Here is a 60,948-nt window from a genome sequence, read left to right on the forward strand (position 1 = left end):
CAAGAGGAAAAATTGTTTTTGTATAAAACTGGATGTATCACTAAAGTTAGCTTAATCTAGCTTAAAATGGATTAAACTGACTTTGTTTAATGTTTTCCTTATTTACACCATGAACATGATCCTAATTTTCCATCGCATAGATTAAATCACTAAACAAGTTAAGTGTGATAGAAAGCAAATTAGGAGTGCATCATGTGCATGGCATCATGGCATATTTTACTTGATTGCTTGTATGTTTTGTGTGGTTGTTTATTGTTGCTATACGTTTGTTTGTTAGATTTTTCGGAGTGCGAACTCTGTCTTTGTGAACAGTGTGAGAACAACAACACGTTGGAAAAGGCAAGTTTCACCTTGATCATGAATTACCTACTATCGCACTTATTTTAATCCTTTATGCATTAGTGTTGTTTGTAGAATTGCATTAGGACTAAATTATCACATTTATGCTAGCTATATTGTCCTAGTAGAATAGACTTTCCTCGCCATCATATCCCCACCAATAGCCATCATTAGTAGTTACGCTTAGCTGTGCTATGTAAATATGCATGGGATGGAACCACTTTCATTCTAGAAATATTGTTGATGTAAAAGTTATGTTTGAAGTATGGCTAAAATCAACTACTAATGAACCATCCTGGGTGGGCGGCTTTTGAGTATTATGGTTGTATGCGACGTCAGGTCCATTTCTATGGGGCCCGCTGAGTCGTCTCTCCGTGGATTCGGGAGCGTCCATGGTCGTCTCTCCCGTGGATTCGGGGAGCGCCTACGTCGCAAATGTGGAATGCCACCCGGGGTAACCAGAGGCTGAATTAGGTTCCTGTTTAATTGCTTCCAGTACAACCACATGCTATATGGGTTCTGGCGAGAATAGAGTATGTTGTATGAACCTAGACCCAAAGAACTGTAATGATGTAGCAGTGTAGGTGGAGCGTGATTTTCGCGTGGTCTAGGGAATTACTTCTGAAAATCTCGTCATCGACACCGTTGCTACTCTACCCTAAAGACAGCAAGGGATTAACCCGTCGGTTTCTTGTGGGGAATGTGCACAACCTCTCGAGAGTCGTGTCCCCGTTTATGGACGAATTATGAGCAACTAGATATGGAAACTAAGTAAGGTCTCACTCATTCTAATTTCTGAATAAAATGAATGGTTTAAACTTGGGTTAGGAGCATTGATGTGTCTACTCAATTTCCTTAGTTTTAATCGGAGCATCGGTGTGTCTACCCGATGTCCAATAGACTTATCTTACAGTAAAATTCAATTGTAGTAGAATAAAATTATGTTATTGCTTCCACGCCAAAAAGCCTAAACTCCACCTAGCCAATATTGCATATATTTAATAGGAATCTGTTATAATTCACGGTGAGCTTGCCAATACATTCAATGTATTGATCCTAGTGGCTGTAACTTTTAAATTGTTGCAGGGAATTCCGACGATGAGTAAGGTTACGTTGTGTTGGGTCACGAGCCTACATTCCAACATGCGCTCTCTGTGGTGTTGCAATGGCTCAATTTTCCCTTTGTTTTCCGCTGTTGAAAAATTTATGTTTTTTTTCAATGCTAACCCGCATGGTTATGTAAAGTTGTAAGTACTTTAAAGTTCAAGATAAAGACGATGTAATAAATTACTTGATCTTTGTTTCTCGATATTACATCTTGAACTGTGTGTGCGAGTGAGTCGATCCATGGACTAGCACTATAAGCACAGAGATCGAACCCTGTACGGGGGCAGTCGCTTCGTCACCTGAGGCCACAGAGCTAGCAAAGGAAAACAGCTAGTTCAGTATTCAGATTACACCATTCAGAGAGCTGATGTATGAAGAGTCACCTACCTGGCCTGGGTGACTCGGCCAAGAAGGCCAAATCGGCGAATTGGCGCTGGGCCGCCTATCTTGGTCTTTTTGGTTGCAGGAGGAGGAGACGAGGTCGCAGCAGGTGGACCCTCGACACCCGTCGACTGATCATTAGACTTGGTGTTTGACTTCCTGCTACGCTTCCTCCTCGTCTCCAGGGAAACCTCTTCAGTCTCGGAGTCGCTAGCCTGCTCTGGGGACTCTGAGGACTCGTCGGCCAGCTCCCCCACTGCAGGAGGAGGTTGACTCAAGGGATCTTCAAGTCTCTACAACCAGCAAGCGGATCAGTAGCTTACAAATATAAGCTCACAATGGCAGAAATACAAGTTACCTCTTCCCTTGGCCTGTCAGGGCCATAAGGGACCACTGGCGAGTCGATCTTGCCTGGAGTCACGTCGATCAGGGTCGTTAACCTTCGCACCCGCGATTCCAGTTGGCTCAGTGATAGTTCTTCCGCGTTCGCCCGAGTGGGATCCCCGGGTCCTTCGAAGGACCACATCGGGTGAACACGAGCCTGCAGTGGTTGGATCCTCATCTTGAGGAACAGAGCTATCAGGTGAACACTTGTGAACCCCTGTTCCATAAGGGATTGCATCTTAGTCATCAGGGGAGTCGCCTCAGACTCCTCCACAGGCGTCAGTTCATGGCTCCATGCCACCGTCTTCTTTACCTTCTTCTTTATTGAGACGGCAGGAAGACTCGGATCGGCACCCGGGGCATCAAAGCGGACGTAGAACCACTTCGACCTCCAGCCTTGCACAGATTTGCGCTGCTGGAGGGAGAAGTATTTGTCATCGGGCCGTACCTGGAAGTTGACGCTCCCAACAGCGTCCGCCTTCTGGCCCTTGATCATAAAGATCCTCTTCCAGAGCTCCCAATGAGGGCTTACCCCCAAGAAGCATTCACACAGTATGATGAAGCACACAACGTGCAAATAAGAATTGGGTGGCAGATCGTGAAGCTGCAGCCCATAGGCTAGCAGCATAGCACGGAAAAAGGTATGAAGGGGAAAAGAGAGTCCTCGCCGCACAAAATCGAGGAAGACAACCCGCTCACCTAGCAACGGTCACGGGTATTCCTACTTTGCCGGGAAGCGAACCCCGTTAGGGGCCCTGGAAACAATCCCTCGTCTTGGAGTTCTAGGATCTTGATGTGGTTGTTGGCCACCACGGGCCAGGGAACAACTCCCTTGCCGGCATCTCCTTTGCCGGCATCGGTCTTAGAACCGACGGTCTTGGTCTTGCCCATCTCTGGATGGTGTGAGATTCTTGGTCACTGAAGGAACTCGCAAGAGTTTCTGGGCTATGGAAGCAGGGAGCTCTAGCGCCTGGGCTGATTTTTCGAGGAAGAAGAAGGGTAAAAGGCATTTCCCTTTCACCTTACTCCTTTTATAGGCTGAATCGATCGGGAAGTGAAGCGGTGAAAATAGAAACAACCACCCATCTTTCGGGCGCATGAATCCATGAAATCATTATGCCTTATTTACTGCGCGAAGTGTGACCGTTTTCTGAAGCGATCCTCCCCCTTACTAGAGTTCGATCTCTGTGCTTACTGTGCTAGTCCCTGGATCGACTCGCTAGCACACACAGTTTCAAGATATAATATCAAGATACAAAGGTCAAAAGTATATTACATCGCATTGATCCAGAATTTAATAGTAACTTACATATTGCATAACCTCATGGGTTATCTCAAAAGAAAATAAAATCTTGCAGTGGAAGGCAGAAGATACAGGAGTCCCATAACAACTGCACAGTCGAAACATGTTGGAATGTAAACTCGGCTGAAAAGTTGCTCGCCGGAAAAGACACGGAGTTCGCCAGAGTTGAAGGAGGACGGCGATGATGTCGACGTAGGGTTCGACGGGGCCGTGGAAGACGTCGAGGCGGACACCGTGACGCGCTTTTCGGGGTCGAGGGCGTCTCCGGACGGCGACGGGCGGAGCTCCGGGCGCGGCTTTGGCATGGGGTCGGGGACGGCACGGCCAACGCATCAAGAGGTCACGAAACCTTTTCACAAAGGTAGGATCACATGAGTCTACCGGTGAAAGGAATCGAAGAACGGAGGTTCGAGGTGGTCTCACCGGCAACAATGGTGGCGGTGACCGGCGGAGGAAGACGTTGACGTAGCCGGCTGTACCGAGGTTTTGAGGGCAAACTTTCTACATGGGAATGGGAGAGGAGAGGCAAAGGCTCAAAGTGACGTGCGTGGAATCCTTTTATAGTGGCCGAGGAGGGAGATCGGGCGCGGGATGTCGACGGTCGGCATTCGGGGCACCTCTTTTGGAAACTGCGATTATGAGAGGAAACTTCAAATTGATTTCCTGAATGGGTTCCCGGGATGGTGAGGATTGATGGGGTGGTTTCCTGTCGGAGAGAGACGCGCGGGAAGGAAAGTAATCGAAGGAAGAAAATATGGAAGGAGAGAGTTTCCTTACGTGCAGAGGAGGAGAACGAGCACGAGCTCGTGCTCGTGGCTGGGGCGCTCGGTGAAGATGGGCCGGCCCAGTTTGGGTCGGTCCATTCTCTTTTTTTCTTTTTTTCTTTTTTTTTCCATTTCTGTTTTTATTAATAACTTTTGATTCCTAAGTCCAAATAAGTCCAAATAAACTCCAGTAAATTTGTAAATTCAAATCCTCCAAAATGTGAGCTTTTGGGACTTGAATCCTTTCAAAATAAAATAAGTAAAAATACTTTTGCTTATATAAATGTCATTAGAGCTTTATAAGTAATACATAAAATAGGTTTTGAAATCATTATGAAACCTTTGTTTCATAAATTAGTTTAAACTCCAACAAAATATTGGGTTGGCATACTTTGCACTAAAACCCTTTCTTAGATAAATACCCCATTGGGTTGAACTCCAAATAAAATCTCATAATAATTATACGGTTCAATAAAATTCTCAAATGGCTTTATAACACCAAATCACAAACCATGTAAACATCGCAGATGTTTCCAACTATATATGTTTGGGAAGTCACGTTATCCCACTCTCAACGACGGAATAAATGTTGGAATAACATTTGCACATGAGGATGTCACGTTATCCTCTTCTCGAATATTTGATAGTTTCCTCTCGAAAACAAAATGAACACGACAAAGAAAATATCGAGAGAAACATAGGTCAATCATTATATATGTTTTCCAACCATATACTTGGGAAGTCATATTATTCCCTTTCTTTAACATTTAAATAAATGTTGGAGAACATTTCTAATCGATTTAAGTATTCCAACGATGCTCTCAAATGGTCGTGGCATCCAAATTGGAAACTTAGTGTGCTAGTAAATCCTTCAAAAAGAACGTAGGATTTATTTAGATGCAAAGAATAATTCAGTGGAAATCATAAGATGCATATGGGTCCAAAATAGAATAACTTTGAACTTACATAAATGTTCCCAACCATGTTGTATAATTTGGATAGTCATATTAATCCACTCTTTTGTTGAATATTCAAACATGGTGTGGAAAACTTTAAATAAGTCCTAAAAATTTCAAATCCTTCAGAAATTCACAACCCAAAACATTTCAAAAGCAAATATTTCTATTTAAAATAATTATTTTATTTAACATTCCAAAATGGGAAAATTCTGGGATGTTACATTTTCTCACTGACACACGCCAACAGGACGCCTAGCTGTTAGGCTAGACTGTGTACCCGGTCACATCTATTGACCCAACGGCTCTTCACCTTCAACAGGTACGTCATCAGTGACGGAGTCTGACTCAAATATCATGACTCAAAAGCTATCTCTCGTATAGGGAGGTGGAGTTGTATCATAAGAATGGGACTCGTCTTGAGTCTCAACTATGAATACTAAAAGACTCATTCGAGTCGCGATTTTATCAGTTGTTTACTTTATATTAAAGACTTCATACAGTCGTCTATTGTTTATTCTTTATTCACAACAGTAAAAACAGGGTAATGACACTGCTACAAGGCAGTCGGTTTCATATAATTGACTCAAATTGAGTCACACCAGCTGTGACATCTCAGTTGTTTATGCTCATTCGCATAACAGTAAGCCTCTTGTGTTTCATCCAAAGAGCTAGGAGCCGTACCAGCTGCGCTGCTCTGGTAAACCCCATGCTCATTGCATGAAGATAAGCCTCATGGATCATTCCATCGAGCCTGAAATCGTATCAGCCGCGTGTTTCAGTAAATCCATGCTCATTGCATGAAGATAAGACCCGAAAGTTCTCTTACGGGCCTGGAATCGTACCAGCTACGTTATTTTCAGTAAATCCGTACTCGTGTCTAAAGGTAAGTCCTAAAAATTAGAGCTGGATATGCATCGGCTGCATCCCTCCAGTAACAATCCTCATTTAAGGGTCGCTACCTATAACCATGTTCAGTACATGAAGATAAGACCGGTAGGCTTCCTATAGGGCCTGGAAACGTACCAGCAGCGTATTTCTAGTACAAGTAATCTTGACAAACGAGTCGAGTACTTAAAAACTGGAATTTGACTCTATAAGACCCCGGCAGCCTAAGTCAAAATTCACCAGTCGCCAGGTTCGAGCCCGGGGACTCGAATGCTGATGAAAGCTAGTGTTGTTTTCACCCTAGAGCGATTAACCGAACTCGACTTCTTGAGTATCTGGGCACATTAAGTATATATCCCTATGATTTCTACTCACCGCATTGATTCACTATCAGCTCACATTGTGGAACTGTTACTTAACAGTTAAAGCAGTAGAGCATTAGCTCAGACACTCTCTGAGTCGAAAATACTTCTCATTCGAAGTACAAGTCGATGAAACTCCAAGTCTGCAGCATTATGCAACTGGCTCAACAGTAGAATAAGCCCATTCTTTTCGGGAAAAGTCGCTAGTCGAGTCTTCGACTCAACCAGGCACTTGGGGGCTACTGACGTGGTTATGACTAACCACGTACTCGACTCGAGTATACCCTGTACAGCCCAACTGGGGCCCCACAAGGAAGCCTACTTCGACTTTAGGAGTCTACATGCCAAATCTTGCGACTCAAGGCAAGGAAGGTTAATTAAAGTATATCTCCTCATTGTAACCGACTTGGACTCTACCTGAGACCTGAGTTCCTGCATATATAAAGGACCAGGAGGGGGAGCCAAGAGGACACCCCCAACTTAGATACAAGTCGCCTAGACGCACTCGACGACTCGGTGCCTCTAGATTCTGCGGCACCCCATTGTAATCGACTGATCAATACAGATCCAACAAGCAGGACGTAGGGGTATTACCTCATCGAGGGCCCTGAACCTGGGTAAATCGTGTCCCATGTGTCCTTGTTAGCCGACGAGTTCGTCAACACACACTCATCTTTCCTTGATACAAGTCTATCAATATGGACATTGTCGAAGTTACATCTTCGTCATTGACGCCGTCTGTGGGAAAGAAGTGTGTTGGAAACACGACCTCAACGGTTTCAGACTCTTCAAACCCATCGTCGACTCAGGCGGCGTCGATGACCTTCGGGTCCTTTCGCTTTACCGTTCACCCTCTCGCCAGCCGCGCGGTATTCGACGCGCTCGATACTGGCGTAGATCTCGTATTCGGGGACTTCTATCTCCGAGACGACCGAACTGGCATCCTTCGACTACCAGATCTAACTACTCCAACTTGGGAGAAGACGCTTCTTCCTTCACCTTCAGGTAAGATCCCGCTGACGGATCTGGCGGAACCACTCAGAGGGCAGGACTCCCTCGAGACTCCCTCCGGGGTCAAAGCCAATTCGCCTTGTTGCGCAGAAAGCCTCGTCCCAAGCGATGCTGGCGACTGCCTGGAACAAGAATTACCACTAGATAATGGACGCTTCATCTTTGGTTGCGGGAGAGGTTTTTTCAATGGATCAGCAACATTGAGATCTGTGTATACCTTGCATATCTTAACGTTATCTCTCTCCACGAATTCCCGTATGAGATAATAACGCCTGAGTATGTGTTTGGATTTTTGTGATGTCGTGGTTCTTTGGCTTGTGCGATAGCACCACTGTTGTCACAGTAGAGGTCCATGTGATTGGACGCGCCCTGAATCACTCCAAGCTCAGAAATAAACATTCTGATCCAAACGCCTTCTTTCACAGCTTCCGAGGCCGCGATATACTCAGCTTCTGTTGTAGAGTCAACCATCGTGTCTTGCTTAGAGCTTTTCCAGCTCACCGCACCTCCGTTCAAGATGAACATGTATCCAGATTGAGACCAATAATCGTCCTTGTCGGTTTGGAAACTAGCATCGGTGTAACCCTTTACAATGAGCTCATCTTCAACACCATAAACCAGAAACATGTCCTTAGTCCTTCTCAAGTACTTAAGGATATTTTTCACCGTTGTCCAGTGATTCTCACCCTGATCAGTTTGATACCTGCTCGTAACACTTAGAGCATAGGAAACATCCGGTCGAGTACATAACATGGCGTACATGATGGATCCGATTGCCGAAGCATACGGAATCGCACTCATTCAACTTCGCTCATCAGAAGTCGAAGGACTCTGAGTCTTGCTAGACTTATACCATGCGACATGGGCAAGAACCCTTTCTTTGCCTCACCCATGTTGAATCTTTTCAACACTTTGTCAACATATGTACTCTGGCTTAAACCAATAAGCCTCCTTGATCTATCTCTATAGATCCTGATTCCCAAAATACAAGCTGCTTCTCCCAAGTCCTTCATTGAAAAACTTTTCTTCAATGAGTCCTTGGCGGCTTCTAGCATCGGAATGTCATTTCCAATCAATAATATGTCATCCACATATAAGATTAGAAATACGACTGAGTTTGCACTAAACTTCTTGTATACACAAGGTTCTTCTTCATTTTTGATGAAGCCAAACCCTTTGACTACTTCATCAAAACAAATGTTCCAGCTCTGAGATGCTTGCTTCAATCCATAGATGGATTTCTGAAGTTTGCATATTTTTCCAGGATTCTTTGGATCGACCAAACCCTCAGGCTGTATCATATACACGTCCTCGGTTAAATTTCCGTTAAGGAAAGCCGTTTTGACATCCATTTGCCATATCTCGTAATCGAAATATGCAGCAATAGCTACAATGATCCGGACTGATTTAAGCATCACTACCGGCGAGAAAGTCTCGTCGTAGTCAACTCCTTGAACTTGTCGAAAACACTTTGCGACAAGTCGAGCTTTATGGATTTGAACATTTCCATCCATATCAGTTTTCCTTTTAAATATCCATTTGCACTCGATGGTTTTTACACCCTCTGGCGGATCTACCAAGTTCCAAACTTGATTTTCATCCATGGACTTTAATTCATATCTCTGGCCTCAAGCCACAACTCAGACTCTGGACCCACCATCTCTTCTGCATAAGTAGTCGGCTCGTTATTGTCCAACAACAACACGTTGCGTACGTTGTTGTTACATAGCCTTTCCGACCTTCATGGAATCGGCACTACATTAGCCGTGGGTATGCCGACCGGCTCAGTCACTCGGACATTGCCTGCCGAGCTATCCCCAACTGGCCCATCTCGAACTTCTTCGAGTTGGACCGACCTCCCACTTGCCTCCCGACTGAGAAACTCTTTCTCAAGGAAGACACCGTTCCGAGTGACAAACACTTTGCCCTCTTCTCGGTTGTAGAAGTAATATCCTAAGGTTTCCCTTGGATATCCCACAAATATGCACTTGTCCGACTTGGACGTGAGCTTGTCCGACTGAAGTCGTTTGACAAATGCATCACAACCCCAAATCTTTAGAAAAGACAATCTGGGACGCTTTCGAGTCCATATCTCATATGGTGTCTTATCTACGAACTTCGATGGTACTCTGTTTAGTGTGAACGCTGCGGTTTCTAGAGCATAACCCCAAAATTACAAGGGAAGATCTGACTGACTAATCATCGACCTAACCATGTCCAACAAGGTTCGGTTCTGCCATTCTGATACACCGTTTCTCTGTGGTGTACCCGGTGGTGTGAGCTGTGGAACAATTCCACAACTCTTCAGATGTTCGTCGAACTCGCGGCTCAAGTATCCGCCTCCACGATTAGATTGTAGAAGCTTTATTTTCTTGCCACGTTGGTTCTCTACTTCATTCTGGAACTCTTTGAACTTTTCAAAGGTTTCCGGCTTATGTTTCATCAAGTAGACATATTCATATCTACTCAAATCATCAGTGAATGTTATGAAGTATTGATAACCTCCTCTAACTGTCGTGCTCATTGGTCCACACACATCAGTATGTATGAGTTCCAACAAGTCGGTCACCCTCTCGCAACTCTTTGCAAAAGGTGACTTGGTCATCTTGCTTAGTAGACAAGACTCACATGTCTCTAATGATTCATAATCAAACGAAGTTAAAAGTCCATCTCCATGGAGCTTCTTCATGCGTTTTTCACTTATGTGACCCAAACGACAATGCCGGAAATAGGTTTGATTCAGATCATTAGGCTTGCGCCTCTTGACATTAATATTATAGACAGATTCTCTTTTAAGATTAAGGATGAACAACCCGTTCACAACGGGTGCAAAGCCGTAAAACATATCTTTCAAATAAAAAGACCAACCATTGCCCTTAATATTGAATTCATAACCTTGACTCAACAAGTTTGAGACAGATATAATGTTTTGACTTAAAGCAGGAACATAATAACAATTATTTAATTCCATAACAAAAGGAGAAGGTAAATGAAGTTGCATAGTCCCGACGGCCAACGCTGCGACTCTTGCTTTATTGCCAACCCTTATGTCAACCTCTCCACTTGCGACGCTCCTAGTCCTTACCAGCCCCTGCATCGAGTTGCAAATGTGAACAACCGATCCGGGCTCAAGGGTTCGCCTTCCTTTAGGAAGGACCTCCAGACATTAAATCTTTCAGTCCTAGCCTGAGTCTGAAACATGCCTTTGAGAATCTCGATCATATCGAAAGCCTCAACATTCTCAAACTGCTGCTGCAGTTCGGGCTCCATATAGGCAAGTATCAGACAGTTGATCTCAATCGACTCATCACATGAGCGTTGATAGGCGTTTCTAACAGTAGCAGTGGCATTATCAGCCGGCGCAGCCGGAAGTGGGTTCTCTATGACATGTTCTTTCTTATCATGCCTGAGAACGATTCGCAGGTTCCGATACTAGTCGGTGAAGTTAGTTCCATTTAGTTTATCTTTCTTAAGAATAGATCTCAATGCAAAACTAGACAACTGAGGTGGTGCCATTGATCTACAACAGAAAATGCAAAAATACTAAGACAAGCATTCATGAAGAGTAATTCATATTAAACATTTTAATACAAATATACTCCCACTAAAACCAACATCCCTCCGTTGATCATTAGTGATTCAAGATCCAAGATCAACCAATCGACTAGTGAGCTTTAGCATCACTGCTAGCCAATTTAATCACTCGGTAGGCAACTCTTGCCAATCGTATCTCTATATGACTCTTGTTAGTCGGTAGGCAACACTTGCCCTGGCTCCGACTTCTTTTACCTCGAGGCTCAAAACTGTTTTGATAGCCTCTTCAAGTTAACCAAAGCTTTGCATGTAAGTGTCCGACACGAACATCACCAACGACAAGGAAAAATGGTGATACCCCAATTTCATGAGCCCATCACCAAGTGTACTTGACTAGTGGTGTTGCAGCTATTGGGGAGGTAAATAAACTTGACATTCTTTGAGGGATCATTCTACTCTAATACAATAAAATGCATAGGTGCTAAATTAACCATCACAGATAACTAAATTAACATGTGAAATAGTATGGCTCTGTTTCTTCATGGTGATCTCCATCTCCATGAACCTATTCATCAAGCCGCCAGGTGCTCGTCTCCTCCAAATCCACACTAGGGTACTACACCTAGTAACTAGTAATAATGAAATTACAAGGAGGAAGATGTCGACACGCAGGTCGCTATACACTTATAAAGAAAGCACCTTGGCTCCAGCCTGGCTGACAAACTCATGACACGCAGGTCATGAAAATATTACACACATGCATCACATACATATGAGCCATACTATTTACATCAATCCTGTAAAAACAAGTTAAGCATAGAATCCTATTCTATCTAACAGATTTGAACTCGCAACGACAACTAAGGCGCTACGATTAGATAGCACGGCGGTTCCGCTAGGAGTATCTGGGTTTACGTTTCAGATCCAATCCGAAATTTCCTTCATGGATTTCTATCCCGATTTGATCAATCACATTGATCTCGTGAATCGTATCCGGGTTTACGTTTCACTGTTTACCCCGATGGCGGAAATCCGACCGATAGGAGTATGTTGTGTCGTGACCTTCAACATCACAATTATGAGAATCAAAAATCCATTATCTCCGAGTACAATCGATCCAATCGATTAAGTACAAAACCGATATACCACTTAGATCGACCACCAAGATAGCAATGGATCACATATACTACTAACCGCATAACACTTATGCACGTACTCCGAATCGAAAACCGACAGCATCAGCTCTGATACCACTATTGGGAACACGGTAGGTGTAACAGCCCGAGAGCAACCATTTTCCTTTTAAGCCCTTCTGGTCTTTTTTGTAATTTAATTATCATCATCATGTTGTTATGCTCATGTCATCATAATTATTTTGCAATGTCATTAGCATCATGTCGCAAGAAGTAATTATTCGTTTGCACGAAATGTCACTTTTTTTGTGTTGTCATGTGCTTGCCTTTTCGCGAACACGCGAAAGCCTAAAATTATTTTGTACAAATCCTAATTGAGTTTGACAAATTATTTCCGAGTCTAATTAAACCTACACGCTCTCTCTTCCTATTTTTATTTCAAAATCAAATTAAATATTAAATAAATTTAATTTGTGTGTAGTTGTTGTTGGGCCTAAAGCCAGCCCCCACCTAGCCAAACCCTATCTCCTAGCCTATAAAAACTAATCCCTTCTTTTTCTTTTCTTTCTCCCATTTTTCCTCCGCCACCGCCAGCTTCTCCCGATCCCCTTCTTCTTCTTCCGATTCCCTCGATCTCTCCCTTTCCCCCGAGCTCCTCTGCACCGCGTGTGCTTCCCCCATGGCCAAGCCCTCGAGCTCCCTCTTCTCCTCGCGTGCCTCCCTCTCTCCCATGCTGTCTCCCCGCAATCGCTCGTGCCACCCCGCTCACTGCCGGCGCCTTCCTTCCCCGAGTGCCGCCTCTCCCCGTCGCCCGTGTCGCCCGCGCCTCACCACCTTCACGCGCGCGCCACGCCACCTCGCTCCCTGCTCCGCCTCCACGTCGCCGGGCTCCCTGCTCCGCCTCCCCTTCCCCAAACACGGTGCCGCTTGCTGCCCCTAGCCGCGCCGCCTGCTGCCGCCACCTTCCCTCGCTCCCTCGCCATCGACCTCGCCTTCGGCTGCCGCTCCCTGCTGCTCCGCTTGCTGCTCACCCACGCCCAGCTCGCCAGGCCCAGCCGAGCCCTCTCTGGCCCGTCTCCAAGCCCAGCAAGCAGGCCCGTGGTCTTCTTCCCCTTTTTATTTTCTTTTCTGTTTTTTTTTAAATTGTGTCCCTTATGTGTGGGCCTTGCTTGTCAGCCGCTTGCTGTTGCGTTGTCGCTGCTGCCCGCTATTGTGTTGCTGCTGCTCGGTGTCGAGCCGTCTCGCTGCTGCACGTGTTGTTGCTGCCACACTTCGTCCACACCGTGGAGACCAACATCGCCTCGAACCTCCGAGCCGGAGCCTTGAACGACTACTTCGCCTACGACGGCTACATCGTGTATGTCTACGTCGGCTACTTCCTCTACATCGCGACGCCGCACGTGTCCAAGGTATAACGTACGATCATCCCGTGAAGCCACCATTCTTCGGCATAGACTAGTAGATTGCGCGATATATGAATTGCATGTGTTGTATGAGATGCCGTGTATGTACCGATAGTATCGATAGTTGCAGGCACCTCGTTGCCATTGGCGTGTGCAACCCCGTTCGACTCGTTTGTTTGGTGTGTTGTTCTTGTTTTAAAGCACGCATCGCACCTATCCATGTCATTCTCATGCATGACGATACAACTATAATGTTGAGTGTAGTTAATCCATTAAACTCTATTCCTTGCATATGGAGTTGTATAGATGTTATGTGTAGTATTTTTCGGACTCCATTTAACTTGGTAAATTATATATCAGATTTACTTTCGGAATCCTTAATATGACATGCATCATCCTTATGCCATGCATCATTCTTTGATTGCGCATATTAATTACTATGTGTATCTTGTATGCTTATACTTTCCTTTTATGTGGTGTATTTGTTTCTTCCTCGCTAGTCTTTGATTTCTACTACGACGACTACGCTTGTGTTCTTCTTCCAGGATTCTTGCTCAATTCCGGGCAATTAAGTACTCCAGGCAAGCAGCCATTCCTTGACCATGTTGATTATACCTATTGCCTCTCCCTTAATCTTGCATTAAGTTACGTTCTCAATTTTGTCACGATGCCATTAGGACTGCATAGCTTATTAGTCAGCTCCAGTTATTGCCTTATGTCTTGTTACTTGTCCTATTACCATGTCACATGTTTGCTTGTTGCCGTAGTTCTTGCTCATTAGATGTCATGCTTAGGGTGCGAGTCTCGTGTCCTTACTTGGGGTTCCACAATTGCTACATCCACATGCTACTTTCTGTATTTACTTGCAAATATTAAACTGTGACATGTTATATTACCTGCACAAGGCAACGATGGGACGCCATGCTAACGCGTTGGTGTTTTGTTCCATTGGCGCCGACCTAAGGACTGAGTTCTCGTTTTTGCCGACCCAAGAAACTTCGCGCTAACCGCTCGTGGGAGAATATATGGGTTCCTCCTCGGCTACTCGTTTCATAGCTCTTCCAGGGGCCACATAGTTCGGGTGTTCCATTTGGCATATCGCATATACACCGGTGTTGTGTTGGAGATTTGTTGGTACTTTGCATACATATAGGACTGCGGCACACGTCTAGAGTGGCTATTCTGCGGACACTGAACCACTACCAGCTGTCCACGCAACTCTTGAGTCCGTGCGACACTTCGGCCGGGCTCTCGTTTCGGATTAGACTCAGTTGGGTGGTTTCCTGGATTAGTTGTGAGGCTTGGAAACGTCGTGTCGCCCAATCCTGCCGACACACGCCTTCGTGTGTTCCTACTCGAGTGGCAATAAGGGTTGGACGAACGTGTACGGGTAAATTGGCACACCCTGTAGGGATAAATCTTTCGGAAAGCCGTGTCCGTGGTTATGGACGACTTGGTTGGTCATTACTTGATCATAGAGAACTTAACCAACTTAATCTCATAAACTTGAGTAGTAATTAGCCCTAATCATGCATATGCTCAAAACTGCTGAAGTGTGAGTGTCCTTTCGATTGCTTCCTCACAGGGTATTGAAGGGGTGATATGAGGATTGTGTTGTTTGGTGTTTAGTAAATAGGTTAATCACCTCACTTAGTAGACGCTTCTCATCTTCTCATTGGACGTTGTTATTAGAAAGTCTCTCCAGATATTGTTGCTACTGCATAACCCCACCATATCCCTTTTTGAGACTTGTTGCATATTTAGTTTAGTTCTCCCGTAAGTCTTGCGAGTACTTTGTACTCAGTTGCTTTGCAACGTTGTTTTCTTCAGAGGTTCCAGCAGAGCAGGTGAGCCGCTAGCTTCTTCGTGGAGCACGACGTTGGATTCGATGTTTAGCCAAGAGATTCAGATCAGGGTTCTGAGACTTGTGGCGGGTTTCCTTCCAGCTTCCAGCCTCTTCAGGCCATGCTGTATTCTTGTCCGTACTTGGGCATAATTCGACTTCCACTGATGTAATGATGTAATGTTGGAACATGTGTCCTCTCTTTGTAATATCTGTTATTCTGCTCCTTGTATGAACTTTGTAATTACTCTCTTTTGTAGAGTTTTGGTAATGATATTCATGTTGCAAAACCCTGCGATGAGCACATTAATGCATGTATGTATTGAAGTGTTTATCGTAGGTTAAGAACCTGATGCTTAAATTATGTAAGGTTAGCAATTTGGGGCTAAATTGTATAATTCCGATCCCGGGGTCTTACAGTAGGCTACGCGAGCACAGAATAAATTTTTTTACTGATTCCGCCCGGACCAATGCCATAGATAATGGATCACGAGATTATCACTAGACGCACAGACCCATAGCGGAAGTAGAGTCGGTGATGCGTGTCGATGCCGAGTAGTCGACCGGCCTGTTCCTCCTCGCCGATTCCACGAACAGTTCGTCCAAGCGCCGCAGGTGCAGCGCCTCCAAGAGATCCACACGTACAGGGAGGAACTCCGTGCGGCGGACTGCTAGATCCGATCGCAAGGTTTGGGCGTGAAGGTGTGACAGCCGAGTCTGACTCGTGCCTCCAATTCGGGTAACCCTAACCGGGTATGCCTCCTCCACTTATATTGACCTCCCCGGTGGGCTTCAACACTTGAGGCATGTTAGGAGTCTAAGCCCGATACGAGTTGGATCCGATCCAATTCGGTCCCATCCCCTTAAGTGTGCGACCCTATAGGTTCGCGGTCAGATAGACATGACTACGAGTCCGAACGCAGGTTCCGACCCAAGTTGATAGTCAGTAGCGGCGCCTAGCAGCACGTGCTGACTCCCGAATAACCACAAAGTATATTGATGAACTATACAATGTGTCCACGTGCAACATTCCTTTTGCCTCACGATATGTGTGTCGAGCTCAAGGCGAGTACTTGTCATCCTTGTGTATAGCTCGACTCTATTCTCAATCTCGTGATTTAGATTTCCGAACGGGTTACGCTACCCAAGTCGCATGGCCATGCTTTCCGAATTTGATCACTCGAGAGGGCCCAGAGATATCTCTCCAAAAGGGAGGGGCAAATCTCATCTTGATCAACCATGACTTGCAGCATGTTTCTCAGCAAATTCGAAAGCTACCTTTATAACTGCCCAGTTGCGGAGTAGCGTTAGGCAACCCCTAAGTAAGCCGATTCGCATCCCAAGCTCATGCGATGATCTTAGGTCTAGGACTGACATAAAAATCGTACTTGAGACTAACAAATGACAATCATCTCGTTATGTCTCAGTGCGGGTCTGTCCGACTCGGCAATCTCATTGTCGAGTCCAATGCTATCAGTTGGCAACACCTTGCCCTATGACTTGTGAAACATAGTCATCATACTGAGTCACATTGCTAATCTAGGTTGTGTGTCCGCATAACCTCAAAGACTAGGGACCATTAGAACAACATCATATAATATATAGTCTCACAAACAAATCACATATTTATTGATACATATCAGTGATGATGTTCAAGCACAATAACATTAACTCATGAATACATAGAAAATAACATCATCACATGATTGCCTCTAGGGCATATCTCCAACACATACAATGTTAATGGAGGTTGCTAATTGTGCATCGTGTAAGGTGTTCATGGTGGGAGCTTCCATGCACTCCAACTGTGGTTAATCTGCACTCCAGCTCTGTGGTTTTTATGCACTCCAGCTCTTCTTGAATCTTGATAACCTTGTTACAGTGAATTTAGGTTTTGTTGCTTTATTTTACTACGAAGAACAATTAAGTTCATGTAGACTTTATGGAATCATTTAGTTCTTCCTCACATGCAAAAATGTACTCATTCCGTCCAAGAAAGGATGTTTCAACTTTGACTAAATTTGAATGCATCTATACACTAAGTCATGTTTAGATACATTCAAATTTTGACAAACTTGAGACATCCTTTGTTGGACGGAGGGAGTATCAGCAATTCCTTTTGTGTCTTTTGATGACAAGTCTTTGCCACCTGCAGATTGGAAAAAATAGTCCGACATCAATGTATACCTCACAACAATTTTTTCTTCTGTCAGAGACATTCTAGGATGTGACTTGATAAATGAGGGTCGGGATTTGGCGTTGTTAGATAATAAGGTACCTGTTCCTGTCAACGAGGAGGACACAAAATCTGGTTTATTATTGAATTTCTTGTCTCAACTGAAAGAAGAAAAAGAAATGCAGGCTAGCAAGCTATCAGCAGATCTTGCAGGCTTACAAACAGATATTGCAGAGGTTGAGAGAAGACATTCATTGAGGATGGAGTTCAGTTTAGAAGAGATGGGAGTACTGGCAAGTTCTAATGATTTGCCAGGCACTTCTTCAGATGCCCGTAGAGGGGGATCGCTGTCAGGTTTGCTACCACCAATATGCAGGTCAAGCATATATGATCAGAGGGCGACCATAAACATGTTGCTTTGCTACCTGAAAACTGTTTTATCTTGTGCGGCCACAACATGTAAAAATCATGCGTAGTAGAACTCCTTGATTTCTTGGATGACTAGAGTTGGCATGAAGCTAAATGGCACAAGACCAAATTAGAGTGGAATTTTAAGATGTTTTAGTAGTGCAATTTTATTTTTGTTTTTCTGGTTTGTGAGTACAAAATACTCTATTTAATGAAAGTGGAATTTTAAGATGTTTGAGCAGTGCAATTTTGTTTTTGTTTTTCTGGTTTATGAGTACGGAACGGTCTATTTTGTTATCCTTTTGCAACGCACGGGCATTTCGCTAGTAATACATAAAAATAGAGGCCTTGACTGAGGATGGGGCAACACAGAGACAGATCTTGGACCAATATATATGTCCATAGTCGGCTTGTGTGGTGACCCAAATTCTGCAGTTGCTCTGAGCTTTCTGAAGAACGAAGAGAACTAAGCTGTGTACCCGTTCATTAAAATCAACGGTCAGGATGATAGCAAGTGAGGATCAACGGCCGGGTTTCCTCTAATGTTCCTCTGAAGTTGAGTGTTTAAATTTCTCCGGGTCTGACTGCCCTCGCACTGTAATTCTCTCGGCTACAAAAGCGTCTGCTTTGTGAACGAATTCTGTCATTTCTTGCTCAAAAGGTTACAAAACCTCGTAGTCGAAGTAGATAGTGTCGGGACATGAATATGGAGTCAAATCATGTCGGTCACAAACATGAAATGCTACAAATCTGTTTTCTTATTAGCGGCATAGATCTAGAACACCGTCAATCATATTGACTTGCCACATCTGAACTTCGCGCTTCCGTGAGCACGTTGAATTATTGTTGATTAAGGTGAACACGTGATATTCTGAACCAAAGAATGACTATGACGCAGCTACCCAAGTATTGAGTTTACCGACTCAATACCTTACTATCCGACCTAAGTTCACACCTAGTGCAACGCTAGTCATTCAGGGGAGACTAGAGGGTCGACGACTGCGGTGCTCCATGCAAGCGCTCGATCCGACCATGTGGTTTCCATTTTCTGGATGCGTGCGTTTTTTTCGTTTCAAGCGCGGATGTTTGACGGGCCGTTTCTCTTTTCCTACTAGGCCTTCTTATGTCGGCCCATCTTTAATTTCCCAGATGGGTTCACTTGGATTATACGTAGTATCCTTGATTGCCTCTTATTTTCCACTGAACTTTAGATCAAGTGCCTCTTTCAAATCCAGAGAAACATTATCAGTATCAGATCTAAGTTTATCCGTTTATACAATATCTTTGTGTCGTAACAGTGGCCCGCAGAGTCCCACTGATACGGGACGTGTGGGTCGTCAGTGATGAAGCCTCGTCAGGAAGACTATCCGGGAAGCAGTGAATCCGGGAAGCCTGCCTCGAGGAGACGGTCTTTGGCGAAATCAAAGCCGAGGGCCGAGTACAAGGTGCTCCCCGGAACCCCGGTCCCGGGAAGCCGAAGAAACGCCTCCCGGCAACTAGCAGGTGCGCTAGCCGGGAGGATGCACCCCAGCAACTCGCGCTCGGGAATGCAGGCGGAACCCGCATAACAGTGAAGACAGGACAAGACGGCGGGCGCAGTGCATTTAATGCACCGACAGAAGTCTTATCGGCAGGCCTACTCTTGATGAGCAAGGCTAGGGCGACTACCCTACGAACCATTTCTTTTCTACCGTGTACAGTGGACTGGGCGCTGCATGGCGTCCAGCATGGATGAGTAAAAATGTATTCCATGCGGCCGTGACACGTGTTTAGGAAACGTGTCACCCTGCATGCATAGGCACCTGTGGTATCCTCTTGTCTATAAAAGAAGGACAATTGCCACCGGTCAAAGGGTTCAGCTCGGTTCCAACCCAAGCGATTATAACAAAGCACAGCGTTCACCTAAGTAGCCAACCCGGAAACTCCCCGGGTGACCTGTACGCACTCAAACTTGTGAATACAGCTAAAATCAGGACGTAGGGTATCACACCTCCGGGTGGCCCGAACCTGGGTAAACCTCGTGTGTCTACACCTCGTGTTTATCGCCATGCCGGCGATCGCCGGAGCGATCCCCTCACCCTCCGCCGAACCAAAAAAGGGGTGCTCGGCATCCCCGGTGCTAGAGACCGTGCTCCGACATCTGGCGCGCCAGGTAGGGGGGCGTGCAGAAAGTTTCGGGTGACCGCCGGCCTCATCGTCATCCCACCGGCTTCTTCACCTACTACGTCTTCAACAACTAGTTCGCCATGCCGCCCAAGAAGGCAGACAAAGCCCGGGTCGACTTGCGCGACACTCTCGCCATGCGCACTCGGTCTCATGACGCTGCGCGCGCATCGCAAGCACAAGGGGACCAGGGGTCCCCATCGCGGTAGCAACAGCAGTCGCAGCTGCCGCCTCCGCCTCCTCGGCCATCGGCGGACAATCGACCGAGGGGGCCGACAGCTCCCAGCGCCGGAGCTCGCCGTGCGAGCGGCCACAACGCCGCGTGCACCGGCCCGCGAGTCCACTCGTGGGCCGAAGACGCGCCGCGACAGCTGCGCCACGAGTACAGCGCGTCGCATGCGACGCCGACAGAGTCTCGCCCCACTCACCCAAGGGCACCGGGTGACAGGGCGGAGGGCAGACGGTCGGAGAATCGGAAGCCTCCCGCCCAGACCCCCGCGGAAGCCATTATAGCCGCACGTGTCATGGTGTGCTACGAGCCACCGCAAGGCACGCCGGCGCATGAAGCATGGAATGCGGAGCTAGCCGCGCTCCTCGCACTCGCCGCCCAGCAGACGCACTCACCTCCGGGGGCAGAACCCGGGACGCGGAGACGCACCCCGCATCTCAGGACACGGAGAACACCCTCCCCCGCCGGGAGGGCAAGGAGGCGAGGATCCGGTGGGGTCCTCGGATTCGTCACTGACCGTTACACGGGGTGACGTGCGAGGCGTCCTGAACGCCCGCCAGCAGGAAAACCTCCGCCAGCGCTTGGAGCGCAGGCGTCGGCGTGAGGCAGAACGCCAATGCCTAGAGGAGCAGGAAGATGCTCCCATGGGCGCCGAGGACGGCTGTGCCGCGTTCACTCGCGAGCTGCGTCGGGTGACATGGCCCCGCAAGTGCTGAGCGCTGACGCTCGGGATGTACGATGGGACCGTGAATCCCAAGGATTTCCTCCTGACCTACACATTGGGCATGCACGCCATTGGCGCCGACGATAAGGTCAGCGCCAACTGGTTCCCGATGGTCCTCAAAGGAGCAGCGAGGACTTGGTTACTCAGCCTGCCTGCCGGGTCCATAGCCTCCTGGGCTAACCTGCGCGAGCAGTTCGTGAACGCGTTCCAGGGCGGCTACAATCGCCCGGGAACCATGGCGGAACTGCACATGGTTGTGCAGAAACTGGGGGAGACGTTGCGGGACTTCTCCAACCTCTCCTCCTCCATTCCTGAGGCCGAAGCGGCCGCCATTATCAACACGTACGCCATCAACGTCCGAGGCCCGATGATGCGTGACAAGCTGAACACGCACCGGATCCGGACCACAAGGGATCTCTACGCTCTCGCGCACAAGTGCGCGATGGCCGAGGAAGGGCGCTTGGCGCCCGAGCTTGCCGCCAAAGCAGCGGCGAACCCACCAGAGGGCTCCGGGAAGAAGAGCTCCCAGAAACGCTGCGGGAAGCAAGTGCTTGCCGCGGAGCCGGGGGCTCCCCAAAGACCCGCCAAGAAGGCGGCGTCGGCGGGAGTATCGGGCAGCAAGCCGGCAGCGGTCGCGCGCTGCCCCATCCACACAAATGCCACCCACGACGCGCATGACTACCACCCACGACGCGCATGAGTATCGAGGAGCGCCGCGCTGCCCGGGCTTGCTTCAACTGTGGGAACATCGGGCACCTCTCCCGGGACTGCCCGAGCAAACCCGCAGCGGAGAAGGCCGGGGCGCAGCCGGCGGCGAAAAAGGAGAGCCCGTGGTGGGTCGCGGTCAGGCCCGCGGCGGCAAGGACGTGCCTCCCCAGGGACGCGACAAGCCTCGCGTTGAGCAGCGCGAGGATGTCTACAGCGACGATGACGCCGACGAGCCAGCTTCCAAGAGCCTCGCGACGTCGCCTGCATCCACGGGGAAGCATATGCTCTCACGTCTCATGCTGCCGTGAAGTGACTCATGCGTGAGGTCTGCGCCCCCCTCCCCAGCATGGAGGCGCAATAGCCGTTGAGGGGGTCGCATGAGCCGATCACCTTCAACTCGGATGATCACCCGATCCGTCCCTTGGGTTCAGGGGTGCTCCCCCTCGTGGTGTCACCGATCATAAACAATGTGACGATGACCAAGGTTCTGGTGGACAGCGGGGCAAGCCTCAACCTGCTGTCCGCCAAGCTGGTGAAAAAGCTTCAGCTGCCCCTAGTTCCTGGGAAGCATTCTGGACCGAGCACATCATTTTCGATGTTGCTCACACCCCGTTGCCATACAACGGGATCATTGGTCGGCCAGCGCTGATCAAGTTCATGGCGGCAACCCATTACGCCTACGGCGTGATGAAGATACCGTCAACGTACGGTGTTCTCTCCATCAAGTGCGACCTGAAGGATGCTGCTTGGTGCGTGGGCGAGGTCGTAAAGACCTCCGCAGTGGCAGATCCCGGCGACTACGATGATGCCAGGAACGAGGATCAACTTGCGGGTGAACAACCCGCACAGAAGAACGCATGAGCCGCTCCCGAGCAAGGTGCCGGAGGAAGCTCCCGCTCCCTCCCGCGCGTAAGCAAGGGCACGAAGCTAAAGGTGGAGGGCACCAAGGTCAAGAAGGTGCCCCTGCATGCCGGCAACGGGGCACGCACCGTCTCCATCGGTGCGAGCCTCGGCAAAAAATAGGAAAGCGCCCTCGTCGCCTTCCTCTGGGAGAACTTTGACCTGTTCGCTTGGGAGCCGTCAGATCTTCCCGGAGTCCCTAGGGAGGTGATCGAGCATCGGCTGGCAGTGCGGCCGGACGCGCGGCCCGTCAAGCAGAAGGTTCGCCGGCAAGCACAGGAACACAAGGACTTCATCCAGGAGGAAGTGGAGAAGCTCAAGAACGCCAGGGCGATCAGAGAAGTGTTGTACCCTACTTGGTTAGCAAACCTTGTTGTAGTCTCTAAAGCTCGAAATAAATTGCGGATATGTGTAGATTTTACTGATCTTAACCGTGCATGTCCAAAGGACCCCTTCCCTGTACCCCGTATCGATCAAATAGTAGATTCTACGGCAGGTTGTGAGTCTTTGTGCTTTCTAGACGCCTTCTCCGGCTACCATCAGATTAAGATGGCAGTCGAAGATGAGGAGAAAACAGCATTCATCATCCCGGTTGGCTGCCACTTTTACACGTGCATGCCTTTCGGGTTGAAGAACGCGGGCTCGACATTTCAGCGTGCCTTGCGTGAGTGTCTGGGACCCCAGCTAGGCCGGAACTTCGAGGCCTACATGGGCGATATCGTCGTCAAGTCACGGCGTAGGGACTCGCTTGTCGACGACCTGCAGGAGACGTTCAACAACCTCCGCAAGATCAAGCTCGAGCTTCACCCTGAGAAGTCCACGTTTGGTGTGGACTCGGGACACTTGCTGGGCTTCTTGGTCTCCCACAGGGGAATGGAAGCCAATCCGCAGAAGATCGAAGCAATCGAAAAGATGGAGGCACCCCACAAGGTTAAAGACGTCCAGCGCCTCAACGGGTGCGTTGCGGCGCTCGGGCATTTCATCTCAAGGCTGGGCGAGCAAGCCCTGCCTTTCTTCAAGGTGATGAAGAAGAAGGGTCCAGTCAATTGGACTCCTGAGGCGGAAGCGGCGTTCCAGGACTTGAAGAGGTACCTAAAGTTGCCGCCGGTCCTCGTCGCCCCCAAACCGGGCGAGCCGTTGCTGCTGTACCTAGCAGCGACGGACCAGGTAGTGAGCTCCATGCTCGTTGCCGAGAGGGAAGAGCAAGTCCCGGGGGCTGGGACGGAAGAGGAGGGGGCTCCCGGCGAGCTGAAGGAACCCCCGGCTACCTCCTCTGCCCCTGGATCCGAGGGATAGCCCACACAAGCTGCCCCCCGCAAGCGGCTAGTGCAGCATCCCGTGTACTTCATTAGCACGGTGCTGCACGATGCCCGGGTACGGTACCCGCAGGTCAAGAAGCTTCTGTTTGGGATCCTGCTCGCTTCAAGGAAGCTGCGCCACTACTTTCAGGCGCACAGCATCACGGTGGTGTCGGGGTTCTGCCTAGAGAGGGCCCTCACCAACCGTGAAGCCATCGGGAGAGTGGCCGAGTGGAGAATGGAGCTGGCGGAGTTCGGGTTGCGTTTCGCAAACACCAAGAGCATCAAGAGCACCGCTCTCGCTGACTTCGTTGCGGAGTGGACATTGACAAGCATAGAAGAAGAAGAGCCGGAAGCGAGCCTTCCCGGCAGATTGGACGAAGGGTACTGGGTCATGTACATCGACGACTCCTTCTGCTTGCAGGGCGCCGGTGCCGGAGTGGTGATCGAGTCGCCCACTGGAGACCAGCTAAAGTTTGTGATACAGCTCGACTTCGCCAACTCCACCAACAACACGGCGAAATACGAGGGACTGCTTGCCGGCCTGCGCGCGGCGATCGCCCTCGACATCAAGCGCCTGGTTTTTCGCAGGGACGCCCAACTCATGATCAGCTAGGTAAATAAGGACTACGACTGCCCCCAGATGGCAGCGTACGTGGAGGAAGTGCGAAAATGGGAGTCCAAGTTCAAAGGACTTCGATTTGAGCACGTAAAGCGCAAGAACTTTGTTGCTAATGAAGTGTCCAAATGGGCAGCGGAACGTAGCAAGGTGCCTCCTGGGGTGTTCGTGCAGAGGCAATCAAAGCCCTCTATCGACCCCAAGACGGTTGCCGGGGAAGCCCCTCCGGCAACACAGGGTGACCCTATAGCTGCAAGGGGCTATGCCGCCAAGTTGGGGGCATATACTAGCCGGGAGCCACCACCCTGGGGGACGGATATTATTCGCTACCTCAGGGACGGGACCCTCCCGGAAGAAGACATTGCCGCGGAGCGAGTAGCCCGGAAGCTAAGATGTACGCCCTGGTGGACGGTGAACTCTACCGGAGGCATCCTAACGGAGTCATGCTCCTCTGCGTGCCCCAGGAGGAATGGCGCGCGTTGCTGGAAAATATACATCGAGGCACATGCTCGCACCATGTGGCCTCCAGGGCACTAGATGGGAAAGTGTTCTGGCACGGCTTCTCCTGGCCGACAGCACTAGCCGATGCCGAACAATTAGTCAAGACCTGTGAAGCATGCCAGTTTCACGCCAAGAAGAGTAACCAACCAGCGCAAGCCCTGCAAGTCATCCCGTCCTCGTGGCCGTTCGCGGTCTGGGGGCTGGACATCGTCGGCAAGCTGCCGGGAGCAGTTGGCGGCTACGAGTACCTACTCGTGGCCATCGACAAGTTCTCGAAGTGGATCGAGGTGGAGCCTGTCCGAGCCGTAACGGTGCAGGCGGCCATCAAGTTCTTTGAGGGCATTGTGTGCCGGTTTGGTGTGCCTAACGGCATTATCACCGACAACGGAACGCAATTCACTAGTACGGTGTTCCAAGCTTACTGCGAGGACATGGGCACTAAGATTCACTTTGCCTCTATTGCTGATCCGAGGAGCAATTGACAAGTTGAGCGAGCCAACGCAGAGGTGCTGCGGGGCTCAAGACGAGAACCTTTAACAAGCTCAAAGACCACGGGAAACACTAGGTTGAAGAACTCCTGCCTGTGCTGTGGTCACTGCGGACCACACCGATTCGGGCGACGGGTCAAACTCCGTTTGCCCTCGTCTACGGGGCAGAAGCTGTGCTGCCCCTCGAGCTCAAGTATGGGTCACCTCAGGTACGCGCGTACGGCGACAAGAGCCAACACACGCAAAGGATTGATGACCTTACCTTCATCGAGGAGATTCGATGACGGGCTGATGTACGAGCTGCAAGCTACCAGCAGAGACTCCGTCGTTATCACGACAGGAGAGTCCGTCCCTGGAGGCTCGAGGTTGGAGACATCGTCCTGCACCGGATACAAGGAACAAAGGCTGGGAACAAGTTGACTCCAATCTGGGAAGGCCCTTTCTGGGTAGTACATGTGACCAGACCGGGGGCTGTCCGACTGGAAACCGAAGAAGACTTGCTGGTGCCCAATAGTTGGAACATTGAGCACCTACGCAAGTTCTACCCGTGAAACGGTGGCGCCTTACCCACGGGTAACGCTGCAGCAGCATGCCTCTTTAAGCTAGTGTAGCCGGGCAAGGCCCAGTTGTAATCTGCTAGCACAAAGTTAAATAAAGATAAATGTTGCTTCGGTGAATATTGTGCTTTGCTATTTATGAATGCTTTTGTCTCCTGCTCTAAGTGCACAGAATTGTCTCCTCATCCTTGGCTGTGAGCAGGGGGCTGCCGGAACCCCGAAAACCAAGCTCGTTGCCGGGACGCCCCGAAATGAGGCCTAGCAGTTGCCGGACCCGTCCGCAACGTGCTACATGCCAGCAAAGCACCATGGAAATGTAAAGATGCTCACAGCCAGGTCTGAGGTCGACTCTTCTATGCCCGGGGGCTAGGAGGCAGGAGGTTATCCGGTTTAAACTGTTTTTTGCTATGCACCTTGGGCACTGCAGGAATCTGACATGCAGGGTAAAGATGAGGCGAAGGCACACTGTGATGCTTGTGGGGTGGTCACGGGTGTCGTCGTCTTGTGAGTAAGTTGTACATATATGGCAATTACTTCGAGGCTTGATGTAGGAAACTGAGACAGGGCCAGTGCCTCCACGCGGCGACTGGTAGTCCCGGGCGTGAGGAGGCAAGAGCAGCGCTTTGGCTATTTAAGGAGACCGGGGCAAGTGCAACACCAGCAACGGGCAAGAAGGCAAGGGATGTCGTAGAGAGGCGATGGTGGTGCATCCCTCTGCGCTTGTCGCTGAGGGTGTTCCCACCATCGCGGCCCTGCCACATCTCTTACGAAACAACAACCAGGAATGGTGATGTGGCAGGCGAGGGGCGTCATGAAGACGCTGTGGGGGTGCATGCCTCCGCGCATGCCGCTGGAGGGTGCACGGCCACAGCGTCCTTGCCATGGCTCTCAGCAAGGTGCTCCAAGAGCAAAAAGAACGGGAAGCTAAGTATCTCATTTTGAGTCCTTGGTTTTTCCTTTAGTAACACTGGCTTGTGAGGTAAGCTCGGTCCCCGTGTTGCCGGAGCATGGGAAGGACGCTTGCGGGGTGAGGACACCCCCCACACGTGGCTCGCGGGTCTGTCCCGGAGGCGTGCGCGCTGGGGTAGTTAACCCGCAGGCGGAGTGACTAGCCGCTGCTGTTTGGTCCTAGGTCGGCACCGCCAGTCTGTCTCGGGTCCCTAGTCTGGCCAAGCATGTAGTTGGCGAGTCCCCGGATATGCAAGGCTAAAGCACGAGAAAGACAGAGCTCCTCCCCGGCAAGCTAGTTTTAGGCAAAGAAACAAGTAAAAATAGCATCGGATGTATATCAAAGCTTGAGCCAAACGAGTTGGGAGTAACACTGATAATGACAAGGGAAAGATAACATAAAAAATCTCTAAGGCGCCACGCGCCGCTTGCAGGAAAATAAAAAAAGGAAGGAAACTATGTGGGAGGTGCTCCTGGGGCTGCTGCATCGGTGTCAGGGGCATCCTCGACATCGAGGGCTTCCCCGGCAACCTCTTCAGCAACGGCTTCATCTTCGTCGACCTTGCCCTGCATCCGCGCCAACCTCTCGTCCACGACGCCCTGCACCGCCTCCGGGTGGGTCTTGGCCTCTTCCTCGTCCGACCAGGCGTCGAAGACCGACTCGAACGGGAAGTTGGGGTGGGCGGAGTGGACCCGGGTGAGAATCTGCCTGGCGACCTGCTCGGCCGCAAGGCCGACTTGCCCGATGGCCGTCACACAGCTCTGTAGGCCGCTCAGCCGGCCGACGAAATCTAAGAAGAACGAAGTGAAGCTCCCCATGTCTGTCTCGTCGAAGGAAGCCACAGGGATGTCAAACCCCTGCAGCGCCTCCACCGCCGAGTCAGCCAGCTTCTTCAGACTGGCCACCTCCCCAGTCATGCGGGCCTGCAGCTCGGTGCATGCACCGTGAGCTTCCTGGACCTGTAGCTTGTGCTCACGGCACTCGGAGTTCAGCCTACCGATCTCCGACGCATTCTTGGTGTTGTCGTCATCGACCAGTCGGAGTCCCTACCGCACCGTGTCTAGCTCGCCCTGAAGGGACGAGCTGGCATCTTGGGCGGCCTTGAGCTGCCCCGCAAGCTCGCGCTCCCGGGAGCGGGCCTGGTCCTGCAGCTCCTTCTCCCGACGCGCGGAGGCTTCGGCTGCTAATACAGCCGCCCTATCCAGCTCTCCGACCTCGCGGCAGAGACGCTGGATCTCCAGGGAGTAGCTAGACAGTAACTCCGTCTTCTCCTGGAGACGCCCTTGTAACGAGTCCAGGGCCGCCAGGTGCTCCTCCTCACTCTTGCCATGTGTGGCCTTTACCAGCTCGAGCTCCCGCTGGTTCTCATGCTGGAGATCCCACAGCTGTTGGAGGACCTGCGCCTCTGGCACCCCTTGCACAGGAGGCGCTACCCCGGCTTGCCGCGCCTGCTGGAGCTCCTCCTAGAGCTGCTGCAGCTTGGTGCGCTGCTCCTCCGCCTCCCGTCGCGCTGCGCCCCATTCCGCCACTACGCGGGCGTGGTGCTGCTGCGCGTCGTTGAAGAAATCGATGAACATCCGCTGCTGCTGCTGGATGTTGTCCATCACTTCGTGTCCCTGCTGGAACACGCTGGGGTCGAAGGTGATCCGACCCCAAGTCTGCCCGACGAGCTCCCCTGCTCCCGGGCTGAAGGCGGCTCCTGCGGAGGAGGAGGAGCCCGTCGTGACCGTCTGCGACCCCGAGGGCGCGTCGGGATTTGATGGCGCGGCCCCGGCCTGGCCGAGCCCCGCTGCTCCTTGCTCGTCCGAAGAGGCGAGCTGGGGGCTCGAGGGCTTCTCCAGAGCACCACCGCCCGCCCCGGCTGGCGGAGGCTGCTCCGTGTCGCCCCCCTCAAAGAACGCCCCCTGCGTGGTGTCGCTTGTGGTAGCAATCACGGCCCCGGCAGGCGCCGTGACCGATTGCTGAAGAGCTCCGACGAAGGCAACCTCCGCCGGAGCTTCGTCGTCGACCTCGCCAGTGAGGTCGATCACCCGCACCTCTGTAGGCGTGGACGCAGCCGGAACCCCTCCGGCAGCTGCACGAATGGCACCTGCGTCAGGCGTGGGGATTGGCGCGAATAGATAAAGGAAGTGTCCGAACTTGCTCGTACCTGCCGCCGGGCCGGTGCCCTACGAGCTCGAATCGGGGATCCTTGGGTCCCTAGGGGCCGCTGCCGCCGTCACAGCCGCAGCGTCAGTAGCGTCTTGGTCGTCGCCGCCCGATGCTGTGCGAGGCTTCTTGATTGGGGCTATCAGCGACGCGCTGGTCCGCCCCCTCTTCCTCGACGAACTGGAAAACGCAAAAATAGATTAGTTACCCCGTCGGCTTGAGCTTGAGCACCCTGTCCGCCAAGATGCTCCTCGCCAGAGGGCCGCTTCGCGCGAGGGGAGCTATCGGAGTTGCCGGGGTAATCGGGGCGGTTGCTGCAGCCGCACCATTGCCGCCGGAGGGCCCAGCCACCGCGTTGTCGTGAGGCTCCTGGAGCTGCGGGATGGCCTCCCGCTTGCCCGCCCACTCCGCCGCAGACCGCTTCACCAAGGGGGACGTCGTCTTCCTCGTTGTCCTCCTCTGGCATGACTTCGCCGGATGCCGGGGCAACGTCGTCGTCGCCGTCATCGTCGCTGAGGTCTCCTCTGACGCCTAGCAAGGAGTCGTCGGAGTCCGAGCCCTCTTCCTTGGCGGAGGCTTGGCCTTGCCCCCCTTTCCCCGAGTCAGCAGCCGGCTCCTTGCCCTTCCGGGGCCAGGGTTGCGGGGGGGAGGGTTGCGCCGAGGGGTCCTCCACGATCCCCCACTCGTCGCAGAGTGGGAGATCCCGGGCTCCTGGGTTCGGGATCCTAGCGTGGAGCTGGTGCGCTCCAAGCGGGGGCAGCCAGTAAGGTTCGTCCTCGCCGGTAATACCCTTCACCCAAAACTGCAACTCCTCCGAGAGGAGGTCCGTGCGCTACAGCCGGGTCCGGTCGCCGGCCCTGGTGTACATCCACGCCGGATGCGAGCACCGCTGCAGGGGGGGCACGCGCCTCCCGATGAAGTGGCACGCCACATCCGTGTCCGTGAGCCCAGCCTCACGGAGCGCCTTGATCTCCGCACAGATTGGGGCCAGCTACTCGTCCTTCTGGTCGCGGAGCGTCCAGTCGTCAGAGCCCTTCGGAGGCCTGAGGGGCTCCTCGTGGAACTCCTGGAGCTTGTCGGTATGCACCCAGCACTAGTTGCGGCGCCATTCGTCCTCGATCTTTTTCTTCCCCAGCTCGATGAATTATGATTTGATCCTGTCACGGAATCAGAACACTACCCCCGAGGACAGGGGAGCTTTCTTTTCCCCCCTCGGTAGTAGTAGTGGCGGAATAGCGCCACCGACAGCATCACCCCCACGAACGCTTCATAGAGGTGTTGGAAAACAGCCAATGTGAAGAACGACGTGGAGTGAAGTTGCGCCATGATGAGCCCGTAGGTCTCCATGATGGCTGAAAGGAAGTAGGAGTGCGGCGACACGAACCCGGCAAGGATGAACCTCCCAAAGATCCGGAAGTAGTGCCCGTCATGCTCCGCACCGACGGGAAGGACCCGCGTCGCCCCGTGCTCATTGTGCTTGGTGGCCAGCGCCAAGTCCAAAGCCCAGCTTGTCGACCCCCTCGCCGTTGTACCCGGGGGGGAAGAAGGCGAATTTAGCCCGCATTTCCTCCTCCTTCCGGGCCCTGTCCGACAGCTCCTTCTTGCCGGCCTTACCCCCTTTGCTGGTGCTCTCCTTGGGACCGTTCTGGCCCTTGGAAGACATCGGCGGAGGTGGAAAGGTGGTTCGGCTGGAGTTGGGAAGTGGGGAGCTTGGGAGGAGGTGATGGCAGGAGCGAGAGACAAGGAGTGCCCCGCCGTCGGCCTTGGGTATTTATCGTGGCTGGTGGACTGCAACGGACACTCCCCACGATCGGCAATAAAGAGACCTAAAGAATCGGAGATTAAGAGGGGGGTGCGCGACGTGGGCTTAACTCTCTGGTGATTACGGGAGATAAGGCACGAAATCGGCGGCCCGGCCGTCTCGCTCGCAGAAGTGGAACTATAAATGCGGCCTGCGAGGCTGGGTGCCAGGGGGTTTTCCCTTTAGGACCCACGCGTCGGATAGGGCGTAGCCCGGCAACCGACCGAGGATAGCACGTGCAGGAAGCTTCAAGGCTGCCGGCCCACGCCCGGAGGCTACTGTCGTACCGATGGCCTGTGGGGTCCCACTGATACAGGACGTGTGGGTCGCCAGTGACAAAAACCCATTAGGAAGGCTACCCGGGAAGCGGTGAATCCGGGAAGCCTGCCTCGAGGAGACGGCTTTTGGCGAAGTCAAAGCCGATGGCTGAGTACAAGGTGCTCTCGGGAACGCCGGTCCCGGAAAGCCGAAGGAACGCCTCCCGGCAACTAGCAGGTGCGCTAGCCGGGAGGATGCACCCCAGCAACCCGCGCTCGGGCATGCAGGCGGGACCCACAGAACAGTGAAGACAGGACTAGACGGCGGGCGCAGTGCATTTAATGCATCGACATGAGTCTTATTGGCAGGCCTACTCTTGCTGAGCATGGCTAGGGTGACTACCCTACGAACCATTTCTTTTCTACCGTGTACAGTGGACTGGACGCTGCATGGAGTCAAGCATGGATGAGTAAAAATGTATTCCGTGAGGCCGTGATACGCGTCTAGGAAACGTGTCCCTGCATGCATAGGCACCTGTGGTATCCACTTGTCTGTAAAAAGAGGACCAATGCCACCAGTCAAAGGATTCAGATCGGTTCCAACCCAAGCGATTAGAACATAGCATAGCGTCACCTAAGTAGCCAGCCCGGGAACTCCCGAGTGAGCTGTACACACTCAAATTTGTGAATACAGCTAAAAGCATGACGAAGGTTATCACAACTCCGGGTGGCCCGAACCTGGGTAAAACTCGTTTACACCTCATGTCTATCGCCACGCCGGCAATCACCGGAGTGATCACCTCGCCCTCCGCCAAACCAAAAAGGGGGTGTTCGGCATCCCCGGTGCCGGAGACCGTGCTCCGACACTTTGCATATTCAATGATTAACCAGAAATATCAGATTATATACAATGGCTAATATATAGTAATCGAAGCACATACAAGAGCAACCAAGAGAAGCTTCACATATTTACTGAATCGTAATAAAACATCGTGGAATGGCAGTTACTACCGACGGTCCTGGCACAAGATTGAATCACAAGTACTATATATGCAGCCCAGACTCCAGAGTACTAGTAATATCCTATTCCTTGTTAGAGGTATGGATGGCAGTCACCGTGGAAACCATGGAATCAACACCGCATTTGTTCTTGACATGCGCCCCCCTGCAGATCTTGTAGTACCCGCTCTCACCCCAGTTCTCGCCCCACGAATTCTTTATGATCCAGTATGGTTTTTCCTTGAAGCGGAGTGGCGCATAACCAGCAGATCCATAGCCAACCAAGAGAACACCATGATCAAGATGCCTCCCACAGATAAATGGACATGAGACACCACCAATGTATGTCTGCATGAAGACTGCATTGATACCAACTGCATGAAAGGATGTATGCATCAGCACCGGCAGTTTTCCTGTTATAACTATGCAAATTGGTTTAAACAACTGAGGATGGAATGGTGGTATGCAAATGCTTTGGATCCTTACTTGCGAGCGGGCCATGTTTCACAAGGTTAGCCGCAATTTGATCTTCATCCACAGCAACAGTGCTGAAGTTCTTGACTTGAGCAGCAATTTTAGACTTATCAAACTTACAGGCACCGCCCCTCCCGGTGTAAGGGTAGTCCTTCTCGGTCTCCAGACCACCAGCTTTCGCAAGATAGCTGAAAGCTGTAGTCATCAAGCCACCATTGCATCCTGCGTCGCACGCTCGTGGTTCTGATGGATCACACTGCAAGTTGATTGCACAGCATAGCATATATTAGGAGAACCCTTCGAAGAATTAGGAACGGGGAAATGAGTGAGAGTAATAGTGACATATTTGCAAAAATGGAGAGGAAAATGAGTGTTAGTTTCAGACCAGACAAATGACTTCATTACTGCCCACCAAAAAGAATTAAAAATAATTGATTATATACCATGTACAGCCAGGCAAAGATGACTAGGTACACAACAGTAATGACTTTGGACCCTTGCCAACCATGAAAGTTTGAATTTCATCATGTTCCAGTTAGCAACTTAGCATGAACAAAGATTAATTATTTTAATTGTCAACCACAAAATAGTGAGTTGTTTGACATTAAATCATTTAAATAGTAAATTGTGATTGTTCCTGTTGATGCTAGTTTAGCTATTCCAAATTAATGTTCACAGATTTTCATTAATTCTGGCCCATCTCTGTTCCACATTTCTTTTTATTAGTTCTAGTGCACCCCTGATAAGTGATAACAAAGTCCATTCAACATGCTTGCTTAGATTAAAGATACAAATATTTTTCTTGCCAATTCTTATTCCAGTATTTCATCAGCCTGTTCACAGATTTATTAGTTCTACTTCACAGATTTTCATCAATTTAGGTATGGAGGGATTATCATTTTATCCGTAAACAAAGTACTGCCTGCTTTGGAGGAAATCTTGCTTTGCCTGTGTTCACATATTGACTTTGCCAGTGGTTCAAAGTATTTCATCAGCCAGTTGTTTACTTGTTAGAGAATCTCTGGAATGATCGGTGCCGTGGACTTTACAGCCAAGGAAACCAGATGTTTATTGATTTTAGTTTACTGCTTCCACCCAGGGTTTCCCCCCTTTCCATTACGCATAGCGGAAATACAAAGTCCACCACAGAGCAAGACACACTGGAAGAAGAAATTCAGTTGACGCGTTATTGTTCCTACTTTAATATCTCTAACCACATCAAGAATGATGAAACCTGAGTAGTAGAATTAACTAATTTGAAAAAGAGAGAAATTGTCCGGGACAAAGCAGATCGATACCTCGTGATCGCAGTCAACCATCTGCTGCTCGCTGAGCACCTCGAGCTTCCCGGTGGCGAGGTAGTGCGCGCCCTCCAGCGCACCGGACGTACTGAACGACCAGCACGACCCGCACGAGCCCTGCAGCGAAGGCATCAAATAAATCCCAATCTACTCGGAATCTCGAACCAACGATGCCCGCGCCGGATGAATCGAAGAAACCAAGTTGTCAAATCAGGGCCGAACCTGGTCCTTGACAGGCCCGACGGCGCCGTGCTCGCGCCAGTCGAACTCGGTGGGGAGGCCGTCTGTGGGGAGGGCCGGGGCGTCGTGCGCCGATCCGGATAGTCCCTTGAGAAAGCTCCGGCGGTACTTGCGGAGGCCGAGGAAGCGGTCCCGGAACTCGTCGGGGGTTAGGTCGGAGAACTTGGTGACGCCGTGGACCGCCGAGGGGTCGAGCCGCTGGTGGCGCCGCGCGCGGCGGAGGTTGGCCGTGAACACGGACAGCCGGTGGGCGTGCTCGTCGGCGTCCCTGTACGACTTGTTGAACCGCTGGACGAAGCTCGCGAAGTGCGCCTCGGCGTTCAGCTCCAGCTCGTTCTTCTCGTCGCCCCCGACCACCTGCTCGATGAGTGGGTCCTCCACCGGCGAGGAAAGTGCAGCGACGCCGGAGAGGAGGAGGACGGCAGCGACGACGATGGGGAGACGGCGGAGGCGCGCCATGATTGGATGGTTTGATATTGTTTTTTTCCTCTGCGGTTTTGAGATATGTGGGTGCCTGCTCCGGTTCATTTATAAGGGGTTGTTGCGGGGTTTGGGTTGCTTGCGTGGTAGGAGTAGGTTGCAATTGCTTGGGGAGAAGAATGGCAATCAGGACTGTGTGATAAGGACATAGTTTTAATGGGGAATTTTTTCTGCTACACCGAAACTAATGCGTGAGGATGCCGATGTATTCACTCCGTTCTTAAATACTTGTCGTTGTTTTAGTGCAACTTGCACTAAAATAACGACAAGTAACTAAAATAACGGAACCGAGGGAGTACGTAGTTGGTTGTATTGACGTTCAACTACTGTGCACCATGCATAGCGTACAAATCAGTACGGACACTTAATTAACACATGAGATGCTTTTCGTTTGGAATAGTAATGGCAAAGACGGAAAGCTTCTTTTTCCTCTATCCATAGAGTACAATAAATATTCATTTTCGATTTCGACAAATGACCTACAAAGCTTAAGGCCGAGGATTTTACGCGTCCTCCCAACGGGCTTGGCACGTGATCTCTTGAGGTAGGCCCTTCATGCATATCGCGTCCAATTTGTCAAAGATTCTTTTTATTGAGTCATTCTGCTGATTCTGCCTGCCCGGGACACCACAAGTTTCTGGATTGCGTCACGTGATTCCGTCATGAGCTACGGTATAGAGTTTGAAATTTATTTGAAGTCTGAAGTGTTTTATTTATTTTCGTTTGATGATTTGTTAGTTCAGACTTTTGGGCCTTAGTTGTGGCTTGGGGCCTGTACCACCCAAGTAGGGTTAGAGTCATCCTGTACACGTCGGGGCCGACCAGCGCAGGTTCAAACGGCCCAAAACAATGTTTCCAAGTGTTTGGTTCGTGGGCGTGGCTCAACCCGACCGAAAACAGGACCCAAAAAACAGTTCGCGTGAGCCGGCCAAATCGGTCGACTCACGCGGCTCACGCTTCGTCCGCCTCTCTCGTCCTTCCAGCCTTCCCGTCTCTCTCTCGCTCGATCAGCAACGCTAATTCCCATCGCTGCCCCTAGCTGCGCGCTCGCTGCCGAGGACCAGTCTGCCGGAGCATGTCCCCATCGCCGCTGCGCTCGTCCTCGGAGTTCGTCCCCCTTGCCGCCGCGCTCGTCCCTGGAGCTTTTCGCCGGCGTGCTTGTCCCCTCGACACCGGAGATCTCTGCCACCTGGTCGTCCCCCTCACCGCCGGAGCTAGCTGCCGCCGCGCTTGTCCCCATTGCCCTAGCTGCGCCTAGGCTCGCCGCCGCTAGCTGCGCCTGGGCTCGCTGCCGAGGACCCGTCCTCCGCCCGAGCTCGTCCCCACCGTTGGCTGCGCCTGCGCTCACCGCAGAAGACACGTCCTCCGCCGGAGCTCGCCACCGCCGCTTGCCAACCACCATGCCCTGGCCGCCATCTCTCTCATCTCCTCGATCGTGGCCGTTGACGGTGCAGCGGGCGGGGAGCGGGAGCTGGAGGTGGATGGGCCGCATGGGGAGACGCCGCGCCGTGCGCTGGACGGCTCGCCGAGGACCAGCCCAACCAGTCCATGGTGGTGGAAGGAGAAAATGGAGAAGACGATTTTTCCTTTTCTTTTTTTCCAACTGAAGTTGACCTCCTGACCAAACATGAAACTGGTTGGTCCCGCTCTTTTCAACCAAACATGAAAACTGAGTGGCTCCACCCGTAAAATCTGGTTAGGGCCAACCCACCCACGCCACTCGCCAACCAAACACACCCTAAAAGGTTCTCGGTAGCCGTCGTTGTAAGGGGAATTGAATTTTCGAGATTAAGAATAGACCAGAAAAGTTCCAATGTTTGCGGGCGCATATCATCGTTTGCTTGCTGATCTTGAAGATCTGATGTTATGCCCTGCGATGGAGTTGATTCTAATCAGTTCCAACGTGAGAAGTTGAAGAGATTTGATCTAGATTATTTCAGATTGATATCGCTCGGTTGCTGATCTGCTTGCTCGATTGATCGTCGTGAAAGATTGGGCCTAAAACCCTTTTGGATCATATTGATCCTTATCATCTTGGTATCCGATTCGTGGGGTTTCTCACGGCGATTCTCTGCTGAGAAATATCTCCTGGAGATTTTTGTTCGCGTCTTCCTGGGAGTCCTTGTCCGAGTCGGCGCCTGGGAGTTTTTCGTTCTGGACACCTCATCCGAGTCGTATTCCTCCTGGACTCTTTGGCTGAAACCCTAGATAAGATTGGATCCTGATCTGTTCCGATCATCTCGATCTGAAGATTGCCGCCGTACCACTGCAGATTTTCTCCTCCTTGTTTGCATGAGATGGTGACTTCCAAGACCGGGGAAAATTCCGTCGCCACTACAGATGAGTCACAGGAGCTCGAAACGCCTGTTTTTGCTGCAGATTTGGCTCCTAATGTTCGGGCTGGTTTTGATAGCACTTGTGATTTTATTCGTCGGAGTCATGCCGCGCTGACGGAACAGATTGCCCAGCTAGCAACCCGGATTGATGCATTGGGGGATGCTCTTGTCCGTGCACCCATGCAGCCCCCTCCGGCTGCACCACATCGCGACGTGGTTCACCGCCGCCCTGCTGATAATCAAAATCGTCGACAAGTGGGCTATGCTGCTGATGGAGAGCTTGACTATGATGCACCAGAACAACACCCGTTTGTTGCTCGTCCGGTAGGCGCTCTTCGTGGACAACCACCTGGTCGTGATCAGGTTGGTCATGCTACTCGTGTTCCACATGATGATGGTGGTTTTGGGCGTCTCAAATTGTCCATACCTCTGTTTTCGGGTGATCGTGGACCGGAAGATTATTTGGAGTGGGAGATGCATATGGATCAAATTTTTGCTTCTTATCATTATAGTGAGGAGCGGAGACTTCAGCATGCTGCAGTTGAATTCACCGGTTATGTGCTGATTTGGTGGAATAAAATTCTTCGTATGCATAATCGCCCAACGTCGTGGAGAGGTATGAAAGACCTCATGCGACATCACTTTGTTTCTGAACATTACAAGAGAGATATGTACAATAAATTGCAGCAGCTCACTTAAGGTACAAAATCTGTGGATGAGTACTATAAAGAGATGGAGTTGCTGATGATACGTACAGGAACAAGGGAAGACCCGGAGGCTACAATGTCTCGATTCTTTAATGGCCTAAATATTGAGGTACAAGATCGTGTAGAGATGGTTAGCTATTATGATATTCAGGATCTTGTGCACCAAGCTGAGCGTGCGGAACAACAATTCAAGCGACGTCAAGCTGTAGCTCCTGCAAATTCGTGGCGTCGTGCATCGACCTAGGCTGCTGGTTTTAGTGCTAAGACGACACCTTCGTCACGTTCCAACCATGCTTCTCACAGTGAGGCGCCAAAATCCGTAGTGTCCAAAGCTACCTCTAGTACGCAATTCACATCCAGCATTGAGTGTTTCACTTGTGGAGGCCGGGGACACATGAGGGGTGATTGCCCTAACACAAAAAGGGTGATTCTCACACAAGATGGATATGTTTCCGCTAGTGACGATGACAGGGTTGATGTACCATCTCGTGTGGAGTCCGAAGAACATGACAACTTCGATGTGTATCCTGAGGATGCTGCGTGTTTACATCTGCATTCCTGTTTTTACTTTCAGTTTGCTCTCTGATGTGGCTCCTAGGCCTGGAGAACCTTTAATTTTCGCATGAAAGGCCTGGAGAACCTTTAATTTTGGCATGAATGTTTCTGAAAGGTCTATCGTAAGGACTTTGGTGTTTTGTCTTCACTGAAAATGGAACCGGGCGGGGGCCTTTGGCTCTAATAAAATGCTACGGATTCTGTTGAACGCTACTTTATTCACTGTGTTGAAAATGATATGAGCAACCTTGGTATTAGACTGATAATTCTTCATTACTACAACATGATAACGAGAGATTACACCGTGTGAAGTCACAAAACCATTTTGTACTATTTTGCCAAAAGTTAGGGTTAGTAGCAATTATGTGAGTTTTTATCATATATTTCTAGTCGGAGTAGTTAGTGCTCAGTATTGGTAATTTACCATATCCACTTCATGTTCCTTTGAAGACATACTTAATCCCTGGGGGTTAAGCCAAAAGCAAATGGAAGATTTTGCTCTGATACTAAATAAAAATGATTAAGCATATAGCGAGTGAATAGAAGATTACAAAAGCTTTAACAACTACTATAGATTTAGTTTTAAATGCTTCAAACAAACTAGGAACATAATAGTGCAGAAAGTTCAGAATGAGCTAACAGAAACTTAACAGAAATACACTGCAGAACGTGAATGAAGCAACACAATACTGAACTAAAAAAAGATCAAATTGAATAACAACAGGAGATGAACTGAAACAATAATGGTATTTAAAATAGTGCACTCACTGAAACATGAATGAAGCATAGGATTTGTTTCACGGGGATTTAACCGTTGGCACGACTCTATGTCTCTGCTCGAGAGGATTGGTCATGAAAACCTACAGACACAAAGCCATCATTTTATTCTCCTTGAGCTAGGACGCAGAGTCCGCGCTTAACCACTTGCAGCTGATCTTCCCTTTTGGAGGCGATATTCAGCCACCACAAACTTCTTGAGAGCTTGGATAATCTTCAGCCTCCATAAACTTGTCGAGGCAGATCCCCACCTTGGATACTCTCAAGCGACTCTTAACCATTTAAGTAAAGAGTAACAAGCTTTCAACATTCCACAAGGAGAGGATTCATGCTTCAAGCTCAAATAAGGTTTTGAAGGCTCATGTTTCAGTTTTGTTTTCAAAGAATCACCACAAATAAGTGGGTCAGCCACCTTATATAGCCCGAGCTAGGATTGAAGGTATTGTCAGCAAGGTGTTCTGCCGGCGAAGACAAGGTCCAACACCACCCGCATCATCACCTGCAACAGATAGATAGACAGCGACACTAGTGAAGAGGAGCTCCACATCTCCTTGTGCACCGGCTTGCGAGCAAGCCCAAGCCGAGCTAAGACAGCGGCGAGCTCGAGTCGAGCCAGCTCAGCCGGCTCGTCGATGGCATTGGGCCGAGCCAGCTCGCTGTAGCCAACCTTTTTGCTAGCTCGGGCCAAGCCTAGCTCAGGCCGAGCCTAGCTCGGCACTGTGTCCACCCTGACTACCTTTGGCCTTGATCGTTCAAACCTCTTGATTTACTTCAATTTTTAGGGATCATCAATGCTAGTCAAACCAAAACTCAAGAGGACTAAGCATCTATGGAACACACGAGTAAAACTTTAGTCCCTAATCATTTTATCATGAATCATCCAAACCCATCAAAGGATACTAGATATACATTCAACTCCAAGGAAGGATTTGAATTGATTGCTAAGCCTAGTTTGCAGCCGTTATACCAAAGTAAATAACTTCAATTGGGTGCAACGATGGAGAATCGTTGTTTCTAGTATGTTCCTATCTATAGTCTCTATAAAGTTAATTCCCACTAAGAGTCATAAATATTTGCAAGCTCAACATGCAAGGTGTGCACATCATCAAGTTGGTCTCCACTAAACACAACATGCAAAATGTCCACATCATCAAAATGGTTTCCACTAATCCACATCATGTGCATGCACTATGCCCAGTGGCGGTTCCAGCGGAACAAAAAAATTACCACCATTGGAGGTCATTGGAGGAATCCCAAATGAACACCAGTGGCGGTGAGTTTGGTCATACGACTGTCACCGCCACTGGTGCTCCTAACACCAGTGGCTGTGATCGTTCACCGCCCCTAGTGCTCTTTAGGGTTTCCCCTCCCCGTTACCAGTGGTGGGCCACATATGAGAACAACCACTGGTAAGTTATCTATAAAATGAAGTTACTATGGCCTTAAGTTATCTATAAAATAAAGTTACTATGGCCTTATCGTCCTCAGCTCGTGCATCTATAAGACTAGCTGCGGCTCCTCAACATCGGCGACGGCGATGCTCTGCCAAAATTGGATGGCACCGGCAGCGGGAAGGTTGCTCCCTTTCCCTGTCCTTCTTCCCCCTCTCCCTCTCCTTCCTCTAGCTCCTTCCTCTCTTCTCTCCTTCCTCGATCTATCTCAAATGGCACCGGCGGCCGGGAGGAGCTCGATCTCACTCCAGTAGCTGTCCCGACCGGCCCCCTTGCTCAGGAGCTCCCGCCCCACTCTTCCTCTCTCTGCTCCCTCCCCCCTTCCTCCGTTTCTCCCTCTCTCTGCTGCCCCCTCTCGCCCTCCGCTGCTCCAGTTGCTGCCCCTCTCTCTAGCTCTATGCTCCCCTCTCTCTACCTCCCCTGAGCTCTCTCTCTCACTGCAATTAATGCTAGCCAAAAGTAAACCCCGGTGATCAAGCTCTCCCCGTTAAAATATTGGTTGGTTGTGCATGTTCCCCGGCCATTTTGCCGTGTTTGTAATTTTTTTATTGTACATGTATACCAGCCATCGTGCCGTGTGTGTTCACATGTGGGTGTGGTTGGGTGTTTATTTGGCAATTGTGTAAAACATTGTATGTTTTATAGCAAAGGTCATGCCGAAATTGCCGAAATTTTGTGTGATACTATATGTAACTTGATTTATGTTTGTTTATCGTGTTTTAGCTCGCTGAGCCGTGTTTGGATGTATGAGGAGACAAGAAATTGCGAAGATTGGATAAGCAAGCTGAAGGGCTTCACTGATGTCGCCACAGAACATATGCTGAGAAAAGGGGACGTCATGATATGTTGTCCATGTAGCAACTGTCGTAACACAATGATGCTTCGTCCAGGTGATGTGGAGTTGCACTTGCTACTATACGTGTCGTACCAGTGGCCCGCAGGGTCCCACTGATACGGGACGCGTGGGTCACGACTGATGAAACCCTGCCAGGTTGGCCTCTCGGGAAGGATAGACCCGGAAAGCTCACCCCAAAGAGATGGTCATTGGCGAGGACAAAGTCGAAAACCAGAACAGGAGAAGCGCCCGCTTCAACGGGTACCCGAGAACCCTGATCACGGGAAGTGGAAGACATGCTGCCCCGGCAACATGCTGGCGCCCTTGCTGGGAAGGGGCTCCCAGCAACCCACGCCCGGGCATGCAAATGGGGCCCGTAGAACAGCGAAGACAAGACGAGACAACGGACGCAGTGCATTTAACGCACCGACAGGGGTCACATCGGCAGAGCTAGTCCTGCTCAGCAAGGCTAGAGCGGCTACCCTATAATTCATTTTATTTACCGTGTACAGTGGCCTGGGTGCTGCATGAGGCCCAGCGTGGATCAACAGTAGAGAAACTTGTGTGGCGATGACACGCGTGCTGTTAACGTGTCCCGCTGCATGGCTTGGCACCTGTGGTATCCCCTTGGCTATAAAAGGAGGATCAATGCCACCGGTCAAAGGGTTCGAACCTTAGTCAATAGCAAGCAGTATTGTGTTCACCCATAGCAAAGTTCCTTAGAGGGACAAGTAGCCAACCCGGGAATCCCCTTGGCGATGTGTAAAGCATTCTCACTCCTGAATAAAACGGAGAGCAGGACGTAGGGTGTTACACCTTCGGTGGCCGGAACCTGGGTAAACCTAGCTGTCGACACTTCGTGTCTTTGGTCATGCCGGCGATCGCCAGAGCGATCTCCTCACCCTCCATCGAACAAAAAGGGGGTGTCCAACATCCCCGGTGCCGGAGACCCGTGCTTCGACATCTGGCGCGCCTGGTAGGGGGGCGTGCCAAGAACTTCGGGTGACCGCCGGCGTCATCGGCTTCGTCACCGGCAACATCGTCTTCATCAGCTCGCCATGCCGCCCAAGAAGGCAGACGAGCCCCGGGACGACTTGCGCAACATGCTCGCCATGCGCACTCGATCCCACGACGCTGCGCGTGCGTCGCAAGGTCACGGCGACCAGGGGGCCCCCCAGTGTCAGCAACATCAGCAGCAGCTGCAACCGCAGGACCACAACCGTCCGAGGGCGACCTTAACGTCACACGTGCCAGACAGCGAGTTCACTCGCGGGCTGAGGACGCACGGCAACAGCTGCGTCACGACCACAGCAAGTCGCGTACGACGCCAGTGGGATCTCGGCCCTCTCAACTGAGGGCTCCGGGTGAACGAGGGGACGGCAGCAGATCTGAGAACCGACAACCTCCCGCCCAGACCCCGCGGAAGCTATCATCGCGGCGCGTATCATGGTGCCCTACGAGCCACCGAAGGGCACGCCGGCACACGACATGTGTAGTGCGGATCTGGACGCGCTCCTCGCGCTCGCCGCCCAACAACCGCAAGGTGAGGGTGGCCCAGCCGGTTCGGGCCGGGGTTTGACCCCGGGACGCGGGGACGCTCCCCGCGCCTCGGGGAAAGGAGAGCCTCCTCCACCCGCGGGAGGACAGGATGGCGAGGATCATGAAGATGACTCGGACTCGTCACCAACCGTGACGCCAGGTGACGCGCGAGGCGTCCTGAACGCCCGCCAGCAGAAAGATCTTCGTCGGCGCTTGTAACGCCGGTGCCGGCGCGAAAGAGAGTGCCAACGTCCCGAGGAGCAGGAACGTGCTCCCATGGGCGCCGATGACGGCTGCGCCGCGTTCACCCGCGAGCTGCGCTGGGTGACATCGCCCATCAAGTTCTGAGCGCCAGTGCTCGGGACGTACGATGGGACCGTGAATCCCAAGGATTTCCTCCTGACCTACACGCATGCTATCGGTGCCGATGACAAGGTCAGGGCCAACTGGTTCCCGATGGTCCTGAAAGGATCAGCGAGAACTTGGTTGCTTAACCTGCCCGCTGAATCCATTGCCTCCTGGGCTGACCTGCACGAGCAATTCGTGAACGCGTTTCAAGGTGGCTACAAGCGCTCGGGAACCATGGCAGAACTGCACACGATGGTGCAGAAGCCGGGGTAGACGTTGTGGGACTTCACCAATAGGTTCTCCAACATCTCCTACTCCATCCCAGAGGCGGAAGCGGCCGCCATCATCAACACATACGCCATCAACATCCGAGACCCGAAGATGCGTGAGAAGCTGAACACGCATCGGATACCGACTACCAGGGATCTGTACGCCCTCGCGCACAAGTGCGCGATGGCCGAGGAAGGGTGCCTAGCGCCTGAGCTTGCTGCCAAAGCGGTGGCAAACCCACCCGAGGGTCCCGGGAAGAAGGGCTCCCGGAAACGCGGCGGGAAGCAAGTGCTTGCCACAGAACCGGGGGCTCCCCAGAGGCCCACCAAGAAAGCGACTTCGGCAGGAGCATCGGGTAGCAAGCCGGCAGTGGCCGCGCGCTGCTCCATCCTAGCCAACGCCACCCACGACGCACAGGACTGCCGCACTCTCCAGACCATCAAGGAGAAGCGCGAGCAGCGCCACGAGGAGCACCATGCTGCCGGAGCCTGCTTCAACTGCGGGGACATCGGGCACCTCTCCCGCGACTGCCCGAACAACCCCCGCACCAGAGCTGGCCATGGTGCGGCCAACAGCGGAGAACCCGCGGGGGTGCGCAGTCAAGGCCGTGGTGGCAAGGACCGGCCTCCCCAGGGACACGACAAGCCTCGTCTCGATCAGCGCGAGGACAACTGCAGCGACGACGTCGACGAGCCTGGCTCCAGGAGCCCCGTGATGTCGCCTGCATCCACGGGGGAGCATACTCTCTCACGTCTCATGTCGCCGTGAAGCGGCTTACCCGTGAGGTGTGCGCCCTCCACCCCAGCGTGGAGGCACAATAGCCGTTGAGGTGGTTGCATGTGCCGATCACCTTCAACTCAGACGATCATCCGATGCGTCCCTTGGGATCAGGGGTTCTGCCCCTCGTGGTGTCACTGATCATTAACAATGTTAAGATGACCAAGGTTCTGGTGGACAATGGAGCGAGCCTGAACCTCCTGTCCGCCAAGCTGGTGGAAAAGATTCAGCTGCCCCTGGAGCAAATGAAGCCCACCGACCCGTTCTGGGGGATCAACCCCAGAGTGGTGCAGCCCATGGGGCGAATCACGCTCCCGGTGACTTTCGGGTCCCGTGAAGCGTTCCGGACTGAGCATGTTGTCTTTGACGTGGCTCACACCCCATTGCCTTACAACGGGATCATTGGTCGGCCGGCGCTAATCAAGTTTATGGCGGCGACTCATTGCGCCTATGGCGTGATGAAGATGCCGTCAACATACTGTATACTCTCCATCAAGTGCGACCTGAAGGATGCCGCTTGGTGCGTAGGCGAGGTCGTGAAGACCTTCGGAGTGGCGGATTCCGGCGACTATGACGTTGCCAGGAACGAGGATCCACTTGCGGACGAGCAGCCCGCATAGAAGAAGGCGCGAGGCCCTCCCGGGTAGGATGCCAGGGACTAGCACTGTAAGCACAGAGATCGAACCCTAGTAAGGGGGAGGATCGCTTCAGATGGTATCAGAGCAATGTGTTGCCTGTAGCTTCGTGATCCTTAGATTGGAATTAACTTATTAGGTACCTATTTACCAAACTAAAATTATTTTTGAAAACTCTCATATTCTATCCTCGTCCAGTTCTTTCACTCTCTCATCCAGTTTTGAAAGTTTTCAAACATCGAAACCAGCATACTTAGTCACGGTAGACGTAATTTGTGAGCTATCACTTTTGGATTTTTTTTTGATGGCCACAAATGATGGCAGGGCGACTGGTGCTGGGTCCGCGGAGTTCATCTTTCTGCCCACCGAGTTGCCGCAGGCGGCCCCTGGCTGGCGGGACCGGTACCACCACGACGCCGACCTCCGACATCGACATGGCACGGGTCTTCATCACCCGGCGCATCGCACAGCTTTAGCAGCGTTCCCTGCCCGCATGGGCGTACACGGGGGCCGGAGACAGGATGCGCCTTCGTGAGGATGACATGGACAAGGAGTTGCTCCAGGTGTGGGTGAGGGGGATCTATGACTAGGATGCTCCCTTCGCGAAGTTGCCGCCGGGGGTTTTCTCCCTCCACGCTGGCGTCCCCAACTTGACCAGCATCGTCGGCTCTTTCCCACCCTGCAATGAGTTGGGGCTGATGGACGATTCCCCCACTCAGTCCCTGCGCTCCCCTCTACCCGCACCCCGCGGGAAGCAGGCGCAGGAGGAGAGCGGGAGCGAGTCGAAGGCTGACCAGCCCCACGACTCGCCCTCCGACGACGAGACGGGCCGGGTTGCCGCCGGCCGGGAAGTCATCCCCGTGGATGACGAAGAGGAGGAGGATGAGGACGGCGCACCCCTGATAGTGCACAGATCGAGGACGCGCGCAGCGGCCGCGGCAACCGCCCCCGCAGCAGTTGCCGGAGCCGTGGCGGTGACCACCCCGGCAGCGACCGGCAGTGACCCGGCGGCGGCTACCCGCTCCGCGACAACGGCGACCTTCGGGGCGTCCACCGGCACCTCAGCGGCAACCACCCTCGCAGCGGTTGCCGGAGCCACGGCGGTGACCACCCCGGCAGCGAACGCCAGCGACCCGACGACGGCTACCTTAGCAGCAGCTGCCGGAGCCGGGGCCGCCGCCACACCAGCGATGGCCCCCGCCGCGGCGGCGGCCCCTTCGACAGTTCCCGCGGTGCCCCGGGCCGCAGCACCCCACGGGCACCCACGGCCCCGCCCGCTCTTCGTGCTCCGGCGCAACCCCCTGAAGGCCGATTCGTCGGCAAGCGCTGGCAAGAGGGGGAGGGACGATTCCTCGCCTGCCCCACCGAGCAAGAAGGCGCGCATGGACGCCGGCCTGACAGACAGAGGGGCCAGCGGCACCGCCGCTGCATCTGCCGGCGACCCAGCTCCAATGAAGATGGTGCCGGCAACAGCTACAGCTACTTCTGCCTGTTGCAGGCTCGAGAGTGCCCGTATCGGAAGCGGGTGCTACGGTGGTTGACCTTGACCCCAACGTCGGGTTTACGAGGACGGCGGAGGAGCCGGAGGCAGTCCCCAGGCCAAGCCCTGCGGCGCCGGCCGCAGCCCCCGGGACGGCGTCCGGCGACGCGCCAGCAGCCCCAGACGCCGCTGGCGCGGATTCTTCTGCCGCCCAGCAGGGGGTAGTCCCTGCCGGGGGCGCGGCAACCTCACCAGCCCCGCAGTCCCCGGGCGCGGGTGAGGGGGAGGTCACGGAGGAGGAGCAACAGGATGATCCGCCGCAAGCGGACGACCCCCTGCCCAGCTATACGGTGGCGGCGGGGGCTTCGTCGTCATCGGCCGCCACCTTCGACACCGACCTCGGCACCCTTGCCAGGGTGGCTCGGAATCCCATCACTTGGGATCCGAGCGTCTTCGACTGGGGCACCGGTTCCTTGACGCTGTCAAGGACTAGCAGTTGGCCTTCGTCATCTCCTTCAACGAGGTGAGGGAGCACCACGCGATCGCCAAGAGCCAGCAGGGCGAGCTGCGGCTGGCCGTGGAGAAGGAGCGGCAGGAGCTCTCCCGGCTGCGGGAGGGGACGCGCCTCGCCAAGGAGGAGGCGCGCCTTGCCCAGGAAGCCTTGGAGGATCCTGCCATGCTGGTCGTCCCAGAAAAGAGCTCTACCGGCGACAGGAGGCTCAGCGCGCCGTGCGCCAGGGAGCTCTGGATTCGTTGGTGGCTGCTCAGGCGGAAACCAAGAAGGAGCACGCTGAGGTGCTCGTTGTGGCCCAGGCTCGGATCGACGAGAAGAGCGATCTGATCGCCAGCTATCTCGGCGAGATCTAGGGCCTGCACATCAAGCTAGAGGTGCAGACCAGGGCCACCGAAAGTGCGGTGGGCGCGTCAGCCAAGGACAAAGCGGCCCGGCTCGAGACCGAGCTGGCCACTATCTGGGAGGAGCTCGCCAAGGCCGGCGAGGACAACGCAACCCAGGCCGCGGAGGTCGCATCGCTGGCGAGCCGCCTCCGGAAGGCCAAGAAGGCCACGCTCGACGCCCGGCTCCACCACGGCACGTTGATCGGGCAACGGCAGCTGGAGACCGAGAAGCTGCTCAAGATCGCCCAAGCGCTGCGCGACCTGCTGCCCCGGTTTGAGCTGCAGGCTGTGGAGGTGGACGGCACGGACGTCTCCACGCTAATCCCGTTCTTCTCCGACTTGGTGGGGAAGCTCGGGGTGCTTGACGTCTGGATCGCCAAGTTTGGCACTGACGAAATTGCCAACTGCGCCCGGGAGGTTACCGGGACGATCCTCCCGAGGGTACACCTTCGGGACTAGGAGTTCCCCTTCGAGATGCTGCTGGACGCCTGGTCCGACAGCGAGGACAAACCTACCCACCCCCAGGCGGTGAAAGGGTTCGTCGACGAGGTCGTCGAGCGGATGCAGCGGAAGCCGGATCCCGAGCCGTCCCCGAAACCCTCGGCGGAGGATGCCGACAACTAGCTGCCACAGCCCCCTACCGACCCTCACCATTTCCTTGTTTACCTTCTTTTGTTTTCGTTCCTGCAAGCATGGCGCTTGGTGCCGTTTGAACAATTACCGTTTCATTAGTTCACGTAATCATTTGCTACTTTGTTAATCCAGCTCTTTAGTTCTGTTTAATCCTTGTTCCTTGTTCCCGGGGCTTCGCCCTTGTGTGTTGTGCTTTGTGTTGCCAGGGACTCGCGCGCCTCACCCTTGACCGGACCAAGGACCCGGGACGGACCCACGGTGCCGACCTGGGGTCAAGCAGCAGCGGCGAGCCACTCCGCTTGCGGGGTAACTACTCCAAGCCATGCCCTCTCGGGACGGACTCGGAAGCCACACGGGGAGCGCACTCCCCCCGCAAGCGTCCTTCTAGCACACCTGGCCACACGCAGGTTTTGGGGCCACACTTAGCGAGGCAGCGTTCAGTTACGTTCAGTTCTCAGAGAGTCTATCGTTCAGGTTCAAGCACTTAGCTTTTCGTTCTGTCTCGTGCTCGGTACGCTTGCCAGAGGGGTGCGCCTGGTACGTCGCCCCTGAGAAAGCCTGTTTGAAAGATGCGGCAGGAACGCCGCCGGCAGGCTCGCCGCGGTAGGATCGCCGCCGACGACAAGCGCCGATGACGATGCTACCGCCGTGTCTCCGCAGCAACCCTTGCCTTTGGAAGAGCCCTTGCTTCCGGAGCAACCCGTTCCGAGTGGTGCAGTAGGGACGCCGTGACATCCTCGCCACCACCAGCAGACGCGGGTGGCGAAGACATCACGGCGTCCCCAAAGCAGCCCTCGTTGCCCTGGGAAAGTGTACCTGAGGGACGCAGTAGGGACGCTGTGGTGGGCGCTGATGGCATGCACCACCATCGCGCCTCTGCGGCACCGCCCGCCTACGCAGCATCTTCCTTGGCTTTGCTCTGAGCCGTTTCATGGCCGGGATGCCCCTTTTATAGGTGCGGGGGGGGGGGGGGGGGCGGGCGGGGGGGGGCTTGCCACCACGCGCGCCGGGTCAACGCAGCATACGTGGCGCCCCGCCCCTTAGAGTGCGGTACGGCCTTCGCCACTCCGCATGCCAAGTTGCCGTGGCACACGTGGCGGGTTCCTCCTGAATCAGGGGCCTCGAAGTGCGGCGAGTCCCTGATGGTGCGGTCACTCCACACCACAAGGCGCTGCTACACGCCACGGCCCGTGGGCGGTCCATGAGCATTACAGTGCGCAAGATTCCACCTTTACCCTGCACATTAGATTCTTACCAAGCCCGAGATGCTGCAATTTTTTTTCGAAATTCACGAAAACACAGAGCAGTATGGATAACTCTCCTGCCTCCTAGCCCCCGGGCACAGAAGGGTCGACACCAAACTTGGATGTGAGCACTTTTATTTCCCAGACGCAGCGACTGCGTGATGCACGTTGCGGGAAGCCTGGCAACTGCATGCCGTGATGCACGTTGCGGGAAGCCCGACAACTGCATGCCCCATGCCGGAGTGATCCGGCAACGGGTTAACGTTTTTGAGGCTACGGCAGCCCTCTGCTCACAACCAAGTATGGAAAGAGACTTCTGTGCACCTAGAGAAGGAGACAGAAGTGAAAGGAATATGCAAATAAACGAGGCAACTAAAAACTCAGGAAACATCACTTATCTTTATTCACAGTAACTAGTGGTTTACACACGGGGGCTGCCCGGCTACACTAGTTCGAGAGGTATGCATCGGCGGCATCACCCGAGGGTTGGGTTCCGCCGCTTAACGAGTAGAACTTGCGCAAGTGCTCAATATTCCAGCTATTTGGTACCCGCAAGTTTCGAGTGCCAGCGCTCGGGACGTACGACGGGACCGTGAATCCCAATGACTTCCTCCTGGCCTACACGTTGGGCATGCGCGCTATCGGTGCTGACGACAAGGTCAGGGCCAACGGGTTCCCAATGGTCCTAAAAGGGTCAGCGAGAACCTGGTTGCTCAACCTGCCCGCCGGGTCCATCGCCTCCTGGACTGACCTACGCGAGCAGTTTGTGAACGCGTTCGAGGGTGGCTACAAGCGCCTGGGAACCATGGCGGAGCTGCACACGGTAGTGCAGAAACCGGGGGAGACGTTGCGGGACTTCACCAACAGGTTCTCGAACATCTCCTGCACCATCCCAGAGGCGGAAGCGACCGCCATCATCAACACTTACGCCATCAACGTCCGTGACCCGAAGATGCGTGAGAAGGTGAACAGGCACCGGATCCGGACCACGAGGGATCTCTACGCTCTCGCGCACAAGTGCGCGATGGCCGAGGAAGGGCGCTTAGCGCCTGAGCTTGCCGCCAAGGCGGCGGCAAACCCACCCAAGGGCTCTGGGAAGAAGGGCTCCCGGAAGCGTGGCGGGAAGCAAGTGCTTGCCGCGGAACCGGGGGCTCCCCAAAAGCCCACCAAGAAGGCGGCGTCGACGGGAGCATCGGTTAGCAAGTCGGCGGCGGCCGCGCACTGCCCCATCCACACCAACGCCACCCACGAAGCGCAGGACTGGCGCACTCTCCATACCATCAAGGAGAAGCGCGAGCAGCGCCACAAAGAGCGCCGTGCTGCCGGGCCTTGCTTCAACTGCGAGGATATCGGGCACCTCTCCCGAGATTGCCTGAACAACCCGCGCAACGGAGCGGGCCTTGGCGCAGCTGGCGGCGACGACAAGGGAGAACCCGTGGGGGGTCGCGGTCAAGCCCACGGTGGCAAGGACCGGCCTCCCCGGGGATGAGAAAAGCCTCGCGCCGAACAGCGCGAGGACGACTGCAGTGACGAAGCCGACGAGCCCGGCTTTCAGGAGCCCCGCGACTTCGCCTGCATCCACGGGGGAGCATACGCTCTCACATCTCACACTGCCGTGAAGCGACTTATGCGTGAGGTCTGCGCCCTCCTCCCCAGCATGGAGGCGCAACAACCGTTGAGGTGGTCGCATGTGTCGATCACCTTCAACTCGGACGATCATCCGATTCGTCCCAGCATGGAGGCGCAACAGCCGTTGAGGTACTGCCCCTCGTGGTGTCACCGATCATAAACAATGTGACGGTGACCAAGGTTCTGCTAGACAATGGGGCAAGCCTTAACCTACTGTCCGCCAAGTTGGTGGAGAAGCTTCAGCTGCCTCTGGAGCAGATGAAGCCCACCGACCCGTTCCGGGGAATCAACCCCGGAGTGGTGCAGCCCATGGGGCGAATCATGCTCCCGGTGACCTTCGGGTGTCAGGAGGCGTTCCAGACATAGCACGTCGTTTTCGACGTGGCTCACACCCCGTTACCGTACAACGGGATCAAGTTCATGGCGGCAACCCATTCCGCCTATGGTGTGATGAAGATGCCGTCAACGTATGGTGTACTCTCCATCAAGTGCGACCTGAAGGACGCCGCTTGGTGCGTGGGCAAGGTCGTAAAGGCCTCCGCAGTGGCGGATTCCGGCGACTACGACGTTGCCGGAAACGAGGATCCACTTGCGGGTGAACAGCCCGCACAGAAGAAGGCACGAGCCGCTCCCGGATAGGACACCTGGGGCAGCTCCAGCTCCAGCCCACGCATTAGCAAGGGCATGAAGCTAAAGGAGGAGGGCACCAAGGTCAAGAAGGTGCCCCCTATATACCTCATGAGCCTCTTAAGAAACCTTGGATTTTGCTTAGTTAAAAGTTAGTCATTGCTACTACTTCGTGTAATCGCGTGTGTCGGTTTGACCACCTGCTTTACCGCTTTCGAAACCCCAACTTCGTCGCGTTGAGACATTGGTTTGATATAGTATATTCACAATTTCAGATTGCATCCGCTATTTATCTTGTTCTTGCTTGTTCTTCGATTGCTTGCAGGAACAAAGATCTTCGTGGTCAGGTTGATCGTGCCCCCGCGTGATCAATAACCTTCTGGAGTTGGTGTATCGATTGCTAAGGCGCTGCCTTCTAGGCCATAGTCAGATCGTCAACGTCATCTCCTACCCAAATCGAGAGCTATCAATCTCATCAAACCAATGTCTCAATGAGACGATAAGTTGGGGTTCCGAAAGCGATAAATAATGTTCACCAATTGGGATTCATTTAGCAACCGATTTTTATCTTCCGTTTGAACTCATTTCCATAATTCTTCTAGTTTCTTTGATAGGTGCTATTACTATGGCTCGGCAATAAGAAAACTTAGAAAGAGTTAAAATTATAAGAATTACAAATTTAAAAAAAATAACTAAAGAATCACAATTTTGATTTAGTAAAACCCATCTACTGCCAACAAATACCTTCTTTTCTCTTTTGTTGTGTAATTGTTTTATTGTAATTAATTGAATCGATTCAATTCTTATCCTCATATTGAAATGAATCGAGATTGATAAGGAGTTCGTTAATGATGTTTGAGCATGTACTTTTTTTGAGTGTCTATTTATTTTCGATTGGTATCTATGGATTGATCACGAGCCGAAACATGGTTATAGCTCTAATATGTCTTGAACTTATACTTAATTCAATTAATCTAAATCTCGTAACATTTTCTGATCTATTTGATAGTCGCCAATTAAAAGGAGACATTTTCGCAATTTTTGTTATAGCCCTTGCGGCTGCTGAAGCCGCTATTGGACTATCCATTCTTTCTTCCATCCATCGTAATAGGAAATCAACTCGTATCAATCAATCTAATTTCTTGAATAATTAGACATAGAATACTCGAAACAAAGGAGTACATATAATAATAATCTCTAATATGTAAGATGAATAGAAATCGAATACGATTTTCTTATTGTTATTTGAGAATATCCTTTTTTTAGTAGGTTATTGCACAGTATTCTTTTTTACTTAAATGAATTTTTCTAATTCATTGATATTGCAATTTGAATATTGCAATAATTTATATTGAAAAGAGGGTTATTGATCACGCGGGGGCACGATCAACCTGACCACGAAGATCTTTGTTCCTGCAAGCAATCGAAGAACAAGCAAGAACAAGATAAATAGCGGATGCAATCTGAAATTGCGAATATACTATATCAAACCAATGTCTCAACGCGACGAAGTTGGGGTTCCGAAAGCGGTAAAGCAGGTGGTCTAACCGACACACGCGATTACACGAAGTAGTAGGAATGGCTAACTTTTAACTAAACAAAATCCAAGGTTTCTTAAGAGGCTCATGAGGTATATAAAGGAGGAGGAAGATGGATTTTCGGCCAACTTGGGCATGGGGCCGAAATCCAAATCTATCTCTAAGTTTCCTAACAAAACAACAACTCTTTAGGAAACTGGAAAACAGATCCGTCAGCCTGTTTTGTCCGTCACGGTCAGCTCGCGTCGAATCTTCTGGTGGGGCCGGATCCTTTGGAAAGGTCTCAAAATTATCTTTCCAACAAATGCTTTTTGCTTAATTTGGACTCCGGATGCGGCCTGGGTGATTAAAACAAATTCGGGTCTCCTAACAGCTCGGATCCGAATCGGATTCAACTTTAATTCGTGATATCTTTCTCTAGCAAGCTCCGAATCATGTGCCGTTTGATTTATTGGAAAATAGACTTGAAATCCTTCTCTCTCAGCTGCATGGATGTTTCATTCTTGTTGCACCTCCTGCTGGCCTCCATTGTATCTCATCTTGACCTTGGACTTGAAAAGCTCGACCAAATACCTACGTAATAAAATGATACAAGATAGTAGCTCTGCCTCTTCATGCATATGACATTGAAAACAAATAGTACTTGACTTCACCTGATTATCAATGTTATCGGATACTATAGAACTGAGGGTGCCGAAGGTCGTATCCATGGTCATCATGTCCATATCATCCTCCCTTTCTTGAAAGGAAAGCCGTCCTCGGCGTCGTTTGTGCTGAAAAGAGACTGACAAAATAGACAAAATGTGTGCATGGTATATGTATATTTCATCCATCTTAAAATATCTCCTTTCTTTCACAAGTAATATCTTATAACAAAATCTCATGAAGTAATTAGTCAAAGAATCGTCATGAATAATATTCCAGCAGATAGATTGACGATATTGTTTGCATGTATAACTGAAACAATTTCTTGTATTTGGTTTGCATGGCTCACAATTATACCATCCCAACAGTGGAGAATAATATTTAATAGTACCCGAAATAGTTATTACGAGATGCTGAAATTTAGATCAAGTGAAGGCACTAATATTCAAACAATCATGTAAACAAATATTTGGCAAACAATCAACACCAATATTGGAGGTCATATCAAAATGGTTAAGCATATGCAGCATATTATTTTCTCTCAAATCAAGCAATGCAAATCTGATGCACCCAAAATTTATCCTTCACATCATGTTCTCCAATTAATTGAATAGTCTATCCATGGGCATTAGCAAAAGATTTTGAAATTGTTAACTCGGAAACTTTATCCATTGCATGTGACAAATATATAGGTGCATCAAGTTTAATAAAACACAAAGAATTATTAGGCGGAACCATAGGAAACACTTCTTCATGTTTAATTAATTCAATGCAACATAAATCAAATTTAATCATCACGTCATAAGTCTCTTCCAATACAGCAGGTAACTCATCACATAAATCATTATCATTTGAATCAATGGGTGCGCTTAAATCAACAAGTAAATCAACAATTTTACAAGGGGCAGCATGTTCATTAGATATCTCATTTATTTCAACACGCGTCATATTTAGTTTAGCAACACAAACCTCTGTAACATTACCTTGTGGGCTCGCCTCATTTGTATTATACCTTCTTTGTAACTTCTTCTGATCTTCACGAGCAAGATTAAGCAAACACAATAGAGAGTCGTATTTTCCATATTCAATTATGTAAGAAATATCAAAGTTGAGCCCATAATAAAACCTATCCATGTTTCTTTGTTCTGTTTCATCTAAACCAGCCCGCAAGGTTAAAATTTGGAACTCATGGTAGTAATCATCAAAAGTTTTATCATCTTGTGTCAAACGTCGTAATTTTGAACGCAAGTTAAAAGCATAATTCAAAGAAAGATATTTTTCTCTCAGTATTTTCTTCATATCAGCCCAAGTGCGAGGTATTTTATTTTCTCTAACTATCTTAATCCACCAAGATAAAGCAGCAAAACGAAATTTACTACTAGCAATTTGGACCTTGCGACTATCTAATGTATGGAAGCATGTAAATTGTTCAGTTAGAGCTAGTTCCCAATCAATATAAGCTTCAGCATCATTATTTCCATCAAAGAAATGTCCAAAACAATTATTGGCATTACAAGGATTGCGATATACCTTTGCCTTGCCAATGTCAACAAGAGACGAGGAGGATGCATGTGGTGAAATGCGCTCATGTCAGTCACTTGATAGCATAGGCCTATTTTCCATTCTTCGTGTAAGTCCTGTCATGGTTAGTCAAAAACAAGAAACGAAACACAAGAATATGTTCCTATCAACTAATAGGATGTGGCTACAAGTCGCTCAACTCTCAAGCTAAAAATCAAGTTCTTACCTTGCAAAACAGGAAGGTGATGGCCAGCGGCGTAAACAAGCCCTCCGAAGATTGAATGTATCGGTGCCTCAGTAACAAACGAACCTAGGTGTAGAATCTGTGGAGCTTGGAAGCTTTCTTGAGTAGCAAGGATAAGCAAATAATCAAATCAGCAATGCAAAGTTGAAAAAATGCTCAATAATGCTAGTCCTAGCTACAGGAGTCGATAAGAACAAATTATAAAAATAATCTAAGCCTAGATACTGAAAGAGGTAGGAATAGATAGATCAAAAGATGGCACAACAAGTAAATCCCTGTGATTGTTTTTCTTTTTCTTTTGTTTTTGTGGCCTTCTGTTTGGCTTCTTATTCTTTTCTTCTTCTTCTTTTTTGTAACCCCAGAAACTCACGCAAAAGAAGGACCGGAAAACTGTACGTCGGTCTATCGAAGAACAGCAAAGGCTGCAGTAAGGAAAATTCAGAAAAGTATGGAAAAATATGGGTTAGAAGGCACAAGCTTTCCTTCAAGGGTAAGATCACTCAAAACGGATGTCGGACGGTGGAGAAAACTGAAAAACACCGGGCTGCAGCGACGCCGGAAAACGGATGCAGAAACTTGGAAGCTCCGAAAGTCCACCTTAGAAGCCGAATTTGAGGGTCAAAGTGTAGGGCAAAGCCCTGAATATTTCCTGATGCGTCTCGTCATGAGCTTTCCAAAAAGTCCAAGAATGTCCAAATCCAAGTTGGTATGCAAAAGATACGCCCGTTTTACTGAACACGAGTCAAACCCACCCGAAACTAAAATTCTCTCAACGTGGATCCGAAACTGATTCTTTCTCTCTCTTTTTTTTTCATTTTTTTTTCTTTCTTTCCTTTTTTGTTCTTTCATTTCTTTTTTCACAACTTTCCGAACAACTTGATCTCTAAACAAAATTGGATCTATTATGAAACACTTTCCAAAAGCACTCATTTTTGAGAGGGACAAGTAGCGAAGCCCGGGTACCCATCAAAACTCATGAATACAACACAAAGCAAGACGTATGGTGTTACACCTCCGGGTGGCCCGAACCTGGGTAAACTCACGCGTTGACACTTCGTGTCTTTCATCATGTCGGCGATCGCCGGAGCGCTCGCCTCGCCCTCCATTGAACCAAAAATGGGGTGTCCAACATCCCCGGTGCCGGAGTTCCGTGCTCCGACCGTTTCAGCACGGCTTCTACTGGCCAACAGCCTTAGCCGACGCCGAGCAAATAGTCAAGACCTATGAAGCATGCCCGTTCCACGCGAAGAAGAGCAACCAGCCAGCTCAAGCCCTTCAAGTCATCCCGTCCTCGTGGCCGTTCGTGGTTTGGGGGCACCTTGGGCACTGCAAGAATCTGACATGCAGGGTAAAGATGGGGGCGAAGGCACACTGTGATGCTCGTGGGGCGGTCACGGGTGTCGTCGTCTTGCGAGTAAGTTGTACATATATGGAAATTACTTCGAGGCTTGATGCAGGAAACTGAGACAGGGCCAGTGCCTCCGCGTGTTCGCTGGTGGTTCCACGTGAGTGGCAGCAAAGGCAGCACTTCGGCTATTTAAAGACCGGGGCAAGCGCGATACCAACAATGGGCAAGAAGGCAAGTGATGTCGCAGAGAGACGATGGTGGTGCATCCCTCCGCGCTTGTCGCCGAGGGTGTTCCCACCATCACGGCCCTGCCATGTCACTTAGAAGAAAATACCAAAGAGGGAAACACCAAAGGCGAGAGGCGTAGTGAAGGCACGGTGGTGGTGCATCCCACTACGCATACCGCGGTAGGATGCAGGGCCGCCGTGTCCTTGCCACGACTCTCAAATGGGTGCTCAAAAACACCGAGAGCACAAAAAGCTAAGTACCTCACCCTGATTCCTTAGTTCTTCCTTTGATAGTGTTGGTCAACCGGGGTGAGCTTAGTTCCCGTGTAGCCGGAGTGTAGGAAGGACACTTACGGGGGGAGGACGCTCCCCACACATAACTCGCGGGTCCGTCCCGGAAACGTGTGCGCTGGGGTAGTTAACCCGCAGGTGGAGTGTCTGGCCACTACTGTCTGGCCCCAGGTCGGCACTACGGGTCCGTCCCGGGTCCCTGGTTTGGCTAGACACGCGGTTGGCAAGTCTCCAGGTACACAAGGTATAGCACGTGGAGGACAGAGCCCCTCCCCGGCAAGCCAATTATAAGTAAAGAACAAGTAAACTATCATTGGATGAAACGGAACTGTAACAAATGAGTTCGTGATGAACATATAAAATGATTGGGGCTAACACAAGATAAGTTGTAAGGCGCCTTGCGCCACTTGTAGGAAAGTAAATAAAAAGGGACAAGCAAATAACTATGCAGGAGGTGCTCCTGGAGCAGCAGCATCGGCGTCAGGTGCCTCCTCGACATCGGGGCCTCCTTCGACGGCTTCTTCGTCAGCAGCTTCAGCTTCATTGGCCTTGTTCTGCATCCGCGCCACTATCTAATCCACGACGCCTTGTACCGCTTCCCGGTGGGTCTTGGCCTCTTCTTCATCTGACCAGGCGTCGAAGACCGACTCAAACGGGAAGTCGGGGTGGGCAGAGTGGACCCGGGTAAGGATGTGCCCGGCGACTTGCTTGGCTGCGAAGCTGACCTGCCGATCCCCGAAAGCCGTGACACAGTTCTCCAGGCCTTGTAGCTGGCCAATGAAATCCGCAGGTGAAGCTGCCGATGTTCGCCCCGTCGAAGGAAGTCACCGGGATGTCGAACCCCTGGAGCGCCTCCACTGCTGCGTCCGCCAGTTTCTTTAGTCTGGCTACCTCCTCGGTCCTGTGGGCCTGTAGCTCGGTGCATGCACCACGAGACTCCTGGGCCTGCAGCTTGTGCTCGCGGCATTCGGACTTCAGCCTTCCGATCTCGGACGCCTTCTTGGTGTTGTCCTCATCGGACTTCAGCCTTCGCACCATGTTGAGCTCACCCTGAAGGGACGAGCCCGCATCCTGGGCAGCCTTGAGCTGCCCCGCAAGCTCGCGCTCTCTGGAGCGAGCCTGGTCTTGCAGCTCCTTCTCCTGGCGCGCCGAGGCTTTGGCTGCTGTCGCAGCCGCCGTCTCTAGCTCTCCGATCTCCAGGGAGTAGTGGGACAACAAGTCGGACTTCTCCTGGAGACGCTCCTGGAACGAATCTAGGGCCGCCTGGTGCTCTTCCTCACCCTTGGCATGCGTGGCCTTCGGCAGTTCGAGCTCCCGCTGGTGCTCCTGCTGCAGGTCCCACAGTTGCCGGGTCGGCCTCCGGAACTCCTTGCATGGAGGGCGCCGCCCTTGTTTGCTGCGCCTGCTAGAGAGCTCTGGGCGCTGCTCCTCCGCCTCCCGGCGTGCCGGGCCCAGCTCCGCCACCACGCGAGCATGGTGCTGCTGCGCATCGTTGAAGAAGTCGACGAACATCTGCTGCTCCTGCTGGATGTTGTCGAATTACCTGGTGCCCTTGCAGTAACACGCTGGGGTCGAAGGTGATCCGACCCCATGATCGCCCGGCGAGCTCCCCTACTCCCAGGCTAAAGGCGGCTCCGGCAGAGGAGGAAGACCCCGCTGCGACTGTCTGCGACCCCGAGGCTGCGTCAGGGCTCGGTGACGCGCCTCCGGCTTGTCCGAGTCCCGCAGCCCCTTGTCCGCCCAAAGGGGCCGGCTGGGGGCTTGGGGGCTTCTCCAATGCGCCTCTCCTCGCCTCGGCAGGCAGGGGCTGCCCCATGTCACCCACCGCAGGTGGTGCCGTCTGCGTTTCATCACCTGTGGTAGCCGTTGCATCCCCGGCAAACTCCGGGGTAGTTTGTTGAAGGGCTCCGGCAGAGGCAGCCTCCTCCGGAGCATCGTCATCGGCCTCGCCGGCGAGGTTGATCACCCGCACCTCGGCGGGCGCGGGCGTAGTTGGGGCATCCCCGGCGACTGCACGCAAACACCTACGTCAGCCTAGAAGATGATGCAGATGGATGAAATAAACACTACGAGGAACGAAATAGTACCATGCCGCATCCCGTCATCGGCCTGGTGTGCGGCTCCCTCGGCCGCATCCCCGCCAGATGCCGGGATGCTCTCGCCGGCTATCGCGGACCCTACGGGGAACTCAGTTTTAGAAGGTAGTAGAGAAAATCAGTTAGAATAAGTGGTACTCGAGCCCGAGCATACCTGCTGCCTGGCCGGTACCCTGCAAGCTTGGGTCGGGGACTTGTGTGTCCCCATTGGCAGCCGCAGTCGATGTATCAGCTGCGTCAGCGGCGTCCTTGGCACCACCGCCCGATGCCGGGCGAGCTTTCTTGGCCGCCGGTGAAGTGTTGGGCTGCCCCCTATTCCTCGAAGTTCTGGGAAATGCAGAAGTAAATTAGCAAAGTATGTAAAATTTGTGGAAACTAAAATGGTTAAAGCGACATCGAACTTACCCCGGCGGGTTGAGCTTGAGCACCCTGTCCGCCAAGATGCTCCTCGCCGGGGGGCCGCTTCGTGGGGGGGGGGGGGGAACCGGCGGAGCCGCCGGGATAGCACGGACGGCTGCAGCAGCCGCCCCACTGCTGGCGGAGGCCACGGTCCCTGCATCCAAGTGAGGCGCCTAAGGCCGCAGGCTGGCGTCCCCCCTGCTCGCCCGCTCTACGGCGGACCGCCTCATTAGGGAGCATCGTCGTCGTCGTCGTCCCACTCTGGCGTGACCCCGCTAGCTTCCGGGGGAGCGTCATCACCGTCGTCATTGTTGTCGTCATCGTCAGAGTCTCCTCCGACACCCAGTGAGGAATCATTGGAGCCCCGGTCCTGGCCACCCTCCCCCGACTCGGTAGCTAGCTCCTTGCCGGTGCGAGACCTGTGTTGGGGGGGGGCGAGGGCTGCGACGAGGGGTCTTCCACGATCCCCCACTCATCGCAGAGTGGGATATCCCAGGCTCCCGGGTTCGGGATTCCGGCGTGGAGCGGGTGCGCTCCAAGTGGCAGCAACCGGAAGGCTTCGTCCTCGCCGGTGATGCCCGTCACCCAGAACTGGATCTCATCTCGCGTGAGTTCTTTGCGCTGCAGCCGGGTCCGGTCGTTCGGCCCCGTGTACATCCACTCCGGATGTGAGTGCCACTGCAGGGGAGCCACGCGCCTCCCGATGAAGTGGCGTGCCACGTCCGTGTCCGTAAGCCCGGCATCGCGGAGCGCCTTGATCTTGGCGCAGATCGGGGCCAGGTCCTCGTCCTTCTGGTCGCGGAGCATCTAGTCCTCGGAGCCCTTTGGCGGCCCAAGTGGCTCCTCGTGGAAATCCTGGAGCTCGTCGATGCGCACCCAGCACCAGTCGTGGCGCCACTCATTCTCAATCTTCCTCTTCCCCAGCTGGATTAACTCCGACTCAAGCTTGTCGCAGAATCGGAACACCACTCCCGAGGATAGGGGAGCCTTCACCTCCACCCTCGGATAGTAGTGGTGGCGAAACTGAGCCACCTGCGGCATCATCCCCACGAACGCTTCACAGAGGTGTTG

General features: G+C 51.9%; 2 protein-coding genes and 1 long non-coding RNA gene across 3 annotated transcripts; 1 reads left to right on the forward strand and 2 right to left on the reverse strand.

Moving 5' to 3' along the window:
* Window positions 1–15,697: 15,697 nt before the first annotated feature.
* On the forward strand, window positions 15,698–18,223 carry LOC112269418. Its single transcript, XR_002961266.1, has 2 exons — window positions 15,698–17,682; window positions 17,762–18,223. It is a non-coding gene; the product is annotated as an uncharacterized LOC112269418 (long non-coding RNA).
* Window positions 18,224–32,209: 13,986 nt separating this feature from the next.
* On the reverse strand, window positions 32,210–34,891 carry LOC100822914 (cysteine proteinase 1). The gene is made up of 4 exons (XM_003579525.4): window positions 34,331–34,891; window positions 34,106–34,225; window positions 32,820–33,063; window positions 32,210–32,707 (listed from the first exon to the last, which is right to left on the reverse strand). The coding sequence occupies exons 1-4, from the start codon at window positions 34,874–34,876 to the stop codon at window positions 32,418–32,420; spliced, it is 1,200 nt and encodes a 399-aa protein (XP_003579573.2). The 5' UTR covers window positions 34,877–34,891; the 3' UTR covers window positions 32,210–32,417.
* A 10,882-nt stretch (window positions 34,892–45,773) lies between these two features.
* LOC112269370 (myristoylated alanine-rich C-kinase substrate-like) lies at window positions 45,774–60,684 on the reverse strand. Its single transcript, XM_024456041.1, has 5 exons — window positions 60,326–60,684; window positions 59,633–59,805; window positions 59,470–59,559; window positions 59,208–59,392; window positions 45,774–46,547 (listed from the first exon to the last, which is right to left on the reverse strand). Exons 1-5 carry the CDS (start codon window positions 60,682–60,684, stop codon window positions 45,774–45,776), a joined length of 1,581 nt encoding a protein of 526 aa, XP_024311809.1.
* Window positions 60,685–60,948: the final 264 nt, after the last annotated feature.

The sequence above is a fragment of the Brachypodium distachyon genome, chromosome 5, assembly GCF_000005505.3.
Source record: "Brachypodium distachyon strain Bd21 chromosome 5, Brachypodium_distachyon_v3.0, whole genome shotgun sequence".
In the NCBI taxonomy this organism is placed as follows: Eukaryota; Viridiplantae; Streptophyta; class Magnoliopsida; order Poales; family Poaceae; genus Brachypodium; species Brachypodium distachyon.

Bases quoted from the DNA above. Each gene is read 5' to 3' on its own strand.
- LOC100822914 (XM_003579525.4), bottom strand. From the start codon at position 34,876: ATGAACCGGAGCAGGCACCCACATATCTCAAAACCGCAGAGGAAAAAA. The intron at 33,064-34,105 runs GTATCGATCTGC...ATCAACTTGCAG, and splicing joins TGGTTGACTGCGATCACGAG to TGTGATCCATCAGAACCACG. The intron at 32,708-32,819 runs GTAAGGATCCAA...CCTTTCATGCAG, and splicing joins GAAACATGGCCCGCTCGCAA to TTGGTATCAATGCAGTCTTC.
- LOC112269370 (XM_024456041.1), bottom strand. From the start codon at position 60,684: ATGCTCCGCGACCAGAAGGACGAGGACCTGGCCCCGATCTGCGCCAAG. The intron at 59,393-59,469 runs GTACTATTTCGT...GTTTGCGTGCAG, and splicing joins CGATGACGGGATGCGGCATG to TCGCCGGGGATGCCCCAACT. The intron at 46,548-59,207 runs GTGGGTGACATG...AGCCTGCAACAG, and splicing joins CGCAGACGGCACCACCTGCG to GCAGAAGTAGCTGTAGCTGT.